General features: G+C 45.8%; 1 protein-coding gene and 1 non-coding gene across 2 annotated transcripts; both read left to right on the top strand.

Moving 5' to 3' along the window:
* The first annotated feature begins 12495 nt into the window (after positions 1-12495).
* trnar-ucg (transfer RNA arginine (anticodon UCG)) lies at positions 12496-12584 on the top strand. The gene is given in 2 exon segments: positions 12496-12532; positions 12549-12584. It is a non-coding gene; the product is annotated as a tRNA-Arg (tRNA).
* Positions 12585-31985: 19401 nt separating this feature from the next.
* On the top strand, positions 31986-32472 carry LOC137350398 (histone H3-like). The gene has a single exon (XM_068015060.1). It carries the CDS (start codon positions 31999-32001, stop codon positions 32470-32472), a length of 474 nt encoding a protein of 157 aa, XP_067871161.1. The 5' UTR covers positions 31986-31998.
* The last annotated feature ends 39617 nt before the right edge of the window (positions 32473-72089 follow it).

Raw genomic sequence — 72089 nt, 5'->3', positions numbered from 1 at the left:
CCAGCGAGTTAACATCCGTAGCTCTTAAAGCAGCCAGAAGCGCTGCACAAAGAACAGCCAGGCACTGTGCAAATGACTACTGGCAACACCTATGCAGTCATATTCAGCTGGCCTCTGACACCGGAAACATCCAAGGAATGTATGATGGCATTAAGAGAGCTTTTGGGCCAGACATCAAGAAGATCGCCCCCCTCAAATCTAAATCAGGGGACACAATCACTGACCAACAGAAGTAAATGGACTGCTGGGTGGAGCACTACCTAGAACTGTACTCCAGGGAAAATGTTGTCACTGAGACCGCCCTCAATGCAGCCCAGTCTCTGCCAGTCATGGATGAGCTGGACGTACAGCCAACAAAATCGGAACTCAGTGATGCCATTCATTCTCTGGCCAGCAGAAAAGCACCTGGGAAGCACAGCATTACCCTGAAATAATCAAGAGTACCAAGCCTGCTATACTTCCAGCACTCTCCGGACTGCTTTGCCTGTGCTGGGACGAGGGAGCAGTACCACAGGACATGCGCGATGGCAATATCATCACCGTCTATAAGAACAAGGGTGACCGTGGTGACTGCAACAATTACCGTGGAATCTCCCTGTTCAGGATAGTGGGGAAAGTCTTCACTCGAGTCGCTTTAAACGGGCTCCAGAAGCTGGCTGAGCGTGTCTACCCTGAGGCACAGTGTAGCTTTCGAGCAGAGAGATCCAACATTGACATGCTGTTCTCCCTTTACCAGCTACAGGAGAAATGCCGCGAACAACAGATGCCCCTCTACGTTGCTTTCATAGATCTCACCAAAGCCTTTGACCTCATCAGCAGACGTGATCTCTTCAGACTACTAGAAAAGATTGGATGTCCACCAAAGCTACTAAGTATCATCACCTCATTCCATGACAATATGAAAGGCACAATTTAGCATAACGGCACCTCATCAGACCCCTTTCCTATCCTGAGTGGCATGAAACAGGGCTGTGTTCTCGCACCTACATTGTTTGGAATCTTCTTCTCGCTGCTGCTCTCACATACATTCAACCCTTCAGAAGAAGGAATTTTCCTCCACACAAGATCAGGGGGCAGGTTGTTCAACCTTGCCCGTCTAAGAGCGAAGACCAAAGTACGGAAAGTCCTCATCAGGGAACTCCTCTTTGCTGACGATGCTGCTTTAACATCTCACTCTGAAGAGTGGCTGCAGAGTCTCATCGACATGACTGCGGCTGCCTGCAACGAATATGGCCTAACCATAAGCCTCAAGAAAAAGAACATCAAGGGACAGGACGTCAGAAATGCTCCATCCATCAATATCAACGACCACGCTCTGGAAGTGGTTCAAGAGTTCACCTACCTAGGCTCAACTATCACCAGTAACCTGTCTCTCGATGCAGAAATCAACAAGTGCATGGGAAAGGCTTCCACTGCTATGTCCAGACTGGCCAAGAGAGTGTTGGAAAATGGCGCACTGACACGGAACACAAAAGTCCAAGTGTATCAAGCCTGTGTCCTCAGTAACTTGCTCTATGGCAGCGAGGCCTGGACAACGTATGTCAGCCAAGAGCGACGTCTCAATTCATTCCATCTTCGCAGCCTCCGGAGAATCCTTGGCATCAGGTGGCAGGACCGTATCTCCAACACAGCCCCAGCATATACACCCTACTGAGCCAGTGGCACTTGAGATGGCTTGGCCATGTGAGCCACATGGAAGATGGCAGGATCCCCAAGGACACATTGTACAACGAGTTCATCACTTGTATCAGACCCACCGGCCATCCATGTCTCCGCTTAAAAGACGTCTGCAAACGCGATATGAAGTCCTGTGACATTGATCACAAGTCGTGGGAGTCAGTTGCCAGTGATCGCCAGAGCTGGCGGGCAGCCATAAAGGTGGGGCTAAAGTGTGGCGAGTCGAAGAGACTTCGCAGTTGGCAGGAAAAAAGACAGAAGCGCAAGGGGAGAGCCAACTGTGTAACAGCCCTGACAACCAATTTTATCTGCAGCACCTGTGGAAGAGTCTATCACTCTAGAATTGGCCTTTATAGCCACTCCAGGCGCTGCTTCACAAACCACTGACCACCAATGGTGCTTACCCATTGTCCCTCGAGACAAGGAGGCCAAAGAAGAAGAAGATTCTTCCACCTCTCTGAGATTTGCCTACATATTTTCTCCTCTATCTCTTCCTGTCTGTTTAGAGGCCTGTAGTACACTCCCAGCCAAGTGATTGTCCCCTTTTTGTTTTTAAGTTCTACCCATATGGCCTCATTTGAGGAATTTCTAAGATATCATCCTTCCTTACTGCAGTAATTGACTCCTTGATCAACAGTGCAATGCCACCTCCTCTTTTACTCCCTCACCTGTCTTGCCTGTAGATTCTGTACCCTGGAATACTGAGCTGCCAGTCCAGCCCCTCCCTCAACCATGTCTCTGTGATAGGAATAAGATCATAATCCCATGTGCTAATCATCGCCCTCAATTTATCTGCCTTATTAGTAAGACTCCTTTCATTAAAATAGATGCAATCCAGCCTTGCATTTTTCACTTGTGCCGTAACAGGTCTATATTTGCTCTGCCTTCCAGACTGACTCAGTTTCTCTTTTAAATTTGACTGTGTTTAACCCCCTACTGTACCTCCACTCTGTATCCGACCCCCCTGCCAAATTAGTTTAAACCCCCCCTACCCCCCAAAACAGCACTAGCAAACCTCCCAGCAAGTATGTTGGTCCCGTTCCAGTTCAGGTGCAACCCGTCCAACTTGTACAGGTAGGTCCCACCTTTGCCAGAAACAGACCCAGTGGTCGAGGAAATTAAGGCCCTCCCTCCTGCACCATATCCTCAGCCATGCATTCATCTGCTCTACCCTCTTATTCCTATACTCATTAGCATGTGGCATTGGGAGTAATCCAGAGATTACAACCTTTGAGGTCCTGCTTTTTAATCTGCTATCTAGCTCCCTAAATTCTGGTTGCAGGACCTCATCCCTCTTTCTACCTATGTCATTGGTGCCAATGTGTACCATGACCTCTGACTGTTCACCCTCCCCCTTGTCCTGCAGCCACTCTGTGACATCCTTGACCCTAGCACCAGGGAGGCAACATACCATCCTGGAGTCACGTTTGCAGCCACAGAAATGCCTATCTGTACCTCTTACGATAGAATCCCCTATCACTATAGCTCTTCTACTCCTTTTCCGCCCCTCCTGTGCAGCTGATCCACCTGTGGTGCCACAGACTTGGTTCTTGCTGCATTCCCCTGAGAAGCTATCTCCCCCAATAGTATTCAAAGTGGAAAATCTGTTAGAAAGGGAGATGGATCCAGAGGACTCCTTCACTACCTGCCTAGTTCTTGTACTCTGCCTGGTGGTGACCCATTGCCTTTCTACCTGAGCAGTCTTTACCTGCGATGTGACCACCTCCCTATACGTGCTATCCATGATGATCTCAGCCTCGCGGATGCTCCACAGTATCTCCAGCCGCCGCTCCAGATCCGAAACGTGGATTTCGAGTTGCTGCAGCTGGAGACACTTCCTGCACACGTGTTCGTCCTGGATACTTGAAGTGTCCCTGACTTCCCACATTGCACAGGAGGATCACTCCACATTGCTGAGCTGCCCTGCCATAACTTACCCTTAATTTATCCCCTTAAATTACCCAAAAATTAAATTATTTACACTAGGGACCTTGATTCTCCCCCAAAAAACACGACCTCCTTTATTGAAAAAACTGTAGACCTTTCCCTTTACTTTTAGTTACTTACCCAGCTATTTAGAGTAACTCCCTAACAGCAGATACTCACCAACCAATCACCTTGCAGCCTTCCTGTGACATCACAGCTCCTTTGTTTTCAAACTCCGGCGTGCCTGGACTGCTCTCCGCTTCTCACCTGGAAGGTGAGTGACTAGGCCGCGATCCTCAGGCTCAATTTATCGGCTCCACTCTCGGTGTTCTCCCCACAGGTCCGCTCCACTCCCGGAAGGTGAGTGACTGGGCCACGATCCTCGGGCTCAATTTATCGGCTCCACTCTCGGTGTTCTCCCCACAGGTCCAGTCCTCTCCCGGAAGGTGAGTGACTGGGCCGCGATCCTTGGGCTCAATTTATTGGTTCTGCTCTCTGCGTTCTCCCCACAGGTCCACTCCTCTCCGCTCCGCCCCCGGAAGGAAAGTAAGTCTGGTATCTGTGACGGACAATGAGGAGAAACACAATATAAGGAGAGAGTGAAATACATTTTACTCTTTAGACGATATTATTTATTATATTTCAGCTGTTCCTTGTTTCACAAATATTTTTGCGGGCTTTTCAAATTTGTGAATGGATTTCAGCTCTGACAATTTGCCACTGTCAATCTCCGCCCCATTTTCTCATTGCCCTTTGATGATCGGCGAAATAGCAGCTACCTGATTGGTGACATGAACCAGCCAATGAGATTCAGCAGACAGTAACCAATCAGAAGTAGCCGGACTGCATTCCTCTAGAAGGTAAAGCAGGGAAGTGCGGGAGGAATTCCTCACTCTTTGTGAAAGTATTTGTGAGATTGTGGAAATGTCTGGAAGAGGAGCAGGGGAGAGACCATGATCCTGTCTCAGGTAAGTTTTTGAGTAAAATGGCTGTAACCAATTCTGTAACTTCAGGCCAGGGAGTGTGTAACACTGTTCGGGTGGTAGTGAAGGATAATGATGGAGATGCACCGGTTGATCGTACCTTCTTCATTAAGAAAATCCTTATTGATTGCTGTGGATTCCAAGCTGCGAACATCTTCTGCCTGCAGGACTTCCCCAGCTGTGGATATTTTGACGTGACGTCCAAGAACATGGCGGATGCATCAAGTTCCTGAAGGTGTTCAAGGAGAAGGGAAACCAGGCGCCGCTGTCAATCCTCACAGTGGAGCCGCTCTTCACACTGCCATCGCAACGTGACCGGGTGGTGAGAAGCCACCTCTACAACCTCCATGTTCCTGTCGTGGATGTACTCACCTTCCTCACCAGGTATGTTGAGGTGGCCGGCGGCAGCACTGATGTCAAGGACCCATTTGGAATTGGACCAGCTAGCGGCAGGTCAAGGTGACCTTGAAGGTCGATGCCAACGGAGCCATCATCCATCCTCCCTCCAGCTTCACTTTCGGGGGAAGTCGAGGCTTCATGGTCTATGCGGAGCAGCCCAGAGTTTGTCGTACCTGCGGCAAATCTGGTCACGTGGCAGCTAACTGCAGCACAGTCGTCTGCAAGAACTGCAAGAAGGAAGGCCATCAGACCAAGGACTGTAATCATTGTAAGTACTGCAACCTGTGAGGTGGGGCAGGCCACCTCTGCAAAACCTGCCCAAACGCTGCCTCAGTTATGCTCAGGCAGCAAGGATCAAGGGAAGACCGGGTTAAGGAACGGTGAACATGTCTGGTGCTGGGAGGGAAACAAGCAATCCTCCTCACAGCGATGAAAGTCTATCTGAGAAAGAGAAGAAAGGGGAGGCAGCTGCAACCAGTGACCCAACACCTACTCCGTGCCTGGAAACACCTCCTCCACAGACAGAATTAATGGAGGAGGAGGCAGCAGATGGACAAACAGGTCAGTGGCAGGTGGTACAAAGGAAGACCACAAAGAAAAAAGCTCCAAAAAAAGAACAGGTCAACACCCAACCAGTGGCAAGAGGAGGCTACCGTCTGAGACAGACTACAGCAGCTCCTCCTCACTGGACGAGGAAGGGCCGGAATGATGGCACCTCCAAAAGAAGCAGCAGAACTCAAAGGAGCTGGCAGATAAAGCCCCCCAGCTCCGGGGCACTGGAAGCTGTGACGAGCCCAGCGCACCCCAAACCAAAAGCATGGAACCCAAGGAGATGCTCAGTGCACCCCAGCTCCGGGAGACCGAGAGCAGCGAAGTGTCCTGCGCACTCCAGCTCCAGCTCCGGAAGTCAGGAACAGTGAAGTCTTCGAGGAGGGAGCGAGGGGAAAGACACCAACAGCAGAGGACAACCCAAGCCTTGCTGCCTACAAGACCTGCCACCCACCTGCCGATGTCACCCCAGTGGAACAAAACCCTCATGAATAACCATGAGGGGTTTCTGGGCTCAACGAATGTGAAACAGCTTGCGTACACTATGGGTATGCAGGAACATACTCAAGGACTGGGACTAGCAAGGACACCTGGTGTGGTAAGCAACACCCAACTTTATAGTGGATATAAAGATTGCTTCGATTAACATGCATTGTGTTAAATCCACCACGTGATGTGTTTCAACCTTGGATGACTTCGCAAAGGTCAAACCTGGCGTACTGTTTCGTCAGGAGTGTGGAATCCTGCACTGCAGCACTTACAGGCAATGGTCACGATGGTGATCCCATGGGTCATCGATCTGGTCCAGAGGAAATGATTCCTGTTCCTCCGGCCTGGGGATTCTGCTGCGGGAAGGCAACTTAACCATCTCTGAAGTTAAGATGCTGGTGGGCGGTCGCCTTCTCGTAGCAGATGTAATGTACAACAATGCTCCGCTCCAGTTAAGCAACGTATATGCCCCGGTCCAATGCAACGAGTGGCTGACCATCCTCCAGCAACTCCCACTGCTGCTGGCGACATCCAGGCCGATCATTCTTGGAGGTGACTTCAACTGCATCATTGATGCAGCTGGACGATCTGGCAGTGACGACAGAAAACTGGACGCTCCGCCCAGATTCTTAAAGGAAACAGTATAAAATGCCAAACTGCACAATGTCTTCAGCAAACCTGCAGACAGAGAGCAGCGTAGATACACCTGGTCAAGATCGGACGGGTCTGCCCGTTCCAGGATTGACTTCCTGTATGTGTCCCCTGCTTTCACGGTCAGATCCACCGACGTCAAGCCGGTGTTCTTCTCCGACCACTGCCTCTTACTGGTTGACTGTCACTTACAGGATGACCAGCGGGTTGGCAGGGGGACATGGAAGCTCAATGCTACACTGCTAACCCCAGAGAACATTGAGGAACTCAAAAGAGATTGAAAAAGTTGGAGAACAGTGAGACCCTCTTTGAGTATCCGGTGAACTGGTGGGAAGTGATCAAGGAGAACATCAAGAGGTTCTTTATCTCCAAAGGTGTTCAGAGGGTGAGAGAGACAGAGGGAAATGTCCGCACTCCAGAAAAGAATGCAAAATCTGCTCTGGCTGCAGTCGATGGGGGTTGAGGTCAAGGAGGACTTCCAAGAGGTGAAGAGCCAGCAGGCCTCGCTCTTTGCCACGGAGGCCTCCAAGATCATCCTCCGGTCCAGAGTCTGCTCCAAAGAGCAGGATGAGACGTGCTCGCGTTTCTTCTTCCAAAAGGTACACAGAGAGAGCTCTGTGATCAGCAGCTTGAAGGAAGAGGATGGCTCGGTCACAACTTCGCAGTCCGACATACTAAGGATTAGCAAATCCTTGAATGCTGGGCTGCAAGACGTGAAGTCTATGGACAGCACGTCCTCCCAGTCCTTCCTGTCATCTATCACAGAGGTCTTAGATGACAGCATGCAGGAGAATCTGGACAAACCGCTAACTCTGGACAAGCTGACAAAGGCCATCAAGTCTTTTGAGACGAAGAAAACTCCCGGAAGCGACGGCTTACCAGTTGAGTTGTATTCGGCCCTGTGGTACTGGGTCAGCCCAGACCTGCTGGAGGTGTACGAGAGTACGCTCCTGGCCGGCAGCATGTCAGAATCCATGAGGAAAGGCATCATCACCCTCATCTACAAGCAGAAGGGGGAGAGGGCAGAAATCAGAAATTGGCGGCCCATCTCACTGCTTAATGTAGACTACAAGGTTCTGTCCAAAGTCATCGCCAGTCGAGTCAACTCTGCTCTGGAGTTGGTGATTCACCCTGACCAGACCTGTACTGTACCCAGCAGGAAGATCTCTGATAGTGTCGTGCTACTCAGGGATACGATCGCCTCTGTACAGGTCAGGAGGGTGGACACCTGCCTCATCAGCCTGGACCAGGAGAAGGCTTTTGACAGGATATCGCACACCTACATGATGGACGTGCTTTCCAAAATGGGGTTTGGGGAGGGAATCTGCAATTGGATCAAACTGCTCTACACAAACATCAGCAGTGCAGTCCAAAAAATTGGGTGGGAATCAGAAAGTTTCCAATCAAATCTGGAGTCAGACAGGGCTGTCCTCTTTCCCCTGCTTTGTGTGTTTGCTGTATCGAACCCTTTGCTGAGTCTATTTGGAAGGATGCGGGCATAAGAGGGGTGACAATCCCAGGCAGTGGAGTCACTCAGGTCAAAGCCTCCCTGTACATGGATGATGTTGCAGTATTCTGATCGGATCCGCTGTCCATTCGCAGACTGATGAGCATCTGCGACCAGTTCAAACTGGATTCGGGAGCCAATGTTAACCATGGCAAGAGCGAGGCCATGTTCCTTGGAAACTGGGCTGACCGATCCTTTGTCCCCTTCACTGTCAGGTCAGACTACCTGAAGGTGCTGGGGATATGGTTTGTCAGGGCCGGGACGTGCACCAAAACCTGGGAGGAGCGAGTAGCCAGGGTACAACATAAACTGAGCAAGTGGGAGCAGCGATCTCTCTCTATTATGGGTAAGAACCTGGTCATCAGGTGCAAGGTGCTCTTGTTGTTGCTGTAAGTGGCACAGGTCTGGCCCATACCCCACTCCTGTGCTGTGGCGATCACCCGAGCCATTTCCCGCTTTATCTGAAGACGCAAAATGGACAGGGTCCAGAGGGACACGATGTTCAAACCTCTGGATAAAGGCGAAAAAATGTACTCAACGTCGCCCTCAACCTGATGGCCGCCTTAGTATGTGGCTGCATCAAGCTGTGCGTAGAGCCCCAGTATGCAAACACCAAGTGTCACGACGTGCTGAGGTTCTATCTGACCCCGGTGTTGCGAAGGATGGATCTGGTGACATTGCCACGGAACGCTCCATCCAGTTGGACTGTGCGTTCGTGGAAATGTTTGTGTGGAAAAACACCTTTGACCACCAATCCATCAGGCAGTGGTCTGCACGGAATGTCCTCAAGTCTATTTTTGGAAAAGAAAAGTCTGGAAGAGGAAAGACCGGCAGGAAAGCTCGGTCCAAGGCCAAGTCTCGCTCCTCCCGGGCTGGACTGCAGTTCCTGGTGGGCCGTGTTCACAGGCTCCTGAGAAAGGGCAACTATGCTGAGCGTGTGGGTGCCGGAGCCCCGGTCTATCTGGCTGCTGTGCTCGAGTATCTGACCGCTGAAATCCTCGAGTTGGCCAGTAACGCGGCCCAGGACAACAAGAAGACCCGCAACATCCTCAGACACCTACAGCTGACTGTCCAGAATGACGAGGAGCTCACCAAGCTGCTGGGAGGGGTGACCATCACTCCGGGCTGGGTGCTGCCTAATATCTAGGGCATTCTGCTGCCCAAGAAAACCAGTGCTCCGGGCACCAAAACCAAGGCAATCTGCCAGGATTTTATCAAATACCCAAAGGTTCTTTTCAGAGCCACCCACAGTATCATTCTTGTAAATCTCCTCTGTACTCTCTACACAACAATTATGTCCTTTCTGTAATGTGATGACCAGAACTGTACGCAATACTCCAGCTGTGGCCAAACCACCGTTTTAAACAGTTCTCGCATTCCATCCCTGCTTTTGTCAACCAAGAAAGGAAATCATTCCATATGCCTTCTTCACCACTCTATCTACCTATCCTGTCACTTTCAGGGACTTGTGGACATGCACTCCAAAGTCTCTCACTTCTTCTACCCATCTCAATATCTTCCCGTTTATTGTGTATTCCCTTGCTTTGTTTGCCCTCCCCAAATGCATTACCTCACACTTCTCCAGATTGAATTCCATTTGCCACTTTTCCGCCCACTCAATTAATCCATTCATAAGTCTACAGCTATCCTCCTCACCATCAATTACACGGCCAATTTCCCAATCATAGCTCCCACATTTAATTCCAAATAATTAATTTTTTTTTCAGAGATACAGCACTGAAACAGGCCCTTCGGCCCACCGAGTTTGTGCCAACCATCAACCATCCATGTTATACTAATCCTACACTAATTCCATATTCCTACCACATCCCCACCTGTCCCTATATTTCCCTACCACCTACCTAGGGACAATTTATAATGGCCAATTAACCTATCAACCAGCAAGTCTTTGGCATGTGAGAGGAAACTGGAGCACCCAGAGGAAACCCACACAGACAGTACCCAGAATTGAACCCGGGTCGCTGGAGCTGTGAGGCTGCGGTGCTAACCGCTGCGCCACTGTGCTGCCCGTGTGGTAACATACACCACAAACAGCAAGGGACCCAACACTGAACCCTGTGGAACGCCACTGAAAACCGCTTTCCATTTGCAAAAACATCCGTTGACTACTATCCTTTGTTTCCTGCCACTGAGTCAATTTTGGATCCAACCTGCCACATTCCCCTGTATCCCATGGGCTTTCATTTCATTGACCAGACTGCCATGTGGGACGTTATCAAATGCCTTACTAAAATCCATGTAAACCACATCCACCGCACTGTCCTCATCAATGCTCCTTGTTACTTCCTCAAAAAACTCAATCAAGTTAGTGAGACATGACCTTCCCTTAACAAATCCATGCTGACTATCCCTGATTAATCCATGTCTTTCCAAGTGGTAGTTTATCCTGTCCCTCAGAATTGATTCGAATAATTTACCCACCACTGAGGTCAGACTTTCCACATCCTTTTAAAATAATAGTACAACGTTCGCAGACCTCCAATCCTCCGGCACCTCCCCCATATCCAGTGAGGATTTGAAGATGATCCTCAGCGCATCCATTATTTACTCCTTGGCTTCCTTTAACAACCTGAGATGCAAACCATCTGGCCCTGGTGATTTATTCATTTTCAAGGATGTCAGACTCTCTAGTACTTCCACTCTCATTATGCTTATCGTATCTAATATTTCACACTCCTCTTCTTTTACTACAATGTCTGCATCATCCCTCTCCTTTGTGAAGGCAGAGACAAAAAACTCATTAAGAACCCCGCCCACATCTTCTGGATCCACACAGAAGTTCCCTTGTACATCTCTGATAGGCCATACCCTTTCCTTAGTTATCCTCACGCTCTTAATGGACTGATAAAACATCTTTGGGTTTCCTTCAAGTAGTTGTATCCAGTCCACATCCACCAAATCACCTCTCAGTTTTGTAAAATTTGCCTTCCCCCAATTTCGAACTTTTACTTTTCGAGCTGCCCTGCCGTTACTTAGCTTTACAAACTCATTATTGCTCGTGTAATAAGTGTAATAAGTAGAATAATTTACCAGTTACTCACCGATCAGCTTCTTCCCCTGTATCATGGAGGCTGAAAAGGCAGAAGAGAAGAGACCAAAGAGCACCTCCTTCCCCGAGTCAGTGAAGTCCCTCACACATCAACTCACAGCTTTACACTCTGTCCAAACAGCACTTTCTAATTAGTAATTATTCATAAATTACACTAACTAAAACATTAGTAACCTGACCAATTACAAGGTAGCTATTTGAGGGTTTTTCAACAAAGAGCTTTTTTCCCTATCCCAAAGGCTCTTTTCAGATCCACCCACAGTATCTGAAAGGGCTGATTACTGTCTGAAGTCTGCTGTACCCACACCTCTGTCGATCTCTCTTCATCGAGAACAACCAGCGTCATCTTCCATTCCTTTCACCATCATGTGTTTAACTCGCTTCTCCTTATAGGCAGTCAGATATCAATGTAATAATGAAATGATCTGTGTCAGTGCTGGCCATTTCCCTGTCCTGATTTCAGACCCCACTCTGGACACTTGTTTCCCATTCCAGGACCTTCTTGTATTAATATTCAGCACCACCTGTCAGTCAGAAACTTGTCTCAATGAACCGATCCTTTTACTGAACTTCCAACTGCTGCTGTCGATTTCTCGAGGGAAAGAGCAGCTCACTGTGTAAGGATGTGAGGGGAATGTAACCCGGCTGCTGGTGAGAAGGTCCCGTCTTCTCAATCAAAAGCCTTTTATTTTACTTCAGTGATTCCCAGATTCCCAGCTGGTCTGTTGAGGATTTTGTTTTCACAGAAATAGCTTGTTAAATACAAATCTGATTCCAACACATCAGTAACAGGACAGAATGGGAACCTTTTAAAAGGATGAAGCAACTATTTCAGTGGCTTCTCACTGTCCCCCTGAAGCCTGTGTGAAGGGGAATTACCAATAGTCTGTAATTTATTACTTCCACACCAAGTTTGAGTTGTTTGTCGTGTGAAAGATTGCTGAACGGAGTCTTTTGCTGTCAGTTACGGATGAGAAGTTGACAAAAATTGGCAAGATAAAGCTGTTCATAAAATAGCACCAGCAATTTGAGTCGGTAAAAGCAAAATTGTGTTTTAAAAGTTTATTTAAACCGCTACGGGAAAATAGATTTTTATGTACTTTTCCAGTCGATCACTTCTTTTCCAAAGTGAAATTGGCGGCTTTCACAAATTCAAATATTCTGCCAGGTTGACAGGTTCAACCAATGATTTTTTGTATTTTGTGCTTCGAGGTTCTCTGATTGAATCATTCCTGAGAACTAATGGCTGTGTGGCCTAATGGATAAGGCGTCTGACTTCGGTGTATTTTATGATGTTATCAGAAGATTGCAGGTTCGAGTCCTGCCACAGTCATTTTGACCCAAAGGGATTATGCAGGGCTTTGGGGATCAAGTCGGGGACTGAACAGATTGGAAACCCGACATGGACTTGATGGGGCGAATGGCCTCCTCATGTGCTGTCACTGACTTCATGAGAAGAGGGTGACCAATCAGAAGTGGGCTGGGGTCACAGCGGGCTCAAACTGCAGGAATTCCAGGTCCCTGAATGACTGAGCTGAAACTGATCAGTTTCACTGCAGGAAACACCGTCTCGGGGGAAATAACATCACAAATAATTCCATTTTGCTAATTATTCAATTATAAAACAATGGGCAGATGTGAAGGTGTGATGTTACTTTTCACTGTGAGGGGAGAATCCACCATCTGGGTAAATCAGCAACTTTATAACATCGTCTGTACGTTTAGAAAAGAAACGATGAAAACTCTCCCCATAACCCTGGTGCGGTGGAAAGGCTCAATTCAGAGATTGGAATATAACGAGAGCACAACATAAATCATTAACTGATATTTCCGGCATAAAACACACCCCAGCTCCCGTTCCCATGTCACTGTTGTCCCTATGAGGAGGTGGGTGACTCTGAAAAGAGACTTTGTTTTGTGTTTCTGCAGGAAAACCACAAAGATCCTCCCAGGTAGTGAAACTCATCTTCCCAGAATCTCCATACCAGATTGAAACAGAAAACACAAAGACAGTGAGAAAGTTCCAGAGAGTTACTGAGCATTAAAACCAATGAAATAAACCAATTCTAGAGAGATGTTGGTGCAGCTTTTTCAGAGAGATTGTGGGTGGCTCTTAAAAGAGCCGTTGTGTTTCGAGTGTTTTCACTACATGGTGGAGTTTTACTTGGAGTTGATGTACTTGGTCACTCACTTTGTCCCTTCTCACATTCCGAGCGCTTTGTTGGGTGGAAATGTTTCTTCAGGCAGTTTCAACAGCTCAGAGCCGACATTGAGTCAGAAACCAGAAATGGGAGTACGGGACACAGACAAGCAATTGAGGCTGAACCTTTCTAAATCTCACTGGTTATAGGCCTCAGCTAGAGCATTGTGTCTAATTCCATGCTCCACACTTTAGCAGGAATGGCAAGGCCTTAGAGAGGGTGCAGAGGAGATTTACTAGAATGTATCAGAGATGCAGGAATTCAGCTAATGTGGAAAGAATAGGGGTCTGGGGTGTGTGAAGCTGGGGTCCTTGTTCTTAGAGCAGAGATGTTAATGGGGCAGTTAATAGTTGTGTTCAACATTGTGAAGAGTTTTTATAAGAAGAAAGAAGTTTGACTACAATTAGGCAGAGCCTTGGTGAGATCACACCTGGAGCACTGTGTACAGTTTTGGTTCCCCTTATCTAAGGAAGGATATACTTGCCTTCAAGGAAGTGTATCAAAGTGTCACTCGATTGCTTCCTGGGATGAGGGGATTGTCCTATGAGAAGAGATTGAGTAGACGAGGCCGATATTCCTCAGAATTGAGAAGAGTCAGAGGTAATCTTACTGGCACCTAAAAATCTTAAGGGATTTAACAGGGTAAATGCTGGGAGGATGTTTCCTCTGGCTGGGGAATCTAGAACTAGGAATCACAGTCTCAGTATAAATGGCTCCATCATTTAGGACTGAGAAGAGGAGAATTTTTTTTCACTCAAAGTATTGTGAATCTTTGGAATTCTCTACGCGCAGTGGTTAGCACCGCAGCCTCACAGCTCCAGTGACCTCGGTTCCGTTCAGGGTATTGCCTGTGCGGAGTTTGCAAGTTTTCTCTGTGACCGCGTGGGTTTCCGCCAGGTGCTCCAGTTTCCTCCCACAGCCAAAGACTTGCAGGTTGATAGGTAAATTGACCATTGTAAATTGCCCCGAGTGGAGATAGGTCGTAGGAGAATGGTGGGAATGTGGTAGGGAATATGGGATGAATGTAGGATTAGTATAAATGGGTGGTTGTTGGTCGGCACAGACTCGGTGGGCCGAAGGGCCTTTTTCAGTGCTGTATCTCTCTGTGACTCTAGAGATGTGGATGCTCAATCATTGGGTATATCCAAGAGAGAGATCGATAGGTTTTTGGATACGAAGGGAATCAAGGGATCTGTGCTCATGTGGTAAGATGGAGTTGATGTAGGAGATCAGCTGTGATCTTATTGAATGGCAGAGCTATTTCGATGGGCCGAATGGCCTACTCCTATTTTTTATGTAAAGTTCCATTCCTCTCAGGGAATATTTAATTTTCAAAAAGAGAAATACTGCACACACTGGAAATCTGAATAATAACAGAAGATTCTGGAAACACTCAGCAGTTCCAGCAGTATCTGTGGAGAGAGGAAGGTAGGAGCAATGTTTCAGGTCTACAGAAGGGTCACAGAACTGGACCACTAACCCGAGCTTCTCTTCTCCACAGTTGTTTCCGGACTGGCTGAGTGTTTTCAGTATTTTAGGCTTTTTCTTTCTGTATTTCATCCTTTTCCCATTTGACTATTTGCTGTGAAACTTTCAGCGTTGTGCTCAGTTCTTTGTGTAGTTCGGTTTTCTTTATTTGAAGTAATGTAAATAGTATCCTGAAATGAATTTGCCAAATGGTTGGGCAAATTGTGACAACCAGTTTTGAGCAAGTTCTCCACATACACAGTGAAGGATTCCTTCACATTTGTGAAGACCATTCAGGACTTGCATATCGATAGCAATGCCGTGTCCATGTGTTCATTTGACATTGCTAGCCTATTCACCAATGTACCACTTCAGGAAGCCATAGATATTTGCACTGTATCGCTGGTGTTGCCATGGGATCCCCTCTAGGCCCAGCTCTCACAAACATCTTTGTTGGATTCCATGACAAACCTGTTTTTAAGGGAATGACACCTAACCTCCGACCTCTTGCATATTTCCAATATGTAGATGATACGTTTGCTATATTTGAATCCGCAGCTGCATGAAATAATTTCCTTGCACGTCTTCATGGGCTCCATCCTACACTCAAATTCACCTTTGGAATGGAGCAGTCAAATGAGTTCCCTTTCCTTGATGTACTAGTTGAGAAATCTGCTAAGTGGTTTTCTACCACGGTCTACCGCAAACCTACCTTCACTGGTCAATACACGCGTTGGGATTCTTACAGTTCCACGCGCTATAAGATTGGTCTTATCGACAACCTCATAAATAGGGCTGAGCCATTTGCTCACCATGCAAGCTTGATGCTGAAATAGGGCGAATCAAAGACATCCTGCATTACAATGGCGACACTGATCAGATCATTTCTATCTGTATATCACACAAACTTATAAACGGGCTGAAGGCCGTCGTTTTGAGCCCTGAAAAGTGCCCAGTCTCCTCAAATTACCCTGGAAAGGTAATTTATCCCCAGTATTTGAGTTACAGGTGAAGCTCGCTGTTTCCTGCTGTTACTATGCAGGAGCAACAAGTGTGGTGTTCGCCACTAACAGGATGCTGCTGTCAAGCAAAAGAGACGTCCTGCCTATCACACAAATATGTAACGTGATATATGAATTTCAATACCAGTGTGATGCTAGGTTTCTAGACCGTACATCCCAAAACTGGCGGATTGTATCAAATAACATGTCCCTTCCGCTGTTCGCAATGGGCCCTACCCAACCAACCCGTGCTTGCAAAACTCAAAACACAGTATCCAACATGAGATGTGATTCCACAATAGGACAACATTTGATAAATAATTCTCAGTGTGCTAAGAATTACACTGACAACCGATTTAAGACTGTCAGTAGGGCTCGCAGTGTGGTGCATTGGTGTGTCCAGTAAGCTACATATATTAATACACAGGGCCCTGTTCTTTGCAGATAGAAAGAACATGCACACACATTGTGCCTGTTTCAGCTAAACAAAATAAGTGACAGTCATTCACTGCCTCATTCCTCAGGGCAATGCCTTGACCAATCAGAGTCAAGCTGCCTGGTTTAAATTTCAAACAAAGCTGGGCGGTTATCTGTCAGTTACCATAAACTGATGCATTATGAATGGCAATGCCTCGACCAATCAGAGTTCACTTGCCAACCAATCAGCACTCTCTTCTCATACAGAAGAAAGTTGTTGTTTTCCCTTAAATTGGTATTCTTGTGGATTGCCCTGCTGAGTGCAAGACGAAAACAACTGGCTACCAAAGTTCGGACAACATGTCACTATTTTCACGAAATGACTACTTTTATTTTCAATATAAAAATATAAAGCAATATGAGTGTAACATTTACAGACAAATTCTATTACCTCACATTGCCTGATTCTTTCACACTGACAGACTATGTGAACTACTGTCCCGATTTTGCAGTTCTCACTTCCAGTTAGCAAATGTCAGCAATCTGTGATACAGTGCAGTTTACAGACCAGACCGTCAATCACAACATGCAATAATTGTTCAGCTTCTGTTGGACTGGTGGGATTTAGAAATACTAGGAATTGAGATGAGCTGTTATTGTATTTAATTATTTGTTTCATGGGATGTGGACGTCGCCAGCCAGGCCAGCATTTATTGTCCATCCCTAATTGCCCATGAGAAGGTGATGGTTTTCTTCCTTCTTGAACCACTGCAGTCCATGTGGGGTAGGTACACCCACAGTGCTATTAGGAAGGGAGTTCCAGGATTTTTACCCACGACAGTGAAGGAATAGCGATATAGTTCCAAGTCAGGATGATGTGTAGCTTGGAGGAGAACTTTCAGGTGGTGGTATTCCCATGCATCTGCTGCCCTTGTCCTTCTAGGCAGTAGAGGATGCAGGTTTGGAAGGTGCTGCCTGAGTAGCCTTGGTGCATTGTTGCAGTGCATCTTGTAGATGGTACACACTGCTGCCACTGTACGTCAGTGGTGAAGGGAGTGAATGTTGTGGACGGGGTGCCAATCAAGCGTGTTGCTTTGTCCTGGATGGTGTTGAGCTTCTTGAATGTTGTTGGAGCTGCACCCAACCAGGCAAGTGGATAGTATTCCATCACACTCCAGACTTGTGCCTTGTAAATGGTGGACAGGCTTGGGGAGTCAGGAGGTGAGTTACTCACCGCATGCTTCCTACCCTCTGACCAGCTCATGTAGTCACACTATTTATAAGGCTACTACAGTTCAGTTTCTGGTCAATGGGAACCCCCAGGAAGTTGATAGTGGGGGATTCAGCGATCGTAATGCCGTTGAATGTCAATGGGAGATCGTTAGATTCTCTCTTGTTCGAGATGGTCATTGCCTGGCACTTGTGTGGCGCGAATGTTACTTGCCACTTATCAGCCCAAGCCTGGATATTGTCCAGGTCTTGCTGCATTTCTACATGGACCTCTTCAGTATCTGAGGAGTCGCGAATGGTGCTAAATTTTGCAATCATCAGTGAACATCCCCACTTCTAACCTTATGATTGAAGGAAGGTCACTGATGAAGTAGTGAAGAAGGTTGGGCCGAGGATACTACCCTGAGGAACTCCAGCAGTAATGTCCTGGAGCTGAGATGATTGACCTCCAACAATCACAACCATTTTCCTTTGTGCTAGGTACGATTCCAACCAGTGGAGAGTTTTCCTCTTGATTCCCATTGACTCCAGTTTTGCTCTGGCTCCTTGATGCCCTCCTCAGTCAAATGCTACCTTGATGTCAAGGGCAGACACTCTCACCTCACCTCTTGAGTTCAGCTCTTTTGTCCTTGTTTGAACCAAGGCTGTAATGAGGTCAGGAGCTGAATGGCCCTAGCGGAACCCAACTGAGCGTCACTGAACAGGTTATTGCAAAGCAAGTGCCCCGTCGATGACATCTTCCATCACTATACTGATGATTGAGAGTAGACTGATGAGGCAGCAATTGGCTGGGTTGGAATTGTCCTGCTATTTGTGTACAGGACATACCTGGGCAATTTTCCACATTGCCGGGTAGATGCCAGTATTGTAGCTGTACTGGAACAGCTTGGCTAGGGGCGCGCCAAGTTCTGGAGCACAGGTCTTCAGTACTATTGCCGGAATATTGTCAGGGCCTGTAGCCTTTGCTGTATCCAGAGCCTTCAGTCGTTTCTTGATATCACGTTGAGTGAATCGAATTGGCTGAAGACTGGCATCTGTGATGCTGGGGACTTCAGGAGGAGGCCGAGATGGATCATCAACCCGGCACTTCTGGCTGAAGATTGTTTCAAATTCTTCATCCTTGTCTTTTGCACTGATGTGCTGGGCTCCCCCATCATTGAGGTTGGGGATATTTGTGGAGCCACCTCCTCCTGTTGGTTGTTTAATTGTCCACCACCATTCATCATTGGATGTGGCAGGGTGTAGATCTGATCCGTTGGTTGTGGGATCACTTAGCCCTGTCTATTACATGCTGCTTCTGCTGTTTGGCATGAAAGTAGTCCTGGGCTGTAGCTTCATCAGGCTGATGCCTCATTTCAAGGTATGCCTGGTGCTGCTCCTGGCATGCCCTCCTGCACTCTTCATTGAATTAGGGTTGGTCTCCAGCTTGTTGGTAATGTTAGAGTGGGGGAATATGCCGGGCCATGAGGTTATAGAATGTGGTTGACTACAATTCTGCTGCTGCTAATGGTCCACAGCACCTCATGGATGCCCAGTTATACATTGCTAGTTCTGTTCAAAATCTATCCCATTTAGCACAGTGGTAGTGGCACACAACACGATAGAGGGTATCCTCAATGTGAAGACGGGACATCATCTCCACAAGGACTGTGCAGTGGTCACTCCTACCAATACTGTCATGGACTGATGCATCTGCGGCAGGCAGATTGGTGAGGATGAGGTCAAGTATGTTTTTCCCTCTTGTTAGTTCCCTTACCACCTACTGCAGACCCAATCGAGCAGCTATGTCCATTAGGACTCGGCCAGCATGGTCAGTAGTGGTGCTACCGAGCCACTCATGGTGATAGACATTGAAATCCCCCAGCCAGACTACATTCTGAGCCCTTGCCACCCTCAGTGCTCCCTCCAAGTGGTGTTCATCAGTCTCTCGCTGTCTCTTGCTGGTTTGCTCAGTACCTTTCTCTGTCTGTTCATTTCTGAGTCCTGATAATCTCTTCCTGGTTTTCTGTGTGTCTTTCTCTGCCTGCCTCATTGTCGGTGCTGTTACTCCGTGTCCTTGTGTCATTGCGCAGTGAGGGTGAGTCCGTCAGCACGTGTGTTGCTGAGGCCAGAATTCTTGAGCATTCAGACGACAATCCTATTTTTATAAAAACATTGGGGAAATGAACATATTTCACTAACGGGCAGCTAAAATTTAAGCCAACAGTTAGCAGAGTGGCGCAGCGGAAGTGTGCTGGGCCCATAACCCAGAGGTCGATGGATCGAAACCATTCTCTGCTATTTATGTTCGGTAGTAACACAAACAGTTCACTTTCAAAACATCAAGTGTTTCCCAATAATTACAAGATGCGCTCGATTGCGATCTGTTGGTTTGCTCAGTACCTTTCTCTGTCTGTTCATTTCTGAGTCCTGATAATCTCTTCCTGGTTTTCTGTGTGTCTTTCTCTGCCTGCCTCATTGTCGGTGCTGTTACTCCGTGTCCTTGTGTTATTGTGCAGTGAGGGTGAGTCCGTCAGCACGTGTGTTGCTGAGTCCGGGATTCTTGAGAAATCCGACAACAATCCTATTTTTTTAAAAACATTGGGGAAATAACACAAACAGTTCACTTTCAAAACATCAAGTATTTACCCATAATAACAAGATGCTTCCAAACGCACTGTATTGCAATCAGCTTCTTCTTTCTAGTGAACACATCAATCAGCAACAAAATCACTTTTGCTCACACGAACACAAGCTGCAAACACGGACCAGCCGAGTCTCTCCCACTTTGTCAACCCCTTCCTGCAGAGCCTCCTCTCCACCACCAGATGGTGATGTTGGCCACAATAAAACCAGGACAAATGGTCACAGTGAGGAGACGGTCAGTAACAGCAAATAAAACAATAACAGGGAAAACCTTTACACAACAACAGGGTACATCTTTACACAACAGAAAACATATTTACACACCACGAAATACCTTTAGACAACAGGGAGAATACAATCATACAAATGCCTTGTTTCTCCATCTCTGTCTCGTTGCCTCTCTCTCTGTCCCTCACTTTTGCTTCCTCACAGTCTATTCTTGGTTTTCTGTGTGTTTTTCTCTCTGTCCCGTTGTCGATGGTGTTACTCAGCGTCCTTGTAACATTGTGTAGCCAGGCTGAGCCTCCCAACACCTGTGTTGCTGTAATAAAAACAGAAAATGCTGGAAATGCTCAGTAGGTCTGGCAGCATCTGTGCAGAGAGAAACAGTTAACAGTTCAGGTCTGTTTCGTTAGCTCACATTAACTTTGTTCTCTCTCCACAGATGCTGCCAGACCTGCTGACTATTTCAAGCATTTTCTGTTTATATTTCAGATTTCCAGCATCTGCAGTATTTTGCTTTAGTACGTGTGTTGCTATGTCTGGGACTGTTTGAGTGCAATGCTATTGCTTTATAAACAGCGTTGAAACAAACATTTATCTCGTTAACACACAGCACTAATACACAGCTGGATATAAACAGCAGCCTGCAGCAGAGGGCGCAGTGGAAGTTTATTAACACAAATAATTCACCAACACTATATTTACTGCTGCCCACAATCACACCACGCTTCATCTTAACACGTTTTACTCTTTATTTACATCAACTTCTTCCTTCCAGTAAACACTTCAATTTGGAACATAGCTTCCAAATCACCTTTATTCACAAACCCGAACACACACCAGCCCAGACTTTCCCCTTTCTGTTAACCCATTCCTGCATCACTGCCTCTCCACCAACAGTTGTTGCTAGAATCATACAATCATAGAATGGCTACAGCACAGAAGGAGGCCATTCGGCCTGTCGAACCCGTGCTGGCTCTCTGTTAGAGCAACTCACCTCATTTCACTCCCCAGTCAGTTCAATTTTGGAGGTGGGAAAACTGCTCGAAAGAATAATTTGGGACAAAATTAATAGTCCCATGGACAAATGTGGGTTAATTCAAGAAAGCCAGCATGGATTTCTTAAGGGAAAATCATGTTTAACTGTCCTGCTGGAGTTTTTTGATGAGGTAACAGAGAGGGTTGATGAGGGCAATGCTGTTGATGTGGTGTACATGGACTTTCAAAAGGTCTGGCAGCATCTGAAAGGTCACTGACCTGAAACGTTAACTTTGCTTCTCTCTGTACAGATGTTGCCTGACCTGCTGAGTATTTCCAGCATTTCTTGTTTTCATTATGGCACAGAGTTCCCTTTTCAAACTTACAGAATTAACCACAATAATGTACTCAGAGATTCAAGTTAAATATCAGCCCAATATTTACACACATTATGAGTTTATAAGTTTCAGTATGAATTCCCATTAGTGCATCCTGACATATACATTAGATATAACATAACATAAGAACAGAAGAAATAGGAGCAGGAGTAGGCCATTCGGCCCCTCAAGCCTGCCTCGCCATTCAGTAAGATCATGGCTGATCTGCCCCAGACCTCAACTCCTCTTTCATGCCAGCTCTTCATGGACCTCAACTCTCCAATATTTCAAAAATCTATTTACATCCTCTTTAAATACTTTCAGTGATTTAGCCTTCAATACTGTCTGGGGTAGAGAATTCCAGACATTCATTACCCTCTGAGAGAAGAAATTCCTTTGCATCTCAGTTTTAAATGAGTGTCCCCTTATTCTGTAACTATGTCGCCTAGTTTGAGATTCCCCCACGAGTGGAAACATTTTCTCAGCATCTTCCCTGTTAATAAAAACAAGAAATGCTGGAAATACTCAGCAGGTCTGGCAGCATCTGTGAAGAGAGAAGCAGAGTTAATGTTTCAGGTCAGAGACCCTTCTTCACCCTGTTAAGCCCCCTCAGAATCTTGTACGTTTCAAAAAGATCACCCCTCATTCTTCTAAACACGAATGAATAACCTGTTTAGCCGTTCTTGATAAGTCAACCCCTTCATCTCAGGAATCAGCTGAGTGAATCGCTTTTGAACTCCTCCAATGCCAGTACATCCTTTCTTAAGTCTAAATCTCAAGTGTGATATCAGATTGAGAGAATCTGAAAGATAGTATAACCTGAGATACAAACTGAGAATTCAGTTTAAAACTCCCCCGGATTGTGAAACTAAAAGATACAATAGCAATTCAATTTGTATAGACTGTGCTTTGGATCACATTCCAGCCCTCATACAGTATCAGACTGGAAGATACTGTAGCAATTCCATTAGTGCAGACTCAGCTCTACATTACAGAGCAGGGAACATATTTAAACAACCGGGAACACTTTTACACAAGACGGATCATATTTACACAACTGAGAAGATCTTGACCCAACAGGGAACCATTTTACACAATAACAGAGAACATCTTTACACAACAGCGAATACAGTAACACAACAGAGAACATATTACACAGCAGGAAATATCTTTAAAAGAACACAGGGAACATCTTTACACAACAGAGAACACAATTACATAAATCATCAGTCTTTCGCTGTCTCTTGCTGGTTTGCTCAGTTCCTTTCTCTGTCTGTTCCCTTCTGGGTCCTGATAATCTCTTCCTGGTTTTCTGTGTGTCTTTCTCTGTCTGTTCCCTTCTGGGTCCTGATAATCTCTTCCTGGTTTTCTGTGTGTCTTTCTCTGTCTGTTCCTTTCTGGGTCCTGATAATCTCTTCCTGGTTTTCTGTGTGTCTTTCTCTGCCTGCCTCATTGTCGGTGCTGTTACTCAGTGTCCTTGTGTCATTGTGCAGTGAGGGTGAGTCCGTCAGCACGTGTGTTGCTGAGTCCGGGATTCTTAAGAAATCCGACCACAATCCGATTTTGATAAAAACATTGGGGAAATGAACATATTTCACTAACAGGCAGCTAAAATTTAAAACAGCAGTTAGCAGAGTGGCGCAGCGGAAGCGTGCTGGGCCCATAACCCAGAGGTCGATGGATCGAAGCCATTCTCTGCTATTTATGCTTGGTAGTAACACAAACAGTTCACTTTCAAAACATCAAGTGTTTCCCCATAAAAGCAAGACGCGCTCGATTGCAATCAGCTTTTTCCTTCGAGTGAACACATCAATCAGTAACAAATCACTTTTGCTCACACGAACACAAACTACAAACACGGACCAGCCGAGTCTCTCCCACTTTGTCAACCCCTTCCTGCAGAGCCTCCTCTCCACCACCAGATGGTGATGTTGGCCACAATAAAACCAGGACAAATGGTCACAGTGAGGAGACGGTCAGCAACAGAAAATAAAACAATAACAGGGAAAACCTTTACACAACAACAGGGTACATCTTTACACAACAGAAAACATATTTACACAACAGGAAATACCTTTAGACAACAGGGAGAGCACAATCATACAAATGCCTTGTTTCTCCATCTCAGTTTCGTTGTCTGTCTCTCTCTCTCCGTTCCTCACTTTTGCTTCCTCACAGTCTATTAGTTTTCTGTGTGTTTTTCTCTCTGTCCCGTTGTCGATGGTGTCACTCAACGTCATTGTAACATTGCGTAGCCAGGCTGAGCCTCCCAACACCTGTGTTACAGAACATAGAACATAGAACAGTACAGCACAGTACAGGCCCTTCGGCCCACGATGATGTGCCAAACCTTTAACCTACTCTAAGATCAAAACTACCTACATACCCTTCATTCTACTATCATCCATGTACCTATCCAAGAGACGCTTAAATGTCCCTAATGTATCTGCTTCTACTACCACCGCTGGCAGTGCATTCCATGCACCCACCACTCTCTTGTGTGAAGAACCTACCTCTGACATCTCCCCGAAACCTTCCTCCATCACCTTAAAATTATGCCCCCTGGTGATAGCCCTTTCCACCCTGGGAAAAAGTCTCTGGCTATCCACTCTATCTATGCCTCTCATCATCTTGTACCCCTCTATCAAGTCACCTCTCATCCTTCTTCGTTCCAATGAGAAAAGTCCCAGCTCCCTCAATCTTTCTTTGTAAGACATGCCCTCCAGTCCAGGCAGCATCCTGATAAATCTCCTCTGCACCCTCTCTAAAGCTTCCACATCCTTCCTATAATGAGGCGACCAGAACTGAACACAATATTCCAAGTGTGGTCTAACCAGGGCTTTATAGAGCTGCAGCATAACCTCGCGGCTCTTAAACTCAATCCCCCTGTTAATGAAAGCCAACACACCATACGCCTTCTTAACAACCCTATCAACTTGGGTGGCAACTTTGAGCCATCTATGGACATGGGCCCCAAGATCCCTCTGTTCCTCCACACTACCAAGAATCCTGTCTTTTCGCCTGTATTCTGCATTCAAATTCAACCCTCCAAAATGAATCACTTCACACTTTTCCAGGTTGAACTCCATCTGCCACTTCTCAGCCCAGCTCTGCATCCTGTCAATGTCCTGTTGCAACCTACAACAGCCTTCCACACTATCCACAACTCCAGCAACCTTCGTGTCATCGGCAAACTTGCTAACCCAGACTTCCACTTCCTCACCCAAGTCATTTATAAAAATCACAAAGAGCAGAGGTCCCAGAACAGATCCCTGCGGAACACCACTGGTCACCGAGCTCCAGGCTGAATACTTTCCATCTACTACACCCTCTGTCTTCTATGGGCCAGCCAATTCTGTATCCAGACAGCCAACTTTCCCTGTATCCCATGCCTCCTTACTTTCTGAATGAGCCTACCATGGGGAACCTTATCAAACGCCTTGCTGAAATCCATATACACCACATCCACTGCTCTTCCTTCATCAATGTGTTTTGTCACATCTTCAAAGAATGTAATAAGGCTTGTGAGGCATGACCTGCCCCTCACAAAGCCATGCTGACTGTCTCTAATCAAACTATGCTTTTCCAACTAATCATAAATCCTGTCTCTCAGAATCCTCTCCAATAATTTGCCCACTACCTACGTAAGACTGACTGGTCTATAATTCCCAGGGTTATCCCTATTCCCTTTCTTGAACAAGGGAATAACATTTGCCACCCTCCAATCATCTGGTACTACTCCAGTGGACAGTGAGGACGCAAAGATCATCGCCAAAGGCGCGGCAATCTCTTCCCTCGCTTCCCTTAATATCCTTGGGTATATCCCGTCTGGCCCCAGGGACTTATCTGTCTTCATGTATTTCAAAATTTCCAGCACATCCTCCCTCTTAACATCAACCTGTTCGAGCATATCAGCCTGTTTCACGCTGTCCTCACAAACGACCAGGTCCCTCTCACTAGTGAATACTGAAGCAAAGTATTCATTTAGGACCTCCCCTACCTCCTCCGACTCCAGGCACAAGTTCCCTCCACTATCCTTGATCGGCCCTACCCTCACTCTGGCCATCCTCTTGTTCCTCACATAAGTGTAGAACGCATTGGGATTTTCCTTAATCCTACCCGCCAAGACTTTTTCATGTCCCCTTCTAGCTCTCCTAAGTCCATTCTTCAGTTCCTTCCTGGCTACCTTGTAACCCTCTAGAGCCCTGTCTGATCCTTGCTTCCTCAACCTTAAGTAAGCTTCCTTCTTCCTCTTGACTAGCTGTTCCACATTTCTTGTCATCCAAGGTTCCTTCATCCTACCATCCCTTCCTTGCCTCATCGGGACAAACCTATCCAGCAGTCGCAGCAAGTGCTCCCTAAACAACCTCCACATTTCTGTCGTGCATTTCCCTGAGAACATCTGTTCCCAATTTATGCACCCCAGTTCCTGCCTAATAGCATTGTAATTCCCCCTCCCCCAATTAAATATTTTCCCATCCCGTCTGCTCCTGTCCCTCTCCATGACGATAGTAAAGGTCAGGGAGTTGTGATCACTATCACCGAAATGCTCTCCCACCAAGAGATCTGCCACCTGGCCTTGTTCGTTGCCAAGCACCAAATCCAACATAGCTTCCCCTCCAGTCAGCCTATCTACACAAACAGGTCAGTGGCAAGTGGTCCAGAGGAAAACCGCAAAGAAAAAACATCCCAAAGCCACCACCCAAACCAGTGGCAAGAGGAGGCTCTCTTCTGAATCAGACTGCAACAACTCCTCTTCACTGGACGGGGAAATGCTGGAACGACAGCCCCTTCAAAAGAGGCGGCAGAACTCCGAGATGGATGATAGAGCATCCCAGCCCCCGGGCACTGGAAGCTGTGATGGGCCCGGCGTGGCCCAACCCCAATGCCCCACACGTAACGACGTGGCCAACGCATCTCAGCTCCGGGACACCGGGAGCAAAGACACGTCTGGCGCACCTGAGCTCCGGGAGACCAGGAGCTGTGATGTTTTCGAGGAGGAACAGATGGAAGCAGCTGAGGACAACCCAATGCTCTCTGCCTACAAGACCCCCCCGATGTCACCCGAGCGGAACAAACCCTGCATGAAAAATCAGGAGGGGTTTCTGAGCCCAGTCAACGTGAAACTGCTTGCGCACACGATGGGGATGCAGGAACATCCCGAAGGACTGGGACTAGCGAGGACAAATGGTATGGGAAGCAACAACTAATTTTTAGTAAAAAATGGGTGTAAGAATTGCTTCCATTAATGTGCGTAGCATTAAATCTACTACGCGATGTATTTCAACCTTGGATTACCTTGCCAAGGTCAAAGCTGACCTACTGTTTCTGCAGGAGTGTGGAATACCACACCTCAGCACCGACAGGCAGTGGTCGCGATGGTGGTCCCACGGGCCATCGATCTGGTCGGGGGGTAATGACTGCCGTTCCTCCAGCCTGGGTATTCTGCTGCGGGGAGGTAACTTCACCATCTCCGAAGTTAAGGAGGTGGTGGGCGGCCGCCTCCTCGTAGCAGACGTGATGTACAACAACGCTCCGCTCCGATTGATCAACGTGTACGCCCCGGTACAACGCAGCGAGCGGCTGACCGTCTTCCAGCAGCTCCCACTGCTGCTGGCGACGTCCAGGCCGGTCATCCTAGGCGGTGACTTCAACTGCATCATCGATGCGGCTGGACGATCCGGCAGTGACGACAGCAAACTGGACGCTACGTCCAGATTCCTAATAGAAACAGTTAAAGATGCCAAACTGCACGACGTCTTCAGAAAACCTGCAGACGGAGTGCAGCGCAGATACACATGGTCAAGATCGGACGGGTCTGCCCGTTCCAGGATTGACTTCCTGTTTGTGTCCCGTGCTGTCACGGTCGGATCCACCGACGTCAAGCCGGTGTTCTTCTCCGACCACTGCCTCTTACCGGCCGACTGTCACTTACAGGACGTCCAGCGGGTTGGCAGAGGGACGTGGAAACTCAATGCTACACTGCTGACCCCAGAGAACGTTGAGGAACTCAAAAGGGATTACAAAGGTTGGAGGACCGTGAAACCCCTCTTTGAGTCTCCAGTTCACTGGTGGGAAGCGATTAAGGAGAACATCAAGAGGTTCTTCATCCACAAAGGTGTTCAGAAGGCGAGAGAGAGACAGAGGGAACTGTCCCGACTCCAGAAAATTATGCAAAATCTACTCCGGTTGCAGTCAATGGGGGTCAAGGTCAAGGAGGACCTCCAAGAGGTGAAGAGCCAGCAGGCCTCGCTCTTTGCCAAGGAGGCCTCCAAGATCATCTTCCGGTCCAGAGTCCGCTCCATCGAGCAGGATGAGACGTGCTCGCGTTACTTCTTCCAAAAGGTACACAGAGAGAGCTCTGTTATCAGCAGCCTGAAGGAAGAAGATGGCTCGGTAACGTCTTCGCAGTCCGACATACTAAGGATCAGCAAATCCTTTTGTGCTGGGCTGTATGACGCGAAGCCCACAGACAGCAGAGCCTCCCAGTCCTTCCTGTCATCTATCACAGAGGTCTTAGATGACAGCAGGAGGGAGAGACTGGACAAGCCGCTAACTCTGGACGAGCTGACAAAGGCCGTCGAGCCTTTCGAGACGAGTAAAACTCCCGGGAGCGACGGCTTACCGGTCGAGTTGTACTCGGCCCTGTGGGACTGGGTTGGCCCGGACCTGCTGGAAGTATACGAGAGTATGCTCCTGGCCGGCAGCATGTCAGAATCCATGAGAAAAGGCATCATCACGCTCATTTACAAGCAGAAGGGGGAGAGGGCAGAAATCAGAAATTGGCGGCCCATCTCACTGCTTAATGTTGATGACAAGATTCTGTCCAAAGTCATAGCCAGTCGAGTCAAGTCTGCTCTGGAGTTGGTGATTCACCCCGATCAGACCTGTACTGTACCCGGCAGGAAGATCTCTGATAGTCTCGTGCTACTCAGGGATACAATCGCCTACGTCCGGGACAGGAGGGTGGACACCTGCCTCATCAGCCTGGACCAGGAGAAGGCTTTTGACAGGATATCGCACACCTACATGATGGACGTGCTTTCCAAAATGGGGTTTGGGGAGGGAATCTGCAATTGGATCCAACTGCTCTACACAAACATCAGTAGCACAGTCTCAATCAACGGGTGGGAATCGGAAAGTTTCCCGATCAAATCTGGAGTCAGACAGGGCTGTCCTCTGTCCCCGGTCTTGTTTGTTTGCTGTATTGAACCCTTTGCTGAGTCTATTAGGAAGGATGCGAGCATAAGAGGGGTGACAATCCCAGGCAGCGGAGGCACTCAGGTCAAAACCTCCCTGTACATGGATGACGTCGCCGTTTTCTGCTCGGATCCGCTGTCCGTGCGCAGACTGATGAGCATCTGCGACCAGTTCGAACTGGCCTCGGGAGCCAAAGTTAACCATGGCAAGAGCGAGGCCATGTTCTTTGGGAACTGGGCTGACCGATCCTTTGTCCCCTTCACCGTCAGGTCAGATTACCTGAAGGTGCTGGGGATATGGTTCGGAAGGGCCGGGGCGTGCACCAAAACATGGGAGGAGCGAGTAGCCAAGGTACGACAAAAGTTGGGCATGTGGGGGCAGCGATCTCTCTCCATTGTGGGTAAGAACCTGGTCATCGGGTGCGAGGCGCTCACGTTGTTGCCCTACGTGGCGCAGGTCTGGCCCATACCCCACTCCTGCGCCGTGGCAGTCACCCGAGCCATTTTCCGCTTCGTCTGGGGATCTAAAATGGACCCGGTCCGGAGGGACACGATGTTCAAATCTCTGGACAAGGGCGGGAAAAATGTACCCAACGTGGCCCTCATCCTGACGACCAGCTTCGTGTGCGGCTGCATCAAGCTGTGTGTAGATCCCCAGTACGCAAACTCCAAGTGTCACTACGTGCTGAGGTTCTATCTGTCCCCGGTGTTGCGAAGGATGGGCCTGGTCACATTGCCGCGGAACGCTCCATGCAGTTGGGCGGTGCCGTACCACCTATCCTTCGTGGAGCAGTTTCTGCGGGAAAACACCTTTGACCACCGGTCCATCAGGCAGTGGTCTGCACGGAATGTCCTCAAGGCCCTACGAGAAAAGAAAACGGTGGATCCTGTCGGATGGTTCCCCGAGCAGACCGTCAAAGTCATTTGGCGGAATGCCTCATCACCAGAACTTTCAAACAAGCACCAAGACGTAGCTTGGCTGGTGGTGAGAAGGGCCCGCCCCGTCAGATCCTTCATGCACACCCGAAGTCTCGCCCCCTCCGCACAGTGCCCCCGCGTTGGCTGTGGTGGGGAAGAGACGGTCGCCCACCTCCTCCTGGAATGTGCCTTTGCAAAGCAGGTGTGGAAAGAGATGCAGTGGTTTTTGTCAAGGTTCATCCCAAGCAGCACTGTAACACAGGAGTCTGTGCTCTACGGGCTGTTCCCAGGGACGCACACCGAGACAAACATCAACTGCTGCTGGAGGACTATCAATTCGGTGAAAGACGCCCTTTGGTCTGCCCGAAACTTGCTGGTCTTCCAGCGCAAAGAGTTGTCCACCACCGAATGTTGCAGACTTGCACATTCCAAGGTCCAGGACTACGTGCTGAGGAACGCACTAAAGCTTGGGGCAGCCGCAGCAAAGGCTCAATGGGGAAAGACCACAGTGTAAGGTTCCCCCACCAAGCTGGACTGAGGGGCTGGATCAATGGGAAACCCCTCGAACTGTATCGTTAATATTCTCAATTGCTGTAAATGTAAAACTGTAATTGACATGACAATTGTGAAACGGAAGGGTTGGGAAGAAACTCATGACAGTATTGAAGGAAACTGATTTCCCTTGCAATGTTTGTATTTTTTGGTGCTGTTTGGAAACTGTTTGGCAATGTAATTTTTACAGATTTTTATGAATAAAGTATATTTTGGAAAAAAGAAGAAAGCAGCTCCGAAGAAGGGCGCCAAAAAAACCTTTAGTAAACCGTCAGCAAAGGGCGGCAAGAAGCGGAGAAAGTCGAGGAAGGAGAGTTACTCCATCTACATCTGCAAAGTGATGAAGCAGGTTCATCCCGACACCGGCATCTCCTCCAAGGCAATGAGCATCATGAACTCGTTTGTGAACGATATTTTAGAGCGCATCGCGGGTGAGGCTTCCCGCTTGGCCAATTACAACAAGCGCAGAACCATCAGCTCCAGGGAGATCCAGACCGCCGTGCGCCTGCTGCTGCCCGGGGAGCTGGCCAAGCACGCCGTGTCGGAAGGGACAAAGGCGGTGACCAAGTACACCAGCTCCAAGTAAAACTGCACAATGGACTGAAAAACATCCCAAACACAACGGCTCTTTTAAGAGCCACCCACAATCTCTCTGAAAAAGCTACAACATCATCTCAATGGTATCGATTTGTTTTGTTTTTTATATATGAAAAGTCTGGAACTTTCTAATTGCCTTTCTGATCTCTGTTTTATCCCAGGTATATTTGGGTAATTCACTTTCACTGTCTGTGAGATCTTTGTGTCTCTACTTAATAATGCCGCGTAAATTAATTACTGACAACTGACCGCAAGTGCGCTTTGATTTCGGACGCGTTCATATTCGGCCCCTTTCCTGTATTCCGTTAATAAAAGATGACACATCAGTTCTCAGTCACGTGTTTCCCTTGTTCAAGCTTGGCCTCAATAATTAATAAGTACATTATCTGGAAACCCCGCTGTTGTAGGAACCCTCAGTCTCACATTTCAACACCTGACAGTAAAATTCTTCTCTCCGTTTTTGTCACCCACAAATAGGTTCAATCTAGAATCATTGATGTGATATCTTGACAAAGATTGATCTGAAATGTATCCGCTTGCAGAATGTTGTGAATGAGATTTTCTGCCGCCGCTTACAGACTGTTTCAAAAAGGACGGAGAATAAACCCGAATAGATACCGGATTGGAAAAGTGTATCTGGAACTTGTGAAAAAGTGTAGAATAATACAAGAGAAAGAGTTTAAAATCTTTGCTGTAAAAGATCTTTGTTGACAAATATCATTGAAATGTTCTGATCATGTTCATAAGATGAATTAAAGCAAATTTCTCCTTTGTCAAAACCGTTGTTTCCGGCACTGAAATTGGCGGTTTTTAAAAAATTGAGTGATCAGTAATAATCGGCCAATCGGAGGCAATAGCTTCCTGTGTTTCTGTTTATTATCGGAGTTTGGTTTAAACTGACTGGGCGTCGGGTTCCAGCCAATTACTGCTCAGGGCGGTTCCTCACAGAGTTTAAAAAGGCGGATGTGCAGCAGATTCAGTATTAACAGGCTGTGTGTCTCAGATTGTGCAGAATCCGTTGAGAAAATGGCCCGGACAAAGCAGACAGCGCGTAAATCGACCGGAGGGAAAGCTCCTCGCAAACAGCTGGCTACCAAAGCGGCCCGGAAGAGCGCTCCAGCCACGGGCGGAGTAAAGAAGCCTCATCGCTACAGACCCGGCACTGTGGCTCTGAGGGAGATCCGCCGCTACCAGAAATCCACTGAGCTCCTCATCCGCAAACTGCCCTTCCAGCGCCTGGTCAGAGAGATCGCTCAGGACTTCAAGACAGACCTGCGCTTCCAGAGCTCGGCCGTCATGGCCCTGCAGGAGGCCAGCGAGTCTTACCTGGTGGGGCTCTTTGAGGACACCAACCTGTGCGCCATCCACGCCAAGCGAGTCACCATCATGCCCAAAGACATCCACCTGGCCCGCCGCATCCGCGGGGAACGCGCCTAATACCCGGCTTCAGTAACAAGTGGAACAAGGGCTCTTTTCAGAGCCACCAAATCAGCAAAGGAAAGAGCTGCCATCTCTGTTCATCATCAAACCCATTGGATTGGAGGGGCGGCCACATGGTTTCTGGAATTTAGAAAGCAGCATTACCGGAGACTCATTGCTGTTCAGCACAATCTCAATCCCGCTCCTGGGATCCGTTAGCTGACATTTGGGGAAAATAAATAGATCCCAGTTTTATTTGGAAGGAATTAATGGAGCCAGCTCCGTTCACATGAGGGTTATTTACAAACATTACCCAATGAGTTCGCTAATAGTTGAATCCCTTGGAAATCGGTACACAGGACAGGTGAGGCAGCTCGGTCACTGACTCGAACCGCCAGTTGCCCAGGGTTGCAAACCCTGACACTGCGGGGAGAGAATCCCCGACTCTCCCGCCGCCGGGGGATTAGACAGATTTGTGTCCGGAGAATAGGGAGGGCCGGGGGGAGGGCACATATTAAAGCGCTGCAATGGACTCAGCTCCCGTGTGTGAGCAACTCTCAGATTCCGTCCTCTGGGAACAGTGCGGTCTAAACAGATCAGGTTAGGAGAGAAACACACAGCCCGAGAATGGCCTCTTCCTTCCTGCATTTACTCTGTTCCGGGAGCAAATTCTCATTGAGAAGCCGGAGAGAGAAAAAAAACAGAATTCAAACTGTCTGTATGCGAAACAGGTCAATCCACTGTTACAATAACTCCATCTCTGATTCCCTCCTGACAGTAACCAGCCCTTTAACAGAGACTGTGGGTGGCTCTGAAAAGAGCCTTTGGTTTATTCGATGATATTTTGGCCGCTTTACTTCTTCTGGGAGCTCTGAGCGCTGGTTTTCTTGGGCAGCAGCACGGCCTGGATATTAGGCAGCACCCCGCCCTGAGCGATGGTCACTCCTCCCAGCAGCTTGTTGAGCTCCTCGTCGTTGCGGACGGCCAGCTGCAGGTGTCTGGGGATGATGCGGCTCTTCTTGTTGTCCCGGGCCGCGTTACCGGCCAGCTCGAGGATTTCAGCGGTCAGATACTCGAGCACAGCAGCCAAATAGACCGGGGCTCCGGCACCCACACGCTCAGCATAGTTACCCTTCCTCAGGAGCCTGTGAACCCGGCCCACCGGGAACTGCAGTCCAGCCCGGGAGGAGCGAGACTTGGCCTTGGCCCGAGCTTTCCCGCTGGTCTTTCCTCTTCCAGTCATTTTCACAATCTCACAAATACTTTCACAAAGAATGGTTATTTTCTGCTGCATTTACTGTACTTATAGACTGAGAACCCATCTCATTGGTCGGTACTTAATTCACCTCATTTGCCTATATTCTTCACCAATCAGGACACAAACAGAAGAGGGCGGGATTTACCCGCCACACGACCAGAAGCAGAGAATTTGTCAATTTCACAAAGCCCGCCAATTTCATTACCGGAAAAGAGCGGATTAAAATAAATGTCATCCTTAGTCAAAGATTTCAAATCCCTTCTCTTTTTTTTGTTTTATTCAATTCTTTCCATCACCAATCACAAGCGCGGTTTAAAAATGTTGTTTAAATTATGGTTCATTCTACAATCGTTTACAAACTGTTCCAGGTGGGAATAAATCCCTGTTCACAGCATTTCCCTGAAGGAAAACACTCAGATTAGTCTTCAATCAGAGCCCAGTGTCCTTCTCTGAAAAGAGGAAGCCGGATCTGCTTAATCTGCTCTGTTCCTGTTCCGGCGAGTTGCTGTTAATAAAACGATGAATCAGTTCACATTTCAGGAATAGAGTGAAGGGACTAAGGTCTGACTGTTACAGCTAAAAACAGCTGTTAATGCAGTCATTCAGGAGCTGTGCCATAATAACAGCTTTAAGCAAAAAAGTGAAGGCGGATGACCGGATTATGTGTCCGTGTACAGTTTATGGGACAGGAGACACAGGAACAGCAGTGGGACCGTTATTATGCTATACATGGTTTTAAAATAATTTAATGGAGATGTCGGATGCAGCTTTTTCAGAGAGATTGTGGGTGGCTCTTAAAAGAGCCGTTGTGTTTGGGATGTTTTTCAGTCCATTGTGCAGTTTTACTTGGAGCTGGTGTACTTGGTCACCGCCTTTGTCCCTTCCGACACGGCGTGCTTGGCCAGCTCCCCGGGCAGCAGCAGGCGCACGGCGGTCTGGATCTCCCGGGAGCTGATGGTGCTGCGCTTGTTGTAATGGGCCAGGCGGGAAGCCTCACCCGCGATGCGCTCGAAAATATCGTTCACAAACGAGTTCATGATGCTCATGGCCTTGGAGGAGATGCCGGTGTCGGGGTGAACCTGCTTCATCACTTTGTAAATGTAGATGGAGTAACTCTCCTTCCTCGACTTTCTCCGCCTCTTGCCGCCCTTTGCTGACGGTTTACTCACAGTTTTCTTGGCGCCCTTCTTAGCACCTGCTTTCTTCTTCTCCTCAACCATCTTCAGATTCAATTTCAGACACAGAAATAAACCAAACCCCTTCCGAGTGCGGATTAAATAGACAATCCCACAGCTCTATGCTAATGAGGGATGGGGGAAAGTAAAGATTGTGATTGGGTGATTGGGAGTGATGTCATAAAGGTTTTTTACTGTAATTCTCTAATTGGTGTTTTTCCCCATCCAATCAGAATAAATATTTGCAACCAATCACAAACACCCTTCCTGCAATCAGGAAGGATATTTCACGAAGATCCTCCGGCACCAGTTGATATTGAAAGAGCCGCTCCCTGTGTACAGCTCCCTGGAAATGTCCTGGCTGTTGGTGGGAGGACACTTATTGAAGATTCAGTGTCGTTGTGTCTCTGCTATTGCATGTGAATGTGCAATTAATTCCACTGCTTTTAGTCTGTGGTACTGTGTTTGCACATGTAATGTAATTCGGTAGCTCTCAGTCTCTGGTGCTGTTTGGATTCCTTCTCTATCTGTCAGACTCTGGAACTGTGTTTGAGTATGACATCCATTCTGTATCTGTCGGTCTCTGGGATGGTACGTGAATTTGGGACTTACTCTGAATCTGTCAGTGGTTCTGTATGTGTGGAATTCAAGCTATCTGTGTCAGCATCTCACAATATGTAGGAGTTCACGATTTATTTGTCAGTCTCTGGTAATTTTGGCAGTTACTGAATCTGCCAGTGGTACTGTAGGAGTGTTTGTGATTGATTTTGTATGTGTCAGTCTTTGCTACTACATCGGAGTGTGGGATTAATTTTGTATCTCTCAGCCTCTGGTAGTGTGTGAGATTGTGGGATGAATTGATCAGCAGTCAGTGGTGCTCTATGTGAATGTGGAAATCATTCTGTAACTCCGTCTCATATTGTCAGGTGCGAGTGGGAATCACATGTATCTTTCGATACCTAGTGGTGTGTGTGAGCATGGGATTCATCCTGTACTTGTCGGTGGTACTGTATGCATCTGTGGGATTGATTTTGTACCTTTCAGTCACTGGTATTGTGTATGAAAGTGAGATGAATTCTAGATCTGCCACACACTGGTTGTGTGTGTGTGTGTGTGTGTGTAAGAATATAATAACATACGAAATAGGAGCAGAAATAGGCCATTTGACCCACCAAGCCTGCTCTGCCATTCGATAAGATCATGGCTCTTCTGATTGTGACCTTAATTTCACCTTCCTGCCTGCGCCCATAACCATTGATTCCCAACCATTGATTTCCATGTAGATCAAAAATTTGTCTAACAGAGCCTTGATTCAATGACTCAGCCTCCACAGTCCTCTGGGGAACAGAATTCCAAAGATGAACAACCCTCTGAGAGAAGAAATTCCTCTTCATCTCCTTCTTGAATGGAAGACCACTTAGCTTGAAACTCTCGCCCCTACATTCCCCCACAAGGAGAAACATCCTCTCAGCATCTACCTGTCCATCAACTGAGAATCTTATAGGTTTCAATAAGATCACCTCTCAATCTTATAACTACAGTGGGGAGAGGCCCAACCTGCTCAACATTGTCTCATAAGGCAATCCTTCATCACAGAAATCAGCCTAGTGAACCTTCTCTGAATTGATTCCAATGCAAGTATATCCCTCCTTAAGTAAGGAGACCAAAACTGTATGGAGTCCTTTAGTTGGGTTGTCACTAATGCCCTAGACAGTTATAGTAAAACTTCCCTACTTTTATACTCCATTCCCCTTGCTAAAAATGCCAACATTCCATTTTCCTTCCTAATTACTTGCTATACCTTCATGCTAACTTTTTGTAATTCATGTACCTGGACACCCAGATCCCTTGGTACAGCAGCATTCTGCAGTCTCTCTCTCTATGTAAGTAATATTCTGTTTTTCTATTCTTCCTGTCAAATTAGACAACCTCACATTTTCCCACATTATCCTCCAGCTGCCAAACCTTTGCCCATTGACTTAACCTATCTATATCTCTTTGCAGACACTTTATCCTCCTCATAACTTGCTTTCCTATCGATCTTTGTCACATCCATAAATTTGGCAACAATACACTTGATCGCTTCATGTAAGTTATGAATATAGACCATACATAGTTGAGGCACCAGCACAGATCACTGTGGCACTCCATTAGTTACAAATTGCGAAAATGAAAATGCCCAATTTATCCCCACTCTCTGTTTCCTGTGAGTTAGCTAATCCTAGATCCATGAGTGTATAGTCTTCAGTTTGTATCTGTCAGCATCGAGTGCTCCATGTGAGTTTTGGACTCTTTCTCAATCTCTCAGTGCTACTATTTGTGTGTTAGATTGCTTTAGATGACTCAGGCTGAGGAATTGTGAGTGAGTGCAGTCATCAACTGATGCCTTTCAGCACCTGGCACTGAGCATGTGTTTCAGCATCACTCTCTATCTGGCAGTGTCTGGTACTCTGTATGAGTATGGGATTCATTATATAATCTTCTGTCCCTGGGACTGTTTGCAAGTCTGGATTCATTCTACATAAAATGTCAGCACAGCAACAGGCCACTGATGTGGTTGGTTTTAAGCAGACAATACGTTTGAGGTTTTGCCTAGTATTAAATATCTGTCACTGTGAACACAATAGTGGAAGATAATGTATCCTCCAATCTAATACCGGATTGGTGGGCAAGTGTAACTCAGACTGTACGAAGCAATTTGATCAGTGCCATTCAGTCGGACAGTGATAATTTTGGACTTGCATGTAAAATGAGCTCAGTCTGGAACTGTACAGTATCTTCCATCTGACACTATATGTGGTTTTTGGACTGGTAGAAAACTTATAGCGCACTAGACAAATCAAATTTATATTGTATCTTTTAGTTTCACAATCCAGATAAGTTTTAAACTGGAATATGAGTTTGTATCTCAGGTTATACTGTTTTTCATAATCTCTCAATCTGATTATGCAGTTGAGATATGGACTAGTGTCCAAATGTGGGTGATGCAGTGGTTAGCACCGCAGCCTCACAGCTCCAGTGACCCGGGTCCAGTTCTGGGTACTGCCTGTGTGGAGTTTGCAAGTTCTCCCTGTGACCGCGTGGGTTTCCGCCGAGTGCTCCGGTTTCCTCCCACAGCCAAAGACTTGCAAGTTGATCAGTAAATTGGCCATTGTAAATTTCCCCTAGTGTAGGTAGGTGGTAGGAGAATGGTGGGGATGTGGTAGGGAGTATGGGATTAATGTAGGGTTAATATAAATGGGTGGTTGTTGGTCGGCACAGACCCGGTGGGCCGATAGGCCTGTTTCAATGCTGTATCTCTAAATAAAAATAAATACATTATGGGAATTAATACTGCAACTTCTAAACTCATAACGTGTAAATATTTAGCTGGTATTTAACCTGAATCTCAGAGTACATTATTGAGGTTAATTCTGTAACTTTGAAACGGGAACCACGTGCCAGTTCTATATGTATTTAAATTGTAGCTGAGGTTAGTCATAGAGTCAGAGTTATACAGCATAGAAACAGGCCCTTCAGCCCATCGTGTCCATGTCAGCCATCAAGGACCTATCTATTCTAATCCTATTTTCTAGCACTTGGCCTGTAGCCTTGTATGCTATGGCATTTCAAGTGCTTATCTAAATTATTCTTAAATGTTGAGGGTTCCTGCCTCTACCGCCCCTTCAAGCAGTGTGTTCCAGATTCCAACCACTCTCTGGGAGAAAAGGTTTTTCCTCAATTCCCCGCTCAACCTCTTGCCCCTTACCTTAAATCCATGCCCCCTGGTTATTGACACCTCTGCTAAGGGAAAAAAAGTTTCTTCCTATCTACCGTATCTATGCCACTCATAATTTTTTATACCTCAATCAAGTCCCCCCTCGGCCTTCTCTGTTCTAAGGAAAACAACCATGGTCTATCCAGTCTCTCTTCACAGCTGAAATGTTCCAGCTCAGGCAACATCCTGGTGAATCTCCTCTGCAACCTCTCCAGTGCAATCACATCCTTCCTCTAGTGTGGCGACCAGAACTGTACACAGTACTCCAGCTGTGGCCGAACTAGCATTTTATACAACTCCATCATAACCTCCCTGCTCTTATATTCTATGCCTCGGCTAATAAAGGCAACTATCCCATATGTCTTCCTAACCACCTTTTCCACCTGTGCTGCTGCCTTCGGTGTTCAATGGACAAGTATACCAATGTCCCTCTGTACTTCCTGTGGTCCTTTCATCTATTGTATATTCTCTTGCCTTGTTAGTCCTCCCAAAATGCATCACCTCACACTTCTCAGAATTGAATTTTATCTGCCACTGCTCTGCCCACCTTACCAACCCATCCACATCATCCGTAATCTAAGGCTTTCCTCCTCACTATTTACGACACCCACCAATTTTCATGTCATCTGCGAACTTACTGATCATATCACCTATATTCACATCAAAATCATTAATGTACACTGCAAACAGCAAGGGTCCCTGCACCAATCCCTGCGTACACCACTGGTCACAGGCTTTCAATCGCAAAAACAACCCTCGACCATCACCCTCTGCCTCCTGCCAATAAGCCAATTTTGGATCCAATTTGCCAAATTGGCCTGGATCCCATGGACTCTTACCTTCTTGACCAATCTCCCATGTGGGACCTTATCAAAAGCCTTACTGAAGTCCATGTAGACTCCATCAACTGCTTTAACCTCATCTACATGCCTAATCACCACCTCACAAAATTCAATCAAATTTGTTAGACATGATCTCCCCCTGACAAAGCCATACTGACTATCCCTGATTGATCCCTGCCTCTCCAAATGGAGATTAATCCTGTCCCTCAGAATTTTTTCCAATAGTTTTCTTACCACTGATGTTAGACTCACTGGCCTGTAATTACCTGGTTTATCCCTGCTACCCTTCTTGAATAATGGTACCACATTCACTGTCCTCCAGTCCTCTGGCACCTCTCCTGTGGCCAGAGAGGATTTGAAAATTTGTGTCAGAGACCATGCAATCTCCTCCCTTGCCACACATAGCAGCCTGGAATACATCTCATCTGGGCCTGATGATTTATCCACTTTTGAGCCCGCTAAAACCGCTAACACCTCCTCCCGTTCAATGCTAATTTGTTCACGTATATCACAATCCCCCTCCCTGATCTCTACACCAACACCGTCCTTCTCCATAGTGAACACAGACGAAAAGTAACCAACCAAAACCTCGCTTACATCCTCCGGCTCCACATACAGATTGCCACGTTGGTCCCTAATGGGCCCTACTCTTTCCTTGGTTATCGTCTTGCCCTTAATATACTTATAAAATGCCTTGGGATTTTCCTTTATCTTGCCCACCAGTGTTTTTTCATGCCCCCTCTTCGCTCTCTTAATTACTTTTTTTTTTAATGTACCCCCCCCCCCACCTGCACTTTCTATACTCCTCTAGGGCCTTTGCTGTTTTCAGCCCTCTGAATCTGCCATAAGCCTTTTTTTTTTCCTTATTCAATCCTCGATATCCCTTGACATTCAGGGTTCCCTAAACTTGTTGGTCCTACCCTTCATCTTTACGGGAACATGTGGGCCCTGAACTCTCACTATCTCCTTTATAAATGACTCCCACTGGTCTGATGTAGACTTTCCTAGAAGTAGCTGCTCCCAGTCCACTTTGGCCAGATCCTGTTTTATCATATTGAAATTGACCTTCCCCCAAAACAGTACCTTTATTTCCAGTTCATTTTTGTCCTTTTCCATAACTGCCTTAAATCTTAGAGTTTTGGTCACTATCCATGAAATGCTCCCCCACTGACACTTCTACCACTTGTTCGGCTTCATTCCCCGAGATTAGGTCCAGTACCACTTTCTCTTGCAGGACTCTCTACGTGCTTGCTCAAAAAGCTCTCCCGAATGCACTTTCAGAATTCCACCCCCTTTAACCTTTTGCACTACGGCTATCCCAGTTAATATTGGGGAAGTTGAAATTCCCTCTTATTACCCTATTATTTTTACACCCCTCTTAGATTTGCCTACATATCTGCTCCTCTATCTCTCCCTGACTGTTTGGAGGCCTGTAGTACACTCCCAGCCAAGTGCTTGCCCCCTTTTTGTTTTTAAGTTCTAACCATATGGCCTCATTTAAAGAACCTTTTAATATATCATCCTTCCTTACTGTAGAAAATGATTCCTTGGTCAATAGTGCAATGCCACCTCCTCTTTAACATTCCCCCCACCCCCTCCCCCTCCCCCTCGCCCTCGCCCTCGCCCCCACTCCAGTCCTTGTCACACCTGAAGATTCTATACCCTGGAATATTGAGCTGTCAGTCCTGCCCTTCCCTCAACCATGTTTCTGTGATAGCAATATCATATTGCCATGTGTTAATCAACGCCCTCAATTCATCTTCGGAGTTCCGAAGAATGGTCACTGACCTTTTATTTTTTTATTTAGAGATACAGCACTGAAACAGGCCCTTCGGCCCACCGAGTCTGTGCCGACCATCAACCACCCATCCATACTAATCCTACACTAATTCCATATTCCTACCACATCCCCACCTGTCCCTATATTTCCCTACCACATACCTATACTAGGGGCAATTTATAATGACCAATTTTACCTATCAACCTGCAAGTCTTTGGCATGTGGGAGGAAACCGAAGCACCCGGAGAAAACCCACGCAGACACAGGGAGAACTTGCAAACTCCACACAGGCAGCACCCAGAATTGAACCCGGGTCGCTGGAGCTGTGAGGCTGCGGTGCTAACCACTGTGCTGCCCCAAATGCCCTGAAATGGTAACTCTGCTTCTCTCTCCACAGATGCTGCCAGACCTGCTGAGTATTTTGAGCATTTCTTGTTTTTATCCCTCAATTCATCTGCCTTACTTGTAAGACGCCTTGCGTTAAAATAGATGAAATCCAGCCTTGCATTATTCGCTTGCAATATTGTGGGATTGACACAGTGATAATTTGATAGTGAGAGAGAATTTGGACTGGGAATTATGAATCTACCTGTCAGTGGTACTGCGTTGGGGTGACATGGAAACAACGTCTGTCTCTCCTGCTCTGTTGGATAGATGGATTGAAAATGTGTCTCTGGAACGATTTCTGCTGTCTGAGACTGTGGAACTGATGACCTGTCTGTGTCTCTGTGCTGTGTGTGTGATAATGTACGTACTGTGTGAGAGAAGGAGCCGGTGGTTGGGCTTTGTCTGTGAATGGCTCTGTGGTGTAGTAGACAGCACGTCACTGTTATATTAAATATACGTCACCATCCAGTTGGTGAAACCCTCCATTCTTTAACCATTGCACTGCCCCATGACAGGTAGATGGGGGAGGGGAGCGCAGGTGCAGATTTCTGCAAGAATTCACCAAACAGAAACATCAAAAAGTTCCAGCACAGAATTAGGCCATTTGGCCCATCGTATCCACACCAATGCAAAGGCAGCAATCCAGTCTAATCCCATAGTTTGTTATTGGACAGTGGGATGTGGGGAGTTACACAAAGAGAATCTATTATAGGCACCAGGTGAGAAGTGTGAAGGACACATTTTAAACAGCGGCTGTTTGGTTTCGCTTGAACGGTTAGACCATGGGAGCGGGAACTGGAAATCTGACCTGTGTAAAAGTCCCTGCTCCGTCGGTCAGTCCCATTCATGGCCCAGTGGATTGTTTCTGGATGTCATTTAATTGTTGTAAAATGGCCAAAGCCCCTGGTATGCAGTAGCTGGGGGCTGCAGGACTGCAGTGGAATCAGACACTGACTCTGTTTGTGTTGCTGGGTTTCCTTTGTGATTGTTCACAATGATTATTCATTGAAAAATTGTTTTGGTCACTTTTGTATCTTCGACCACACATCTTCCTGAATTATAATAAATATTTTCCTTTCTACAGCCAAATACTTGAAGGAAGCAGAATAAATGTAGTGATTCCTCGACACAAGGGGAAGTGCAGCCAGCTCCTCACACACAGTCTGTACAGTATCAACTCACAGAGAGCAAAGACATCAGTTCCACAATCACCGACAGCAAATGTAGTCAGACCGGCACTGATCCCAAGTTCCAGACACATGTATTCAATCCAACAGTCACACAGTGCAGGACAGACTGAGGTTGTTTCCATTTCACCCCAACTCTGTCCCAGGTAGATACATCAATCTCCGTACAAAATCACACCCACTATCAGATTGCAAGGCACTGTGTCATTCTCACAAGAGTGCAGCCTGAACTACACATTCTATGTCAGATGGGAAAGACAAACAGGACCTGATAGTAAAGTACAGAATTAATCTCAATAATGTAAGACTGCAGACTGAGCTACATGTTACACACTACTCCACAAAACTCATAAATGGTAAAAATGGAAGACATAGTCTTCCATTACTGCAAACTGAGCACAAGTAGGAGGAGGAGTAGGCCATTCAGCCCCTCAAGCCTGGCCCGCCATTCAATAAGATCATGGCTGATCTCTCCCATGCCTCAACTCCTCTTTTGGGCCTGCTCCGCTTAACCCTCCACTCCCTGAGATTTCAAAAATCTATCTACCACCTCCTTAAATACATTTAGTGACCTAGCCTCCACAACTCTCTGAGGTAGAGAATTCCAGAGATTCACCACCCTCAGAGAAAAAAATTCATACACATCTCAGTTTTAAATGTGTGCCCCCTTATTCTGTAACAATGTCCCCTAGTTCGAGATTCCCCCACCAGTGGAAATATATTCTCAACATCTACCCTGTCAAGCCCCCTTAGAATCTTACTTGTTTCAATAAGATCACCTCTCATTCTGTTCTTGATAAGACAACCCCTGCATTCCAGGAATCAGCCTAGTGAACCTTTTCTGAACTGCCTCCAATGCTAGGATATCCTTCCTTAAATACAGTGACCAAAACTGTATGCAGTACTCCACGTGTGGCCTCACCAACACCCTGTACAGTTGTGATAAGACTTTCCTATTTTTAAACTCTCACCCCCGAGCAATTAAGGCCAAAATTCCATTTGCCTTCCTAATTATTTGCTACACCTGCATGCTAACTTTTTGTGTTTCCTGCACAAGAACACCCAGATCCCTCTGAACTGCATTTTGAATTTTGTAGTTTTTCTCCATCTAAATAATAATCTGCCTTTTTATTCTTCCTGCCAAAGTGGATTACCTCACACTTTCCCACATTGAACTCCATCTGCCAAGTTTTTGCCCACTCACTTAACATATCCCTTTACAGTTTCTTTGTGTCCTCATCGCAACATGCCTTTCCACCTATTTTTGTATCGTCAGCAAATTTGGATACTCTACAATCTGTCCCTTCCTCCAAGTCATTAATATAGATAGTAAATAGTTGAGGCCCGAGGACTGATCCTTGTGACACCCCACTAGATACGGCTTTCCAACCTGAAAAAGACCCATTAATCCCGACACTCTGCCTTCTGTGTGTTAGCCAATCCTCAATCCATGCTAACACATTACCCCCAATACCCTGAGCTCCTATTTTGTGCAATAACCTTTTATGTGGCACCTTAGTGAACGCCTTCTGAAAATCCAAATACACTACATCTACTGGTTCCCCTTTATCCACTCTGCTTGTTATATCCTCAAAAAGCTCTAACAAGTTTGTCAAACATGATTTCCCTTTCATAAAACCATGTTGACTCTGTTTGATTGCATTATGTTTTTCTAAATGTCCTGCTATTTCTTCCTCAATATTGGACTCTAGCATTTTCCCAATGACAGATGTTAAGCTAATTGGTCTATCGTTTCCTGCCTTCTGTCTCCCTCCTTTCTTGAATAAGGGTGTCACATTAGCGGTTTTCCAATCCGCTGGCACCCTACGGAATCCAGTGAATTTTGGTATATTATGACCAATGCCCCTACTATCTCTGCAGCCATTTCTTTTAAAACCCTTGGATGGAGGCCATCAGGTCTTGGCGACTTGTCTGTCTTTAGTCCCATCAGTTTGTCCAGCACCTTTTCCCTCGTGATAGAGATTGTTACAAGTTCCTCCCTCCCATTTACACCTTGCTCATCTATTATTGTTGGGATGTTTATAGTGTCTTCCACCGTGAAGACCGATGCAAAATATTGGCTTAAATTATCTGCCATTCCCCTGTTCCATGTTATTTATTCCCCAGTCTCATCCTCTAAGGGTCCCACATGTACTTTAGCTACTCTCTTCCTTTTTATGTTCAAGGATATTCGATATTCCGGAAGAATAGGGAGAAAGGAAAAGGAGGTGGGGTAGCTTTGTTATTAAAGGAAGGGATCAGTGCAGTTGTGAGGAATGATATAGGTGTAATAGATGGTGATGTAGAATCAGTTTGGGTGAAAATAAGGAATAGCAAGGGAAAGAAATCACGCATTGGAGTGGTCTATAGGCCCCCGAGCTCTTGCTGTTTGTTTTTATATTTCTTGCCAATTTACTCTCAATCAATTTTCTCTCTTTATTCGTTTTTTAGTCATGCACTGCTGGTTTCTAAAAAATTCGCATTCCTCTGGCCTACGACTAGCTTTTGCTGCTTTGTATGCCTTTGCTTTTGATTTGATACTCTCCTTAACTTACTTTGTTATCCACGGATGGTTCATCGTTCTCCTCGAGTCCTTCCTTCTGACCGGAATAAATGTTTGCTGAGTGTTATGAAATATCTGCTTAAAAGTCTGCCACTGCTCATCGACGGACTTCCCCCGTAGTCTATTTTCCCAGCCTGCTTTAGACAACTCATTCTTCCTACCTCTGTAATTGCCCTTGTTTAAGTTGAAGACACTGGTTTGAGACCCCAGTTGCTCACCCTCAAACTGAATTTGAAATTCTACCATGTTATGATCACTTCCCCCTAGAGGATCCTTAACTACGAGATATCTTATTAATCCTACCTCATTACACATTACCAAGTCTAAAATAGCCTGTTCCCGGGTAGGTTCTGCAATGTATTGTTCTAAGTAACAATCCCTGATGCATTCTACATATTCATCTTCCATGCTACCCTTGCCAATTTGATTTGTCCAGTCTATATGAAGATTAAAATCACCCACGATAATTGCAGTGTTCTTCTTACACGCCTCCATTATTTCCTGATTAATATTTTGTCCTACAGAGGCGCAACTCCTCGGGGGCCTATAGACCATTCCCATCCGTGATTTCTTCCCCTTGCTATTCCTTATTTCCACCCAAACTGATTCTACATCACCATCTATTACACCTATATCATTCCTCACAACAACACTGATCCCTTCCTTTAACAACAAAGCTACCCCACCTCCTTTTCCTTTCTGCCTATTCTTCCGGAACGTCGAATATCCTTGAATATTGAGATTCCAGTCCTGGTCATCCTGCAACCACGTCTCAGTGATAGCTATCAAATCATATTCATTTATTTCTCTCTGTGCCGTCAGCTCATCTATCTTGTTACAAATGCGATGTGCATTCAGATAAAGAGCCTAAAGCTTTGACTTATTCCCATTTTTACCTATTCTAGTTCTAATTTCTGCTGTACTCTTATGCTTGTATTCTCTGTTCCTTACGGTCACACTCTGATTAATGTATGCCCCTTCACTACCCTGCACCTCTGTTCTCTCGTTACTTTTCAACTTTATAAACTTCCCTTCAATTGAACACTCCCCCCCACTATTTAGTTTAAAGCCTTATCTACAAGCCTAGTTGTACGATTCGCCAGGACACTGGTCCCAGCATGGTTCAGGTGCAGCCCATCCCAATGGAACAGCTCTCTCTTTCTCCAGTACTGGTGCCAGTGTCCCATGAATCGGAACTCATTTCTCCAACACCAATCTTTGAGCCACGCATTTACCTCTCTAATCTTATTTACCCTGTGCCAATTTGCACGTGGCTCAGATAGTAATCCGGAGATTATTACCTTTGTGGTTCTGCTTTTTAATTTAGCCTCGAGCTGCTCATAGTCCCTCAGCAGAACCTCTTTCCTAGTCCGACCTATGTTGTTGGTATCTATGTGGATCACAACAACTGGATCCTTTCCCTCCCACTACAAATTCCTCTCTCGCCCGGAAGAGATGTCCTTAACCTTGGCACCAGGTAGGCAACACAATCTTCGGGACTCTCTATATCTTTGCTGTGGATAACAGTATCTATTCCCCTAACTATGCTATCCCCTATGACTGCAATATTTCTCTTTTCTTCCCCCACTTGAATGGCGCTCTGAACCAGGGTGCAGTGGTCAGTTCACTCATCCTCCCTGCAGCCTGTGCCCTTATCCACATTGGAAGCAAAAATCTCGTACCTATTGGATAAGGGCACTGGCTGAGGCTCCTCCAAAGCTAAATTCTGGATCCCCATACCTGCCTCACTCGCAGTCACACCCTCCTGTCCCTGACCATGGTCCAAATTGGATGTAATTAATCTAAGGGGTGTGACTGTCTCCTGAAACAGTGTCCAGGTAACTTTCCCCCTCCCTGATGCGTCGCAGTGTCCACAGCTCGGACTCCAGCTCATCAACTCTGAGCCGAAGTTCCTCAATCAGCTAACACTTGCTGAAGATGTGGTCACCGTGGATTGCATCGGCGTCCACCAGCTCCCACATACTACAGCTGTAACACCGCCTGCCCAGCCATCTCTATTCTATTTAATGAATTAATTTGGATTGCAGTATTTAAAAAAAAACATTTAATTGTAATCTTAACCTGTAATGACGTCTCCTGATTTAAATCACTTGGCCAAAACAAAACAGAGACATGGAAGAAATACCCACCAATCACTTACCGGCTCTCCTGTGATGTCACACTTCGATTATTGCTGGTCAAGCAGGTCCACAGAACTGAACAGAGCTCTCGCCACCGACACTGTCACTGCTTCTGGTCTCGGCTCACTGCTCTTTATACCCCAGCTCTCGCCACCGACACTGTCACTGCTTCTGGTCTCGGGCCTCGGCTCACTGCTCTTCATACCCCAGCTCCTCTCGCCACCGACACTGTCACTGCTTCTGGTCTCGGGCCTCGGCTCACTGCTCTTTATACCCCAGCTCCTCTCGCCACCGACACTGTCACTGCTTCTGGTCTCGGCTCACTGCTCTTTATACCCCAGCTCCTCTCGCACCGACACTGTCACTGCTTCTGGTCTCGGGCCTCGGCTCACTGCTCTTTATACCCCAGCTCCTCTCGCCACCGACACTGTCACTGCTTCTGGTCTCGGGCCTCGGCTCACTGCTCTTTATACCCCAGCTCCTCTCGCCACCGACACTGTCACTGCTTCTGGTCTCGGGCCTCGGCTCACTGCTCTTTATACCCCAGCTCCTCTCGCCACCGACACTGTCACTGCTTCTGGTCTCGGGCCTCGGCTCACTGCTCTTTATACCCCAGCTCCTCTCGCCACCGACACTGTCACTGCTTCTGGTCTCGGGCCTCGGCTCACTGCTCTTTATACCCCAGCTCCTCTCGCCACCGACACTGTCACTGCTTCTGGTCTCGGGCCTCGGCTCACTGCTCTTTATACCCCAGCTCCTCTCGCCACTGACACTGTCACTGCTTCTGGTCTCGGGCCTCGGCTCACCGCTCTTGATACACCAGCTCCTCTCGCCACCGACACTGTCACTGCTTCTGGTCTCGGGCCTCGGCTCACTGCTCTTTATACACCAGCTCCTCTCGCCGCCACTGCTTCTGGTCTCGGGCCTCAGCTCACCACTCTTTATACCCCGCCTATCACCTGACCTTACATACCAGGACATAAAACATATCGTAAGATGAAAGGACACAGACCTGAAACCTTAATTGTGTTTCACTCTCCACATTTGCTGCCTGAAGGGCTGAGTATTTGCAGCATTTTTGTTTTTTTTTTCAAATTTCCAGCAGCTGCAGAATTTTGCTTTTGTTTTAGGGTTAAAGCAACACTGCATTGTGAGGTGAGAGTGACTGCCTTTGACATCAAGGCAGCCTTTGACCGTGTATGGTACCATGGAGCCCGAGCAAAACTAGAGTAAATGGGAATCAGGAGTAAAACTCTCCGCTGGTTGGAGTCAGACCTAGCACAAAGGAAGATGGCTGTGGTTGTTCAGGTCAATCATCTCAGTCACAGGACATTACTGCTGGAGTTCCTCAGGCTAGTGTTCTAGGCCCAACCATCTTCAGCTGCTTCAGCAATGACCTTCCCTCCATCACAAGGCCAGAAGTGGCGATATTCACAATGTTCAGCACCATTCGTGACTCCTCAGATAGCCCATGATCAGATGCAGCAAGACCTGGTCAACATCCAGGCTTGGGCTGATGAGTGGCAGTAACATTCATGCCACATAAGTGCCAGGCAATGACCATCTCAAACAAGAGAGAATCTAATCATCTCTCCTTGATGATCAATGGCATTACCATCACTGAATCCACCACCATCAACATCCTGGAGGTTACCATTGACCAGAAACTGAACTGGACCAGCCACATAAATGCTGTGGCTACAACAGCAGGTCAGAGGCTAGGAACTCTGTGGCGAATAACTCACCTCCTGTCTCCCCACACCTGTCCACCATTTACAAGGCACAAGTCAGGAGTGTGATGCAATACTCTCCACTTGTCTGGATAAGTGCAGCTCCAACAACACTCAAGTAGCCTGTTTGATTGCCCCCATCCGCCACCTTCAACATTCATCACCGATGCACAGTGGCAGCAGTGTGTACCATCTACAAGATGCACTGCAGCAACTCACCAACGCTCCTTCGACAGCACCTTCCAAACCCGCAACCTCTACTACCTAAAAGGACAAGGGTAGCAGATACATGGGAACACCAAGTTCCCCTGCAAGCCACAAACCATCCTGACTTGGAACTATATCGCCATTCCTTCATTGTCGCTGGGTAAAAATCCTGGAACTCCCTTCCAAACAGCACTGTTGGTGTTCCGACATCTCAAGGACTGCAGCGGCTCAAGAAGGCAGCTCACTACCACTTTGTTTAGGGCAATTTGGAATGGGCAATGAATGCTGGCATAGCCAGTGATGCCTACATCCCATGAACAAATGAAAAAAGTGAGGAAATAATGAACGGCTTTTATAAAGTACAAGGAGGCATGTTTACTTTTGTGGTGGTGTCTGAAACAAGAGCCAAAAATATAAAATCGCCATTCATAGAACCAATGAGGAATTCATGAAATATGTATTTATGTAGTGAATGGTTAGAAGCTGGGATTTGCTATCACAGGGAGAGGTTGAGGCAAATAGTATCGATGCAGGGAAGGTGGAACAAGTGTATGGGGAGAAAGGAATTGAGAGATATACATATCGGACTTTATTTATCTTTCATTCATATGAAGCAAGATGGTTGGAAATATATGTAGAGCATAGAGCAGTTGGAACAATCCCAGTGCAGTGTTTTGTCTGGATGGATAAACTGCATTTATTTTAATGCAAGAAGCCTTACAGGTAAGGCAGATGAACTCAGAGCATGGATCGGTACATGGGATTGTGATATTATAGCTATTACGGAATTGTAGTTGAGGGATGGGCAGGACTGGCAGCTCAATGTTCCGGGGTACCGATCCTTCCGGTGTGACAGAGGTGGAGGTAAGAGAGGAGGGGGAGTTGCACTATTGATTAGGGAAGACATCACGGCAGTACTTAGAGAGGATATCCCGGGGTGAATGTCCAGTGAGGCCATATGGGTAGAACTTAGAAATAAGAAAGGGGTGATTCCTTTGATGGGATTATACTATAGACCCCCCAATAGTCAGAGGGAAGTGGAGGAGCATATAGGTAGGGAAATCACAGATAGGTGTAGGAATTATCGGGTTGTAATAGTAGGTGATTTTAACTTCCCTCATATTGACTGGGACTGCCTTCGTGCTAAGGGATCAGATGGGAAGAATTTTTTAAATGTGTCCAGGATAGTTTTCTGAAGCAGTATGTGGATGGCCCTACGAGAGAAGGGGCTACACTCGACCTCCTCTTTGGAAATGAGGATGGGCAGGTGGTTGATGTGTCAGTGGGGGAGCACTTTGGGATCAGTGACCATAACTCTATTAGCTTCAAGACAGTTATGGAAAAGGATAGGACTGGTCCTCAGGTTGAAGCCCTAAATTGGGGGAAGGCTAATTTTGATGGCATCAGACAGGAACTCTCAAAGGTTGAATGGGAGAGGTTGTTTACAGGTAAAGGGACGTCTGGCAAGTGGGAGGCTTTTAAAAGTGAGATAGGAAGAGTTCAGGGCCAGCATGTTCCTGTTAGATGGAAGGGCAAGGCTGGCAAGTTTAGGGAACCTTGGTTGACGAGGGATATTGAGGGTCTGGTCAGGACAAAGAAGGAGGCACATGTCAGGTATAGGCAGCTGGGATCGAGTGAGTCCCTCGAGGAGTATCGGGGATGTAGGACTACACGTAAGAAGGAAATAGGAAATTAGGAGGGTCGCCACACGACCAGAAGGACGTGGAGGCTTTGGAGAGGGTACAGAAGAGGTTTACCAGGATGTTGCCTGGTCTGGAGGGCATTAGCTATGAGGAGAGGTTGGATAAACTCATTGTTTTCACTGGAACGACGGAGGTGGAGGGGCGACATGATAGAGGTTTACAAAGTTATGAGCGGCATGGACAGAGTGGATAGTCAGAAGCTCTTTCCCAGGGTGGAAGAGTCAGTTACTAGGGGACATCGGTTTAAGGTGAGAGGGGCAAAGTTTAGAGGGGATGTGCGAGGCAAGTTCTTTACACAGAGGTTGGTGAGTGCCTGGAACTTGCTGCCGGGGGAGGTGGTGGAAGCAGGTACGATAGCGACATTTAAGAGGCATCTTGACAAATACATGAATAGGAAGGGAATAGAGGGATACGGTCCCCGGAAGTGCAGAATGTTTTAGTTTAGGCAGGCATCAAGATCGGCGCAGGCTTGGAGGGCCGAATGGCCTGATCCTGTGCTGTACTGTTCTTTGTTCTTTGAAAAGGGGCCATGAGATTTCCCTGGATATTATAAAGGAGAATCCTAAAAGATTCGATAAGTATATTAAGAGTAAGAGGGTAGCTAGGGAGACAGTAGGTCCCCTTAAGGATCAGTGTGGCAATCTATGTGTGGAGCCACAGGAAATGGGCGAGGTCTTAAATGAATATTTTTCGTCCGTATTTACCGTGGAGAAGGTCATGGAATCTAGTGAGTTCAAGGGAGGGAACAGCGATATCCTGAAGCATATCAACATTACAAAGGAGGTGGTGTTGGAGGTTTTGAAGTGCATTAAGGTGGATAAATCCTCAGGGTCTGACCAGGTGTATCCTAGGATGCTATGGGAAGCAAGGGAGGAGATTGCTGGGGCCCTGGCAGAGATTTTTGTATCATCGTTAGCCACGGCTGAGGTACCGGAAGACTGGAGGATAGCTGATGTTGTGCCTTTATTTTAGAAGGGCAGCAGGGATAAGCCAGGGAACTGCAGGCCGGTGAGCCTTACATCAGTGGAGGGAAAGTTATTGAAAGGGATTCTGAGAGACAGGATTTATATGCATTTGGAAAGGCATGGTCTGATTAGGGATAGTCAGCATGGCTTTGTGCGTGGGAAATCATGTCTCATGAATTTGATTGAGTTTCTCGAGGAGGTGACCAAGAGGATTGATGAGGGCAGAGCGATGGACGTTTTCTACATGGACTTTAGCAAGGCCTTTAGCAAGGCCCCGCAAGGTAGGCTGGTCCGGAAGGTTCGAACACATGGGATCCAGGGTAAGCTAGCAAATTGGATACAAAATTGGCTTGGTGATTGGAGGCAGAAGGTGGTAGTGGAGGGTTGTTTTTCCGATCGGAGGCCGGTGACCAGTGGTGTGCCACAGGGATCGGTGCTTTGCCCTCTGTTTGTCATATATATTAATGACTTAGATGTGAATGTAGGGGGCATGATTAGTAAGTTTGCAGATGACACCAAAATTGGTGGTATAGTGGACAGTGAAGAAGGTTGTCTAAGGTTACAACAGGATATAGATAAACTGGGAAAGTGGGCAAGGGATTGGCAAATGGAATTTAACGCAGACAAGTGTGAAGTGATGCATTTTGGGAAGTTAAACCAGGGCAGGACATATATAGTGAATGGCAGGGCCTTGGGGAGTGTTGTTGAGCAGAGAGACCTTGGGGTGCAACTACATAGTTCCCTGAAAGTAGCAACACCGGTAGACAGGATGGTGAAGAAGGCATATGGCATGCTTGACTTCATCGGCTGAGGCATTGAGTACAAGAGTTAGGACAACATGTTACAGTTGTACATAACGTTGGTTAGGCTGCATTTGGAGTACGGTGTGCAGTTCTGGTCGCCACACGACAGGAAAGATGTGATTAAGCTAGAGAGGGTGCAGAAAAGATTCACAAGGATGTTGCCTGGTTTGGAGGGCTTGAGTTATAAAGAGAGATTGGATAGGCTGGGTCTGTTTTCCGTGGAGCGAAGGAGACTGAGAGGGGACATGATAGAGGTATATAAAATTATGAGGCATAGGTGGGTGGATAGCCAGAGTCTGTTTCCCATGGTAGGGGTGACTAAAACTAGACGGCATAGATTTAACGTGAGAGGGAGGAGGTTTAAAGAGGATCAAAGGGGTAAATTTTTCACACAAAGAGTAGTGGGTATCTGGAATGAGCTGCCTGAGGTGGTGGTGGAGGCAGGAACAGTAGCAACATTTAAGAGGCATCCGGACAGGTACTTGAATGAGCAAGGCATAGAGGGATATGGAATTAATGCAGGCAGGTGTGATTAGTCTGGATGGGCATTATGGTCAGCATGGACGCGGTGGGCTGAAGGGCCTGTTTCTATGCTGTACGACTCTATGACTCTATGGATCTGCCCAGAACACTTGTGATGCAGGAGCTGGGAGCTTCAGTACTTCGGTGGAGGCAGATACTGACACTGGTCTACATTTGTGGCTGTTATTAATGATTATTCATTGAGAAATTTAATTCATCTGATATTTTGCACCGCATCTGTTCTTGAGTTATAAGATATACTTTTTCTTCATGCAGGCAGATACTTGAAGGAATTGTGATGGTTCCTGCACTTGAGGCACAAGGAACTGTGCAGCCAGCTCCTCTCTCACACAGTAGGTACATTATCACTCAGAGTACAGAGGCACAGACAGTTCATCAGGTCCCTAGTCTCAGACTGCAGAAGTAGTCAGGCTCACATTGATCCCAAGTTCCAGAGGCACATTTTCAATCCAACAATCAAACAAAGCAGGAGAGAAAGAGGTTGTTTCCATTTCACCCCAATTCAGTCCCATTGACAGTCAGATACCTCAATCCTAGGTCAAAATCACACCCACTAGCAGATTGAAATGCAATGTGTCAGTCTAAATATAATGCAGACTTAGCTAGCAATTAAATATCAGATAGAATTGGCCCACGGTACTGATTGAATGGCACAGAATCTGACCTAATGATATAGCCTGATATTTAAATTAAATACCATACCCAAAGCTCACACCCATGATAAAGGATGTTTAAATATCCCCATAGTGTACCTTGAGTGACATACAAGTCCAACATTTTTTACAGTGAAAGCTTCAAAGGTGCTGAAAGATACTGTAACCTGAGACACAAATTAGATACCAGTTCAGAACTCACCCACACCGTGAAATTGAAAGATGCAGTATAAATTCCAATAGTGCAGATTGATCTAAACATTGCCAATCCAAAAATCACATACAGTATTAGATTGAGCAAAACTGATATGAAGTGTAAACTGTGATATAAATTAGATGCCTGTACAGAACTCATCCAGACTGCGGAATTGAAAAATACAAAGACAGAGATACACATTATTTACCAGTCAAAAAATTCATACATTATCAGAGTGAAACAGATTATCAATTCCATTTGTGTATACTGAAATCCACATTACAAACCAGTAAAAAATCTCAGAGGTATGGTGATTTTGTGGTTACTTTACAGGACGAGTAATCCAGAAGTCTCCACGAATGGTCCAAAGACATGAGTTCAAATTCCACTAAAGCAGCTGGGTAATTTATAGAATCATAGAAAGTTGAAGGCACAGAAAGAGGCCACTTGGCCCATTGTGTCTGTGCCAGATGAAAAACATTCTACCCATTCGAATCCCACCTTCCAACATTTGGTCCGCAGCCCTGCAGATTATGGCATTTGAGGTGCATATCCAGACTCCTTTTGAATGAGTTGAAGGTTTCTGTCTCAACTCCCCTTTCAGGCAGTGAGTTCCAGACCCTCACCACCCTCTGGTTGAAAAAACATTTCCTCTTCTCTCCTGTAACCTTTCTACCAATCACTTTAAATCTATGCCCCTAGTCACTGATCTCTCTGCGAAGGTGAATAGACCCTTCACCTCAACTCTATCCAGACCCCTCAAAATGTTGTACATTTCAGTCTTTTCTGTACCAAGGAGAACAGCCCCAGCCTATCCAATCTTTCCTCATAGCTGCATTTTTCCAGTCCCGGCAACATCCTCGTAAATCTCCTCTGTACCCTCTCTAGTGCAATTACATCCTTTCTGTAATGAGATGATCACAACTGCACACAGTACTCATGTTGTGGCCTGACTAATGATTTATACAGTTACAGCACAACCTCCCTGCTCTTATATACTATACCTCGGCTCATAAAGAAAAGGATTCCACATACCTTCTGACCACATTATCGACCTGTCCTGCTACCTTCAGGGATCTGCGGACATTTACTCCAAGGTCCCACACTTTCTCTACACCTATCAGCATTTTCTTATTAATCGTGTGTTCCTTTGCCTTGTTTGACCTCCCCGAATGCTTCACCACACACTTCTCCAGGTTGAATTCCATTTGCCATTTTTCTGCCCACCTAACCAGACCATCAATATCTTTCTGCAGCCTACAGCTATCCTCCATGCTATTTACCAGATGGCCAATCTTTGTGTCATCTGCAAATTTCTTGGATCGTGACCCGCACGTTTACGTCCATGCAGACTACATCAACTGCACGACCCTCGTCTATCTTCCTTGCTACTTCTTCAAAAAATTCAATCAAGTTGGTCAGACAGGATCTTCCCATAACAAATCCATGCTGACTATGCTTGATTTATCTGTGACTTTCTAAGTGACAGTTTATCCTGTCGCTCTGAATGGTTTCCAATAATTTGCCCACTACTGAGGTTAGTCTGGCTGGCCTGTAATTATTCGGTCTATCCCTCACTCCCTTTTTAAACAGATGTACAACGTTAGCAGTTCTCCAAAACCACACCTGGTTCCAGTGAGGACTGGAAAATGATGGTCAGACCTTCTGCTGTTTCCTCTCTTTCTTCTTTTAACAGCCTGGGGTACTTTTCATCCTGCCCTGGTGATTTATCAACTTTCAAATACACTAATCCTATTAATATGTCCTCTCTCCCTCTGTTGATCACATCCAATACTTCACACCGCTCTTCCTTAACTACAACACCTGCATCGTCCCCTCTCTTTTGTGAAGACAGATGCAAAGTATTCATTAAGAACATTACCAACATCTTCTGCCCCTACACACAAGTTACCTTTTTGGTCTTTTATGGGCCATACAATTTCCTTAGTTATCCTTTTACTCTTAATGTATTGATCAAACATCTCTGGGTTCACCTTGATTTTGATTGCCAATATTCTTTCATGCTTTCTCTTCAGTTTCCTAATTTCATTTTTGATTTCCCCCCTCCACATTCTGTACTCCTCTTGGCTTTCTGCAGTATTGAGTTCTCTGTGTCGGGCATAAGCTTTCCTTTACTGACTTATTATACCCATAAGCTCCTTGACATCCATGGGGCTCTAGATTTGGCCGTCCCACCCTTTTTCTTTGTGGGAACATGTTTACTCTGAACCCCTTGAATCTCCCGTTTGAATGACTCCCACTGCTCTGACACTGAATTACCTTCAAGTAGCCGTTTCCAATCCACTTTCGCTGAATCACTCCTCAGCTTCGTAAAGTTGGCCTTGCCCCAATTGAGAACTCTAACTCCTGTTGTATCCTTGTCCTTTCCATAATTATGTTAAAACTGACTGAATTATGATCACTCCCACCAAAATGCTCTCCCACTGCCACTCCTTCCACCTGCCCATCTTCATTTCCTAAAACTAAGTCTAAAACTTCACCCTCTCTTGTTGAACTTGCTACATATTGGCTAAAAATGTTCTCCCGAATGCAGCTCAAGAATTCTGCTCCCTCAATTCTTTTCATATTAAAACTATCCCAGTTCATGTTGGTTAAAATCCCCTACTATTACTGCTCTATTGTTCTTGCACTTCTCAGAGATTTGCCTACATATCTGCTGTTCTATCTCCCGCTGACTGTTTGGGGGTCTATAGTACACTCACGGCAGTGGGATTGCCCCTTTTTTTGTTCCTTAGCTCGATCCATATGGTCTCATCTGATAAACCTTACAACATATCATCCCTCCTCACAGCTGTACTAGTTTCTTTGGCCAAAATTGCCACTCCCCCTCCTTTCTTATCCCCCTCCCTATCGCGTCTGAAAACCCTGTAAACAGGAACAGTGAGCTGCTATTCCTGTCCCTCCTTAAGCCATGTTTCTGTAATAGCTATGATATCATACTGCCATGTGTCTCTCCGTGCCTTCAGCTCATCTGCTTTATTTGCTATACTCCTTGCATTAAAATAGATACCCTTGAGCACTGCCAAACTTTTTTTTAAATTTTCTAACCTTTGTTTCCTCTGTCTTCCAGACATTAATTTTCTGCCTTCCATTTTCATTTCAGCTTTTATCCCATCTGAGTCTACCCTCAGGTCCCCATCCCCCTGCCAAACTAGTTTAAACCCTCTCCAACAGCACTGACAAAATGTTCCGCAAGGAACTCAGTCCCAGCTCTGTACAGGTGCAACGCATCCGATCTGTCCCAAGAATCTGAAGCCCTCCCTCCTGCACCATCTTTGCAGCCACACATTCATCTGTGTTACCATTCTATTCCTGTACTCATTTGCACGTGGCACTGGGAATAATCTGGAGATTACTACTTTTGATGGCAAGTTTGCTGATTTCTTACCTAGCTGCCTAAGTTCTGACTGCAGGACAACATCCTTCTTTCTACCTATGTCGATGGTTCCGATGTGGACCACAACTGCTGGCTGTTCATCCTCCCCCTTCAGGATGCTCTGTAGATGCTCAATGACATCCTTGACCCTGGCACCAGGAAGGCAACACTCCATTCCTGGATTCACGTCTGCGGCCACACGAATGCCTCATTTTTCCTTGACTATTGAGTCGCCTATCACTATGGCTTTTCCAGTCTTCCCTGTACTCCCCTTTACAGCTGAACCACTCATGGTGCCATGGACTTGGTTCTGACTGCACTCCCCAGGGAAGCATCATTGTCCTCCATATTCAGAACTGAATACCAGTTGGAGAGTGAGATGCACTCAGTGTCCTGCAGTACCTGCCTGATTCTTTTTGACTGCTTGGTGGTCACCCATTCCCTCTCTCCCTGCTTACTGTTAAGCTGTGGGGTGACTACATCTATAAACATGCTATCCATGCAGCTCTCATCCTTTCAAGTGCACCGCAGTGTCGCCAGCTGCTGCATAAGTTCCAAAACCCAGAGCTCAAGCTGCCGCAATTGACCAAACTTCCTGCACAAATGGTTCTCCAGGATACGGGAAGGATCCTGGAACTCCCACATAGCACAGGAGGTGCACTCTCGAAGCTGAAGCACCCCTACCATTCATTTATTTATTAGTTGACCCTTTGCTACTGCTTAAAAAAAACCTTACCAATACTACAACACCTTAGAATTATTAATAAAACCTTACTAGTACTGATAAATCCTACTAAAAATCAATACAGTTCACCAGTTAAAATAAACCTTACTCAAAAAATAATACTCAGCTACTCACTTGTTCATTATTATGAATATTGAATTTATACTGTCTTTTTTTTAGTCTGCCAGAGTTGAGACGCTATAACCCAGCTATTTACGCACCCACCCGAACAGTGCTGTATTAACTATTTATTGATAATCCCTAACAGCAGTTACTCACAACCAATCACCTTGCAGCTTTCCTGTTATGTCACAGTTCACTTTGTTTTCAAACTCCGGTGGCCTGGGCTCCTGTCTGCTCCGCTCATGCAGCTTCCTGCTGTCTGAGTGATCTCTCTGTCTCTCTCTCTCTATTTTATAGCTGTACATTGTGAGTTGTGGATTGGTATTCAATATTTAGCTCTGTGAAAACGATTGTGAATGAAAAATTAACTTTCAATCTTATACATGGGCTGCTATGCAAGCTCCAAGTCCTTCACTTTGTAGTAATGGAGTTGATACTTTATCTTTCAGTCTTAATCTTTGTGGGACTTTTTGACTGCTATGTAATGTGTAGCTCGGTCTAACATCTGACGTACATTATTGAGATTCGTAGGATCATAGGAAATAGGGGCAGGAGGCCAATCGGCCCATCGCACCTGCTCCGCCATTCAAACAGATCGTGGCTGATCAACTACCTCTACACTATTTTTCCCCACTATCTCCGTATCCCTTGACATAACTAGCCGCATAACTAGGGAAGTAGAGAGGGCTTTAAACGGAATAGTAGGGGCAAGGGATCAACTTTGGGAAGACAATGGTAAATCAAAGAGTAGAGACAAGGCAAGAGAGAATGGTATTAATATTGGAAATGATAAACAGACTGTGACAGGAAGGACAGAGCATACAAATCTAAGAGTAAATCAACAGATAAGGCTAGAGGTTACAAAAACAATAAAAGGACACAACTAAAGGCTCCGCATCCGAATGCATGTACCATTCGAAACAAAACAAAACAGATGAACTGAGAGCGCAAATAGAAATAAATCAGTATGATCTGTTAGCCATTACAGAGACATGGCTGCAGGACAACATAGATTAGGACCTGAATATTGAAGGGTACATGGCATTTAGGAAGGATAGGAAGCTAGGAAAAGATGGAGGGGTAGCTCTGTTAATTAATGATGCTATTAGCGCAATAGAGAGGGATGACCTAAGTTGAGGATACCAGGATATAGAAGTAACGCAGTTTGGGTAGAAATGAGAAATCATAAAAGGCAAGAAATCACTTTTGGAAGTGGGGTACAGGTCACCTAACATTAACCACAATGTAGGACAGGGTATAAAGGAAAAAAATAATGGCAGCTTGTCAGAAAGGTACAGCAATAATTATGGGGGATTTTAACCTACAGACAGACTGGAAAAATCAGATGGGCAGAGGTAGCTTCGATGAGGAGTACACAGAATGTTTTTGGGATAATTTCTTGGAACAATACATTCTGGAGCCAACCAGAGAGCAGGCTATACTAGACCTGGTATTGTGCAATGTGATAGGATTAATTAATGACCTCATAGTTAAGGCACCCCCAGGTAGCAGCGATCATAATATGAATGAATTTTACATTCAGTTTGAGGGCGGGAAGAGTGGGTCCAAGACCAGTATTTTAAACTTAAATAGGGCAATTATGAGAGCATGAAAGCAGAGCTAGCTAAAGTGAACTGGCATATCAGGTGAAGGGATAGGTCAATTGAGATGCAGTGACAGACATTAAAGGGGATATTTCAGAATGCACAGAAAAGATACATTTCAACGAGAAAGAAAAATTCTGAAGGTGGGACCCACCAACCATATTTAACTAAAACAGTTAAATATAGTATCAAACTTAAAGAAAAAGCTTACAATTACACAAAGATGGGAGACAGGTCAGAAGATTGCCGTTTTTTATATACTGTTCAAAGAATGACTAAAAGGTTGATAAGGAAGGTTAAATTAGAGGACAAGAGAAAGCTAGCTAGAAATGTAAAGACAGATAGTAAGAGTTTCTATAGATATTTTAAAAAGAGTTAATAAAGTGAACATTGGTCCTATAAAAAGTGAGTCTGGGGAATTAATCATGGATAAGGAGATGGCAGATGAATTGAACAGATATTTTGCATTGGTCTTCACTATTGAAGATACAAATAACATCCCAGTATTAGCCGTAAGTCAGAAATGGAAGGGAGAGAGGAAATCAAGAAAATTACAATCACCAGGGAAGTGATATTGAACAAATTGTAGGAGCTGTGGGCTGACAAGTCCCGGGTCCTGATGGACTTCATCCAAGGGTCTTAAAAGAAATGGCTACTGAGATAGTTGATGCGTTAGTTTTAATTTTCCAAAATTCCCTAGATTCGGGGAAAGTTCTGTTAGATTGGAAAATAGTGAATATAACTCCCTTATTCAAAAAGGGAAGGAGACAGAAAGCAGGAAACTACAGGCCAGTTAGCTCAACATCTCTCTTAGGGAAAATGTTAGAAGCTATTAAAGACATTTAAAGGGCATTTAGAAAAATTGAAGGTAATCAGGCAGAGTCAATATGGTTTTGTGAAAGGGAAATCATGTTTTACCAATTTATTGGAGTTCTTTGTGGGAGTTACATGTGCTGTGGATAAAGGGGAACCAATGGATGTATTGCACTTAGATTCCAGAAGGCATTTGATAAGGTGCCACATCAAAGGTTATTACAGAAAATAAAAGCTCATAGTGTAGGGGGTAACATATTGGCATGGACAGAAGATTGGCTAGCTAACAGGAAACAGAGTAGGCATAAAAATGGGTCATTTTCTGGTTGGCAAGGTGTAACGAGTGGTGTGCCACAGGGATCTGTGATGGGGCCTCAACATTTTACAATTAATAGAAATGACTTTGATGAAGGGACTGAAGGAATGGTTGCTAAATTTGCTGAAGACAAAGATAGGTCGGAAAGTAACTCGTGAGGAGGACATAAGGAGGATACAAAGGGGTATAGATAAGTTAAGTGGGCAAAGACCTGGCAAATGGAGTATAATGTGAGAAAGTGTGAAATTGTCCACTTTGGAAGAATAAAAAAGAAACAGATTATCAAAATGGTGAGAGATTGCAGAGCTCTGAGATGCCGAGGGAACTGGGTGTCCTACTGCATGAATCACAAAAGGTTAATATGCAGGTACAGCACGTCATTAGGAAAGCTAATAGAATGTTATAGTTTAACGCAAGGGGAATTGAAAACAGAAGTAGGGAGGTTATGCTGCAGCTATACAGGGCATTGGTGAGACCATGTCTGGAGTACTGAGTACAGTACTGGTCTACTTATTTAAGGAAGGATGTAAATGAGTTGGAGGCAGTACAGAGAAGGTTTACTAGACTAATACCTGGAATGGGGGGGGCGTGGTTTATGAAGAAAGATTGGACAGGCTAGGCTTGTATCAGCTGGAATTTAGAAGAGTAAGAGACGACTTGATTGAAACATATCAGATCCTGAGGGGTCTTGACAGGGTGGATGTGGAAAGGATGTTTCCCCTTGTGAATCTAGAACCAGGGGTCATGGTTTATAAATAAGGGGTCGTCCATTTAAGACAGAGATAAGGAGAAATTTTTTCCCTGAGGGTCGTGAGTCTTTGGAATTCTCTTGCTCAAAAGGTGGTGAAAGCAGAGTCTTTGCATATTTTTTAAGGCAGAGGTAGATAGATTCTTGATAAGCGAGGGGATGAAAGGTTATCGGGGGTAGGCGGGAATGTGGAGTAATCAGTTCAGCCATGAACTTATTGAATGGCGGAGCAGGCTCGAAGGACCGAGTGACCCACTCCTGCTCCTAATTCGTATGTTTCTATGTTTGTACGTATAATAACATTAGTAGTCAGAAATCTATCGATTTCTGTCTTGAATATATTCAATGATTGAGCCTCCACATCCCTCTGGGATAGAGAATTCCACAGATTTCCCACCCTCTGAGCAAAGAAATTCCTGCTCATCTCAGTCTCAAATGGCCTGGCCTTATTCTGAGACTGTGTCCCCTTGTTCTAGCCTCACTAGCCAGAGGAAACATCCCAACCATATCTACCCCGTCACGCCCTGTAAGAATGTTGTAAGTTTCAATGAGATCACCTCTCATTCTTGGAAACTCCAGAGAACACAGGCCCAGTTTCTGCAGTCTCTCATCATAAGACAATCCCGCCATCCCAGGGCATGAGTCTGGTGAACCTCCGTTGCACTCCCTCTATGACAAGTATATCCTTCTTTAGATAAAGAAACCAAAATTGTACAGAATACTGCAGGTGCGGTCTCACCAAGGCTTTATACAATTGAAGCAATACATCTTTACTCATGCACTCAAATCCCCTTTCAATGAAGGCCAACATACCATTTGCCTCTTAATTGCTTGCTGCACCTGCATACTAGCTTTTAGTGACTCATGAACAAGGACACCCAGGTCCCTTTGGACATCGACACTTCCCAACCTCTCACCATTTTAGAAATACTCTGCCCTTCTGTTTTTTCTACCAAAGTGGAGAACTTCACACTTATTCACATTATATTCCATCTGCCATGTTCTTGCCCATTCACTTAGCCTGTCCGAATCCCCTTGAAGCCTCCTAGCATTCATTCTGTACCTTTCAATCAGGTAAATTTTGTCTGTAATAAAAACAAGAAATTCTGGAAATACTTCGTAGGTCTGGCAGCACCTGAAAGGTCACTGACCTGAAACGTTAACTCTGCTTCTCTCTCCACAGATGCTGCCAGACCTGCTGAGTATTTCCACCATTTCTTGTTTTTATTTCAGATTTGCAGTATTTTGCTTTTAAATTTTGTCTGTTCTATTTCAGATTTTATATTTAAAATGTAACCATGGTGACAGAGTTTATTGAGATCTGATAGTGGGTTTGTTTTTGGACAGTGATTGATGTATCAACCTGTCAGCTGTACGGAATTGGAGTGAAATGGAAACAACTTCTGTCTCTCTTGCCGTTGTTTGACTGTTGGATTGAAAATGTGTCTCTCGACTTTGGGATCAGTGTCTGTCTGATTACTTCTTTTGTTTGTTCCAATGGAACTGATGAGCTGGCAGTATCTCTGTGCTTTGTGAGTGATCCTGTACCTACTGTGTGTTGGAACGAGCTCGCTGCACTTTTCCTTGTGTCCAGGAATCACCACATCCATTCAGGTTCCTTCATGTATTTGCCTGCAGGAATGAAAAGTAACTCTTAAACCTTAACATAAAAGCAAAATACTGCGGATGCTGGAAATCTGAAATAAAAACAAGAAATGCTGGAAATACTCAGCAGGTCTGGCAGCATCTGTGGAGAGAGAAGCAGAGTTAACATTTCAGGACAGTGACCCTTCTTCAGAACTAGCAAATATTAGAAATGTCAAAGGTTATAAGCAAGTAAAGTGGGGGTGGGGCAAGAGATAACAAAGGAGGTGTAGATAGGATAAGGTCACAGAATAGCTGACCAGAAGGTCATGGAGCAAAGGCAAATGATATGTTAATGTGTGTGGAAAGACAAAGCATTAGTACAGATAGGGTGTTAACGGACTGAAAATTGAACAGCCACAAGTACCAACATGAAAAAAAAACAGTGGGTAAGCAAACTGAACAAACTATAAAATAAAATAAAAACAAAACATATATTAAAAAAGGAAAAAAAAACTAAAAATAAAAGTAAAATGGGGGGCCCGTCATGCTCTGAAATGATTAAACTCAATGTTCTCCTGCTGGATGTAGTGTGCCTAATCGGTAAATGAGATGCTGTTCCTCGAGCTTGCGTTGATGTTCACCGGAACACTGCAACAATCCCAGGACAGAGATGTGAGCATGAGAGCAGGGGGGAGTGTTGAAATGGCAAACAACCGGAAGCTCAGGGTCCTGCATGCGGACTGAGCACAGGTGTTCCGCAAAGTGGTCACCCAGTCTGCGTTTGGTCTCCTCAATGGACAGGAGAGCATATTGTGAGCAGTGAATAGAGTATACTACATTGAAAGAAGTACAAGTAAATTGCTGCTTAACCTGAAAGGAGTGTTTGGGGCCAGGGATAGTGAGGAGAGAGGAGGTAAATGGGCAGGTATTACACCACCTGCGATTGCAGGGGAAGGTGCCATGCGAAGGGGATGAGGTGGTGGGGGTAATGGAGGAGCGGACCAGGGTGTCACGGAGGGAGCGATCCCTTCAGAATGCTGACAGGGGAAGGGAGGGGAAGATGCGTTTGGTAGTGGCATCACGCTGTACTAATGCTTTGTCTTTCAACACACCATTAACATATTGTTTGCCTTTGCTCCATGACCTTCTGGTCAACTATTCTGTGACCTTGTCCTATCTACACCTTCTCTTTTGTTATCTCTTGCCCCACCCCTGCTTTACTTGCTTATAACCTTTTACATTTCTAATATTTGCCAGTTCTGAAAAAGGGTCACTGACCTGAAACGTTAACTCTGCTTCTCTCTCCACAGATGCTGCCAGACCTGCTGAGTATTTCCAGCACTTCTTGTTCTTATACCTGAAGAACTGGTGAGGTACAAGATACAAAAGCGATCAATGTAATCATCCCAATAATAATCATTATGAACAATCACAAAATGAAAACCAGGAACACAAACAGTGTCAGTGTCTGACTCCACTGCAGTACTGCAGCATTCAGCTTCTGTTTACCAGGTGTTTGCAGTGGTTTTACAACAAGTTTGTGACATTCAGAAACAACACAAGCCCTGCACTGCTCAATGACTGGGACTGTCCGATAGAGCAGTGACCTTTACACAGTCACATTTCTATTTCAATGGAAAACAAGCAGCCACTATTTAAAATGTGCCTTTCACACTTCTCTCCTGGTGTCTGCAATAAATGCTCTTTGTCTAACTGTCCACATCGTTATTTTGCGGCTATTTTCCCCCACTGTTCACGATCCAACAAACAGTGAGAGATTGGAACTAAAGCAGGAAAATTCCCTCTCCTTTGGGTGGTGAAATTGTCAGTGATTTTCAATAGTGATTTCTTCCCATTGTGTCTCCCTGAGCCTGTCCAGAAACTGTCCGAGAATGAACTCTCCCTTCCCCGTGTCCCCGGCTCACTCCATGTTCCGGGAGCAGCTCCTGCTCCACAGTGTCTGTTACAAACACTCCCCGACTCCCCCTCAACTTCCCACCACTCAATGCTAATCTCTGAGCACATCTGCGGACACGCTCCCAAAGCAGTGGCTGCTGGAAGCAGATGCTGTTTGTTCCCTTCCCCCGGGCCCGGGAAGTCTCCGTTAGCAGCTGATTTAAAGCATCTTCCCCTGATTGAGTGAATGGCCTCACAGACTGGGATGGGGAAAGGCTACGCATGCGCTCCACTCCTCATTGTGACGTCCCACTGGGGGCGTGGCTACATCGCCCGTGCGCAGATCCCTGCAGCAATTCAGCATTCAAACATCTATGAGAACTTTCCCCATTTCACCCTCATCAAAGTCCCAAAGTAAGTGAAGAGGAGCTTGGACTGGAGGGAGGGAGGGGCGGGGTAGGGGGAACCTAGAACCCAGAAAGCTGCCCACTTGCCCCATTTAGATGCTCAATTTGCGGTCATTCTCTGCAGGGGGTTTGTTATTATTGAGCCCCTCCTGGTAAAACAATCCGATAGAAAGAGGGGAGAAAGGAGGGAGCCGGTGTGTTTGCTGGGACCTTGCAGAATTCATTTCAGCAGCAAAAGTCCCGGGTTATATTAACCCGAGTGAAACACGCTGTCAGTGAGAGGAAAATTAAAGAGACCCGGAAGTGTCTTCGACTCGGGAGTGGTGCCAGAGGACTGGAGAATTGCCAACGTTACACCCTTGTTCAAAAAAGGATGTAAAGATAAGCCCAGCAACTGCAGGCCAGTCAGTTTAACTTCGGTGGTGGGAAATCTTATAGAAAAGACAATCCGGGACAAAATCAAAAGTCACATGGAGAAATGCGAGTTAATTAAGGAAAGCCAGCATGGATATGTCTCAAGGGAAAATTATGTTTATCTAACTTTCTGGAGTTTTTTGAGGAGGTAACAGAGAGGGTTATTGAGGACAATGCTGTTGACATGGTGTACATGAACTTTCAAAAAGCATTTGATACTCATGGAATAAAGGGGACAGTAGCAACATGGATACGGAATTGGCTGAGTGACAGGAAACAAAGTGTGGTGATCAATGGATGTTTATTTGGGCTGGAGGAAGGTTTGTAGTGGAATTCCCCAGGGATCAGTGTTGGGACCTTTGCCTTTCCTGATATATATTAATGACCGAGACCTTGGTGTACAGGGCAGAATTTCAAAGTTTGTGGATAATACGAAACTTGGAAGCATTGTGAACTGTGAGGAGGATAGTGTAGAACTTCAAAAGGACATAGACAAGTTGGTGGACTGATGGCAGATGAAGTTCAATGCAGAGAAATTAGGTGATTCATTTGGTAAGAAGAACATGGAGAGACAATATAGAATAAAGGGAACAATTCTAAGCAGGTGCAGGAGCAGAGGGAGCTGGGGGTATAAATAACCCATAAATCTTGGTAACAGAGAGTGTGTGGATCTCCTGGCTCAGAATGTTTAATGGATACAGTCCTCAGATCCGACAAGGAACCCCTGAGCATCCACAGTAAAGACAGTGTGGATGAGGAAATGTAAGAGCCGGGAGCTGAAACTCAGGGACGGCCGAGCTGTCCTGTCATTGAGCTTGTGTGTCTGCTCTGCTCACCGCTGAATCACAGAATTGTTACAGTGCAGAAGGAGGCCATTCGGCCCATCATGTCTGCCCCGGCTCTCTGAAAGAGCAATTCTCTCAGTCCCATTCTCCTGGCTTCTCCCCATAACCCTGCACATTCTTCCTTTTCACTTAACTGTCTAATTCCCTTTTGAATGCTTCAATTGAACCTGCCTCCACCACTTTCTCAGGCAGCGCATTCCAGACCTTAACCACTCGCTGTGTGAAAAGTTTTTCCTCATGTCACTTTTGCTTCTCTTCCCAAATACATTAAATCTGTGTCCTCTCCTTCTCGATCCTTTCATGAGTGGGAACAGTTTCTCTCTATCTACTCTGTCCAGACCCCTCATGATTTTGAATACCTCTATCAAATCTCCTCTCAGCCTTCTCTCCTCCAAGGGAAACCATCCCAACTTCTCCAATCTATCTTCATAACTGAAGTTCCTCATTCCTGGAACCATTCTCGTGAATCTTTTCTGTACTCTCTCCAATGTCTTCTCATCCTTCCTCAAGTGCAGCACCCAGAAATGGATGCAATACTCCAGCTGAGGCCGAACTGGTGTCTCATACAAGTTCAACATAACTTCCTTGCTCTTGTATTCTATGCCCCTCTTAATAAAGCCCCGGATACTGTATGCTTTATTAACCACTCTCTCAACCTGTCCTGCCACCTTCAATGACCTATGCCCATATAAACCTAGGTTCCTCAGCTCCTAAACTCCTTTAGAATTGTGCCCTTTATTTTGTATTGTTTCTCCATGCTCTTCTTTCCAAAATAAATCACCTCACATTTTTCCACATTGAACGTCATCTGTCACCTGCCTGCCCATTCCACCACCTTGTCTATGCCCTTTTGAAGTTCTACATAGTTCACCATGCTTCCAAGTTTCATATCATCCACAAACTTTGAAATTCTGCACTGTACACCAAGGTCCAGATCAAAAATATATATCAGGAAAAACAAGGGTCCCAACACTGACCCCTGGGGAACTGCACTACAAATCTTCTCCCAACTCGAAAAACATTCATTAACCACAACTCTTTGCTTTCTGTCACTCAGCCAATTCCATATCCATGTTGCTACCTCCCTTTCATTCCATGAGCTATCATTTTGCTCACAAGTCTATTGTGTGGCACTGTATCAAACACCTTTTGAAAGTCCATGTACACCACATCAACTGCATTGCCCTCATGAACCCTCTCTATTACCTCATCAAAAAACTCCAGCAAGTTAGTTAAACATGATTTACTCTTAAGAAATTCATGCTGGCTTTCTTGAATGAACCTGCATTTGTCCATGTGACTATTAATTTTGTCCTGAATTATTTGTTCTCGAAGTTTCCCCACCACGGAGTTAAACTGACTGGGGCGTGGGTCTAGGTGAATTGCTCTAGCAGAGAGCCAGCACCGGTTCGACAGGCCGAATGGCCTCCTTCTGTGCTGTCGCCATTCTATGATTGTATGATTCTATCAGCAACTGTTGATGGAGAGGCAGTGATGCAGTAATGTGTTGACAGAAAGGGGAAAGTCTGGGCTGGTGTGTGTTTGCAGCATTTGCAGCTTGTGTTCAGGTTTGCGAATAAAGGTGTTTTGGAAGCTGTGTTCCAAATTGAAGTGTTTGTTGGAAGCAAGCAGTTGATGAAAATAAAGAGTTAAGACGAGGTGACTGTGCGTTGCAGTAAATATTGTGTTGGTGAATTATTTGTGTTAATAAACTTCCACTGCGCCCTCTGCTGCAGGCTGCTGTTTATATCCAGCTGTGTATTAGTGTTGTGTGTTAGCGAGATAAATGTTTGTTTCAACGCTGTTTATAAAGTAATAGCATTGCACTCAAACAGTCCCAGACAAAGCAATGCATGTACAAAGGCAAAATACTGCGGATGCTGGAAATCTGAAACATAAACAGAAGATGCTTGAAATACTCAGCAGGTCTGGCGGCATCTGTGCAGAGAGGAACAGAGTTAATGTGAGTTAACGAAACAGACCTGAAACGTTAAAATAAAAGCAAAATACTGCGGATGCTGGAAATCTGAAATAAAAACAAGAAATGCTGGAACCACTCAGCAGGTCTGGCAGCATCTGTGGAAAGAGAAGCAGAGTTAACGTTTCGGGTCAGTGACCCTTCTTCGGAACGTTAACCTGAAACGTTAACTATTAACAGAATAAAAGCAAAATACTGCGGATGCTGGAAATCTGAAACAAAAACAAGAAATGCTGGATTCACTCAGCAGGTCTGGCAGCATCTGTGGAAAGAGAAGCAGAGTTAACGTTTCGGGTCAGTGACCCTTCTTCGGAACGTTAACCTGAAACGTTAACTATTAACAGAATAAAAGCAAAATACTGCGGATGCTGGAAATCTGAAACAAAAACAAGAAATGCTGGATTCACTCAGCAGGTCTGGCAGCATCTGTGGAAAGAGAAGCAGAGTTAACGTTTCGGGTCAGTGACCCTTCTTCGGAACTGACAAATATTAGAAAAGTCACAGATTATAAACAAGTGAGGTGGGGGTTGGGCAAGAGATAACAAAGGAGAAGGTGCAGATTGGACCAGGCCACATAGCTGACCAAAAGGTCACGGAGCAAAGGCAAACAATATGTTAATGGTGTGTTGAAAGACAAAGCATTAGTACAGATTAGGTGTGAATATACTGAATATTGAACATCAGCAAGTGCAAACCTGAAGAAAAACCTGAAAAAAACAGTGGGTAAGCAAACTGAACAAACTAAGATGAAATGAAATAAATGCAAAAAAAGATTGTAAAAAATGTAAAAAGGAATGCAAACAAAAGGAAGAAAAAATAACTAAAAATGACTAAAAATGAAAGTAAAGTGGGGGGCTGTCATGCTCTGAAATTATTGAACTATTAACAGATGCCGCCGACACACTGAGTATTTCCAGATTTTCTGTTTTTATTACGGCAACGCAGGTGTTGGGAGGCTCAGCCTGGCTACACAATGTTACAAGGACGCTGAGTAACACCATGGATAATGGGGCAGAGAGAAAAACACACAGAAAAGCAGCAACAGAGTATGATGGGAATCAGAAAGTGAGCGACAGAGACAGACAACGAGACTGAGATGGAGAAAGAGAGCATTTGTATGGTGTGTTCCCTGCTGTCTAAAGGTATTTCCTGTTGTGTAAATATGTTTTCTGTTGTGTAAAGGTGTTCCCTGTTGGTGTGTCAAGGTGTTCCCTCTTTTATTTTCTGTTACTGACCATCTCCTCGCTTTGAGCATTTGCCCTGGTTTTACCGTGGCCAACATCACCATCTGGTGGTGGAGAGAAGGCGCTGACAAAGGGGAGAGAGAGTCGGCTGGTGCGTGTTTGCAGCTTGTGTTCGTGTGAGCAAAAGAGTAATTTGTTGCAGATTGATGGGTTGACTGGAAGAAAAAAGCTGATGGAATTCAAGTGTTTTCAGAAGCGTGATGCGATTGTGGGTAACACAATGTTTTAAAAGTGAGTTGTTTGCGTTACGATGAAAGATAAATAGCAGAGAATGGTTTCCATCCATCGACCTCTGGTTTATGGGCCCAGCACGCTTCCGCTGCGCCACTCTGCTGTGGAACGATTAAATTCAAGCTACATATTAGTGCTATGTCTTAGCGAAAGAGATGTCTTATTTCTTGATCTTTTTAAAATAATAGTCTTGCAGTCAGCTAGCTCAAGAATCCCGGACTCAGCAACACACGCGCTGACAGACTCACCCTCACTGCACAATGGTATAAGGATACTGAGTAACATCACCAAGAATGGGGCAGGAAGAGAAAAACAGACAGAAAAACAGCAAACCACTATTAGCATTCAGAAAGGAACAGACAGAAAAAGGTAAAATAAAATAAAAATACTGCGGACAAAAAAAGGTACTGAGCAAACCAGCAAGAGACAGCGAGAGATTCAGTCTGCGTGTTGGATTCAAACTGTATCTCAGTCTCTGGTACAGTTTATGCGTGTTGGATTCAGTCTGTATCTCTCAGTCTCTGGTACAGTTTATGAGTGTTAGATTCAGTCTGTATCTCTCAGTCTCTGGTACGGTTTATGTGTGTTGGATTCAGTCTGTATCTCTCAGTCTCTGGTACGGTTTATGTGTGTTGGATTCAGTCTGTATCTCTCAGTCTCTGCTATGGTTTATGCCTGTTGGATTCAGTCTGTATCTGTCAGTCTCTGGTACAGTTTATGTGTGTTGGATTCAGTCTGTATCTCTCAGTCTCTGCTATGGTTTATGCCTGTTGGATTCAGTCTGTATCTCTCAGTCTATGCTATAGTTTATGCCTGTTGGATTCAGTCTGTATCTGGCAGTCTCTGGTACAGTTTATGCGTGTTGGATTCAGTCTGTATCTCTCAGTCTCTGATACAGTTTATGTGTGTTGGATTCAGTCTGTACCTCTCAGTCTCGGGTACAGTTTATGCGTGTTGGATTCAGTCTGTATCTCTCAGTCTCTGCTATGGTTTATGCCTGTTAGATTCAGTCTGCATCTCTCAGTCTCTGGTACAGTTTATGTGTGTTGGATTCAGTCTGTATCTCTCAGTCTCTGCTATAGTTTATGCCTGTTGGATTCAGTCTGCATCTCTCAGTCTCTGCTATGGTTTATGCCTGTTGGATTCAGTCTGCATCTCTCAGTCTCTGGTACAGTTTATGCGTGCTGGATTCAGTCTGTCTCTCTCAGTCTCTGGTACGGGTTATGCGTGTTGGATTGAGTCTCTATATGTTGGTCTCTGGTACAGTTTATGCGTGTTGGATTGAGTCTGTATATGTTGGTCTCTGGTACAGTTTATGTGTGTTGGATTCAGTCTGTATATGTTGGTCTCTGGTACAGTTTATGCGTGCTGGATTCAGTCTGTATCTCTCAGTCTCTGGTACAGTTTATGTGTGTTGG

Source organism: Heterodontus francisci, chromosome 35 (genome assembly GCF_036365525.1).
Source record: "Heterodontus francisci isolate sHetFra1 chromosome 35, sHetFra1.hap1, whole genome shotgun sequence".
Classification (NCBI taxonomy): Eukaryota; Metazoa; Chordata; class Chondrichthyes; order Heterodontiformes; family Heterodontidae; genus Heterodontus; species Heterodontus francisci.
The sequence above is the reverse complement of the archived record's forward strand: the minus strand, read 5'-3'. Positions and strand labels throughout refer to the sequence as shown.

Bases quoted from the DNA above. Each gene is read 5' to 3' on its own strand.
- LOC137350398 (XM_068015060.1), top strand. From the start codon at position 31,999: ATGTGCAGCAGATTCAGTATTAACAGGCTGTGTGTCTCAGATTGTGCA.